Source organism: Tachypleus tridentatus, chromosome 9, assembly GCF_004210375.1.
Source record: "Tachypleus tridentatus isolate NWPU-2018 chromosome 9, ASM421037v1, whole genome shotgun sequence".
Classification (NCBI taxonomy): Eukaryota; Metazoa; Arthropoda; class Merostomata; order Xiphosura; family Limulidae; genus Tachypleus; species Tachypleus tridentatus.
The window spans coordinates 102,331,715-102,403,803 of record NC_134833.1 but is presented as its reverse complement, the minus strand read 5'-3'; the positions used below and the strand labels follow the sequence as shown (position 1 = coordinate 102,403,803).

The following is a 72,089-nucleotide window of genomic DNA, read 5'->3' as shown; positions in this document are numbered from 1 at the left end:
CTGTGCGCCCCTAATTACTTTTCGAAAAATTTACCAGAATCCCTCCTACACATAGAATATCGAAACTCCTCTAAGTCTCAGATGTACACAAAATTAGCAAATATAATTTATAACAGTTCTTAATTTTACATCCAATTTTTGAATTTATTTTACTTCTTCTTTCACCACTGTTAGCAAATCTTTTCCGGTAGAAATTGTAAACCTCTTCGCCCCTCTGTGGTCATTAATCAAGCTTTAACTGTCATTTTTAGTTCCTGTTTTCTATCATCCCTGGTTTTACTAGAACTTCTTGTGTTTCATTGTGTTATATATTTAGAGGCAAAAATGTAATCTCGCAGACTGCGGGTATATTATTGGAAGGAATACCTGAACAAAATAACCAATCAACTTGATTTCGTCAACTGAGCACAGAATGATTAATGAGCCTTTAAATGAGAGTCACTCTTACTTCAGAGCTTGTATAATCCATCATCCTCTCTGTGAATATTAACTTAGCATGAAGAGAGGTATAGCTCGAATCATTGAATTCATTAAGGCAAGGCCATAAGCTATCTTAATTAGCTCCTCAGTTGTACAGATGATCAAAAGTTTAATTTTTTGGTTTTTTATCATTTTCAAATACAGAACCGTCAAACATAATAATAAGACTCTATAAAAAAAAGTTTTTGTTTGGTATTATATATTTGTTTTGTTTTATGAATTTTGCGCAGAGCTGCACTAGGGTTATCTGCGTTAGCCCTTCCTAATTTAGCAGCGTAAGACTAGAGGAAAGGCAATTATTCATCACCACCCGCCACCAACTTTTAGATTACTCTTTTACCAACGAATAGTGGGATTGACTGTCACATTATAACGCCCCAAGGCTGAAAGGGCGAGCATGTTTGATACGATGGGAATTTGAACCTGTAACTCTCAGATTACGAAACGAGCGTCCTAACCAACTGGCCATGTAGGACCAAGAAGAAAAGCAAGATTCTTAAAGGTATTGAATAATAATAATATGAGCATTTTATAAACATTGGTGTCCCTAAACTGTACTTTCAACTTCTTTTAAAGATTTATTCTTAATAATCTAATGTATTACTGTGCAGTTCTCACATTAAAAAGAAAGATTTATTCTCTGTAGCAAAAATCACAATCTTAATCTATTGTTAAATAAATTTTACGATCGTACATTATTCAAAATATATTTATTACATATTTCTTATATTTAGATTTCGACAAAATAAAGACAACCAGTGGTAATTGTTTCTTCATATCTTAAGAATACTTTTTGTTTGCTGTTAAGCCGGGAAGTACAAAATGAGCTATTTGAGTTATGTCCACCACGGACGTGGAATCCCAATATTTGGCGTTAAATTTTGCAAGCCCTCTAGTGAAATAGTGGTATGTCTGCGAACTTATACCACTAGAAACCGAATTTCGATACCCGTAGTGGGTAGAGCACAAACAGCTCATGTGTAACTTTATGCTTTACTCAAAGTTTGCATATTTACCATTGAGCCACGGGGAAAGAGACCAAAGAATATACCATTGATTTTAGATTTAAACGTTAATTCTGTGTTTTTGTAGCAAATTATGAGTTCAAAATCATGAAGACAACAAGCTGGGAAAACAAATTAACCACTGCGTTTCCTAAAGGTTTTTTTTTTAAATACTGAAAATACTTGTCTATTTACGCTTTTAAATTACATTTGAAGTACTATTTTAAAATATAGTATTATTACATCTTAATGATTTTCATTAATTGATTTCACTTTAGCAGATGAATAAAAGAAATTTCTTCTTCTTCCCTTATCCCTTCATATTGGGTCGGGATACTCCATGATCATTTTCCTTTTAAATATATCATTCACTACACTTATGTTTAGTTGACTACTGTCCTCTTTAATAGAGTTCTGTCATCTCTATCTCTGTCTTCCTCGTCGCCGCTTTCCCTTCACTTTGCTTTTTGCTGCCCATTTCACCAAAAATTCCTCACACATCTTTTGGACATGCCCATAAGACCTCAATCTTACTTCTTGTACCTTATCTCTCATGTTAAACTTTCACCTCTCGGCTAACTTCAACCCTTCACTTGTGATCTCTAAAAGTCATACCTCTAATACGCTTCATCTATCTCACTTCCACTATTTCCAACTTTTTCAAATGACATTCTTTCACTACCCAAGTTTATGCACTATATAGCAGGACTGACCTGACCATGGTTCTGTACAACAAGGTCTTTAGCTTAGTGGATAATCACTTGTCAGATACCATCCTTGTAATCCTCTGTCATGCCCTCTTGGACATTGTAACATATCTTGTATCTCTCTCCTTGACTCTTCGTTCTCATCTACCCATCCTCCCAGTACTTCAAACTGTTCACTTGGCTTCAAACTCTTTATTCTGTTCAGTTGGATTCACTGCTGATGACATTATCATCACTTTTGTTTATAATATGCTCATTTTTATTCTGTGTCTGCTCAGCACTTTGTTCCATTTACACACCATTTCCCCCTGCTCTTCCTCCGAATCTGCTCGTAATAATATATCACCTGAGTATATCATTTTCTTGCCTCTTACTTATTTAACTACTTACTGATGTAATTCACGATAACGATAAACAGCAGTGGACTAAGTACTGAGCCTTGATATAGACCATCCTTCACCTCAAACGACTCAGACAATTCAAAGCACACCAGTACTCTTGTCATTACTTGTCTATACATAATCATGAACACATGTACTATTTGTTCTGACGGTGCATACCTCATAAATTTGGTGGAATTGATCTTTTAGGCACCTTGTCACATGCTTTATCCAGATTCAGAAAAGCTTACATACTATCTTCTTGATAGTCCAGTTTCTTAAAAATAAATATTTCCCCAACAATAAATAAAACATCAACTGTGCCTTTACGCTTTTGGAAACCAAATTGTTTTTTCCCTAGCTGTGGTTGTACTATTATTCACATCACTCTTCTTCACTGTGCTAAGAGTTTTACTCTTCTATAATTTCCACATTCATGAACCTTGTCTTTCTTTTCGAAAATGAGCATTAGTCTTTTATCGCCTCTCATAATCTCCACCACTGCTTTTATAATTTTTCCCATAACCACAGTCTCAACTCCATTATTACTATCTTCTCTTCCAGGTCAAGTGTTTTACCCCCAACTTATCACTTTTATATCATCTCTTCATGCCCTCGCAAAGCAAGTCGACCACTAAGAATCCTCTTGATTAGGGGCTGTCACCAGACTTACTTATAGCGGGTAAACTTCGGACCTAAAGCTAAATAGAGCTCCCACCGTTAACGGATGCCCCTAACAGAGTAAATTTCATGCCGAATTAGCTCTATCTTATAAACAGTTTTGACCAAAGTCGATAAGAAAGCTGGTGCATTGATTGGTGTCTCTACGGTCGACCATAATATCAGCTACAAGAAACTGAGTAAAATCTATCATTTTCGTTGCCCAACGGTTCCATTTTCTAGTATGAATCTTCCTGTTAAAGGTGTTTCCCTTATTTTAGTATTTGGTTGAAAAACCTGATTTCGCAAAGCAGCGGGAAAGCTCTAAAAGTTAAAAAAAATGTAACTTTATAACTTTATCGCTTTAAAAATTATCCACAGTTTCCTTCTACTACATACCGGTCCGGCATGGCCAAGCGTGTTAAGGCGTGCGACTCGTAATCTGAGGGTCGCGGGTTCGCATCCCCTTCGCGCCAAACATGCTCGCCCTTTCAGACGTGGGGGCGTTATAATGTGACGGTCAATCCCACTATTTGTTGATAAAAGAGTAGCCCAAAAGTTGGCGGTGGGTGGTGATGACTAGCTGCTTTCCCTCTAGTCTTACACTGCTAAATTAGTGACGGCTAGCACAGATAGCCCTCGAGTAGCCTTGTGCGAAATTCAATAAACAAAATAACAAACAAACAAACAAACCTTCTACTACAAAATAACAGAACTACTAATAAATTACAGGATATTTGTTAGCATATATATTTACAAAGGAACATTTTACAGAAAATTTCGTAAATGGATAATGTTGCTTTAAGGTTTTAGACAAGTTATTAAACAGTGTGTTTGCTTGTTTTCTCTTTTTATTTCGGGCAAAGCTACACGAGGGCTATCTGCGCTATCCGTCCCTAATTTAGCAGTGTAATACTAGAGAGAAGGCAGCTAGTCATTAACACCCACCGCCAACTCTTAGACTACTCTTTTAATAACAAATAGTGGGATTGACGTCACATTATAACGCCCTCATGGCTGAAAGAGCAAGCATGTTCGGTGAGACGGGGATTCAAACCCGCGACCTTCAGATTACGGGTAGTGCGCCCTAATCAACTGGCCATACCGAGCCAGTTATGAAACTATCTGTTACCCGCTAGTATAGCGGTAAGTCTACGAATTCACAATACTAAAATCAGGAGTTCGATTCACCTCGGTGGGCTCAGCAGATAGCCCAATGTGGCTTTGCTATAAAAAAACACACACATATACATGAAACTATCTCAACATTTCTCCAACGAAAGTGATTGATGAAAATTAATTGTAGAAGAATAAACTGGAAATTAAAATTGCTTAATTTTTAGAATAAGTAATTCAATAGAGACAAGGAAAACGGCTAGAAAAAAAAACAGGAAAATACATAAAATAAAATAAAATATTTCAAATCAGGAAGATAACTACAAAAATAAAGCACTTGACACAGAAATTCTAGAACAATAATGTTAGTTAGTGTATTATGGGTGCAAGATAGTTAGATAAATTCATTAGAGACAGAGTCCATTGAAGGTATTTTACTGCAATTAAGGTAATATCTTAAACTGTTCATGGTAAGTATTGTCTTACAATCATTGATCATACATTGATCAAATTAAGAAATTTGATCAAAAAAGGTCCAACTTGAATAGACGTAAATATACTGAAAACTTATGCTGTGTGGAAAATCAGAACATCTAAACAACATGAATACCTGAAACAACATCTTGTTTTAGTGGCAGATGAATTTGTGTCACCTTTCATAGTTTGATTAAAAATAATTGGATGTGTAGGTAAGTGACAGAAGATAAGTAGAAATGGTTTAATAAAATATTTAAAACCGAAGAGGCACTTGGTTTACATGTTTCAATTCATAAGCAGTTATAGGATGACGATTGTGTCAAAGACGTAAGGCGTCAAATATTAGCTCGATTAGTATTATGTAAGTTACTTAACAGATCACAACTCAAATTTTGACTAATAATGACTAAAACTAATTTAATATACTGTTATTAATAACTTATAAGAACTCATTGATTAATCAATTTGATACTCTCGCTATAGCGATATTTTTAGCTGCATTCTCAATGACGTCTCAGCTGGAGTTCTACACTAGAAGTAGAACAAGCAGGAAAGAAGAATAAGTAGAATGTAGATCAAGTTTGATTAAAGAAGGTTTAAAAAGTATAGAAGTATGTGTAGAATGTAGATCAAGTTTGATTAAAGAAGGTTTAAGAAGTACATGTAGAATGTAGATAAAGTCTGATTAAAGGAGGTTCAAGGAGTGTATGTAGAATGTAGATCAAGTCTGATTAAAGAAGGTTTAAGAAGTATATGTAGAATGTAGGTCAAGTCTGATTAAAGAAAGTTTAAAGAGTATATGTAGAATGTAGATCAAGTTTGATTAAAGGAGGTTTAAGGAGTGTATGTAGAATGTAGATCAAGTTTGATTAAAGGAGGTTTAAGAAGTGTATGTAGAAAGTAGATCAAGTATGATTAAAGAAAGTTTAAAGAGTATATGTAGAATGTAGACCAAGTTTGATTAAAAGAGTCTTAAGAAGTATATGTAGATTGTAGATGAAGTCTGATTAAAGGAGTCTTAAGAAGTATATGTAGAATGTAGATCAAGTTTGATTAAAGGAGTTTTAAGAAGTATATGTAGAATGTAGATCAAGTGTGATTGAAGGAGTCTTAAGAAGTACATGTAGAATGTAGATCAAGTTTGATTGAAGGAGTTTTAAAGTATATGTTTACGATCCTGAAAATCACAGATTAGACCATTTTGATTAACTGGTAACGAAATTAGTTAGGAACATATTATAATGGTTTAACCAAGTGACCAAAGGCCATCATGCTGAAGTCCGTTTGTGTTATTTAAACCTGGAAATAAAGTGAGAAGGTTTAAGGTAAGGAAAGAATAATTTTCCATATACGTGGGCAATGTGCTACTGGAGTGAAACGGTGATTTTCTCTGTCTCTCTTTTATTTTTCCGAATACAGCGAATTGGCAGATAGAAGTCGGAATTCAGCATCTAAACTTGAAATATATATATATATCGAAATATAGATAGATAAAACATGCGGTATTTTGCTCTCCTTTTACACAATTGTTTTATTTGTTTTTTTTAAGTCGTATTTTCCTAGAAATCTATTTTATTTTTGTGAATTGAGCAAAATGGGTTTTAAGTAGAGTAAACTCGTACAAAAGTTTTGGTACTGATTATATTAGAGCAGATGAGCGACTTCACATAAAAAGTACAAATTTTCTGGCAAAAATGTATACCGTATTAATAAAATGTATACCGTATTGATAAAATAGAGATAAATTTCATTTGGCAAATGACGTTTCATTTAAAGTAGTTTGCTGAAATTTACAAATTGTTCTTAAGCATCAGCGTTTCGTTATTTAAGAGGCCAGGAAGTGAGCAGGTTTGAAACGTATGAAAGTTATCTCTAAACACAATCCTTACCAATGTACTTAATTTAACGATTCACTTTTCGTTAAAAGGCTGATCCTATTATCAAGAGGTCCGGCATGGCCAGATGGTTAAAGCACTCGACTCGTAAACTCAGGGTCGTGGATTTGAATCCATGTCACACTAATCATGCTCGTCCTTTCAGCCGTGGGAGCATTATAATGTCACGATCAACTACACTATTCGTTAGCGTTGGGTAGTAATGACTAGCTGCCTTCCCTCTAGTCTTACACTGTTAAATTAGGAACGGCTAACGCAGATAGACCTCGTATAGTTTTGCGCGAAATTCAAAAGTAAAACCTTTTATTAAGACCCCTATCCATATCTGGTTCAATTATCTTTCGTCTAAATAAGATCTTGAGCCCAGCATAGTTTAAACGAATCTTGCTTGATAGCCATCATAGAAACTGTATAATAAAATTAAAGGAAACTACGAAGAACGTTACTAAAAAACAATCAATATCACTTAATAAGTCTTACGTGTCTCTAGAAACTAGAAGCTTTAAAATGAAATAACAACTGCCCTGGAATTTAATAAAAATTACCACGATAATATGAACAAGTATAAATATAATTCATATGTATTTTCAGGTGGAAGTTTTTGTTGTTTTTGTCTATAACTCCACCTAGTTTATATACTCCATTTTTCACCTCATGTGTATCCTACTTTTACTATGTTCGCATGATTAATTAATATAAGGGCCAAATGTAGATCTATGCCTTTGCCCTTGATGAAAGCAGTTCCACCTGTCGACAGCATTAGCATTTTATCATTTTTATAAATATTTTAACAACGTCTTTAATCCTACGTGTGTTTTTTTATCAATTGCAAACTTTATATCTTTCTTATACAAACTTAACTGAATGATCAAAATAAATATTTGGTTACCTTTACTCTGTAAGTCTATACCCGGTACAGTGAGTAAAACTAAATTATTAGACAATTCCTTGTCATACAAATTTAAGCTTGTATGATTAGCAGGAAGATAAGAGAAAAAAAAAATTCCAGTACTTCTTTGTCTATCTGCTAGATTTAAGGATCAGATATACTAATAGTTGTTTACCCTGTATATCTTTTATTTTTCGCACTATCAATGAAAAGCATGTCTAGTTTGTTACATTTTGATCCTTTCTATTACAAATCAAAGGACCATGTGAAGAATGAATGTGTTATGCATTTCTGTATTTTTTTCTTTTATCGTAAATATCATTATATATGCTTCATTAGTATATGTAGTACCAAAATTTCTATGACAAGGCATGTCCATTATTTTCTTTCTCGATTATATTCTTACTTTAGGATCGAATAATTACATACATTGAAAAAAAAGAAGGCTAAAAAAGTCTTCGATGTGAAAGTCCCTTAAAAAACAAACGAGCAGGTAGACAATGATGCTTTATACGCATTTTATTAAACAATGCTATGAAATATTCAAAAATTTGTGTATCTAGCTGTTTTTATATGCGATATTGTAAATTCTTTTTTAGTATTTGGTTTATATATTTTATAATATGGAAAAACTTTAGTATTTTAAATAGGTTTTAAAACATTACTTGAATGTTTTAATTTGAAAGTATTCTCGTTTAAAAATTTGGTTGAAGCAACCGATAAAACCTACAAAATCACTGAACTCGGACATGTGAATATATAAACAATTATTATATCAAGAAATTATTAACTTCTATGAACAAAACAAAACCTACCAAATGGCTACTGGAAGAGAATACCGTTAGTTGCAATAAATACAGTTTCAAATAAATGCAGATAAGATTACGTTTATTCCTTAATCGCGCGTTAAACACGTGCTGCATTCAAATATGTATACACCCATAGTTACTTTTAATAAGCTATAAAATCATTCATGGAGACAATTCAAGGTGGCGAGTGTAATTGTTAAATTACAAGCGCTGGTGAACAGCTGTTACTGTGGATTAACTTTTGTTAGACTACCGTAATCAGAGACTCAACTTACCTTTAATAACAGCTCATCCCCGTCGCGCCAAACATGCTCGCCCTTTCAGCCGAGGGTGTGTTATAATGTTACGGTCAATCCCACTATTCGTTGGTAAAAGAGTTGGCGTTGTTGCCAAGTGTTGGCGGTGAGTGGTCATGACTAGCTGCCTTCCCTCTAGTCTTACACTGCTAAATTAGGGACGGCTAGCACAGATAGCCCTCGAGTAGCTTTGTGCGAAATTCAAAACAAACAAACAAACTAAACGTGACAGAGAAGCTGTACAACAGTGTTATAAAATTATTTTAATTTTGGAAATAAAACGCGAGTTTGTCTTTCACTATTTACGTTGCTCTAAAATACTCTTAATGCAACGAAAAGCTAAGCAGCAACATGTACAAATACATATTATCAACCATATCATCCGAAAGAAAAATTGTTACTTTGTGTGCTGTATAAGGAGGTGTTTTGATTTAAACTTAAAATGATCAACCGAATTGTTAAAGCAGATGTCACTGTGTACAGCCTATCAGTGATTTGTGTGTTAGAGGTGATACGCAATAATAAAGCTTTAAGTTGTAAGATTTAATTATATGCGTAAAATCGTTTTATTTATCTTGCAAAAACGTAGCTAAAATTCACGTACAACCTTTCAGTTCCCACGTAAAATCTTCTACTTGTTTAAGAATTTTGAATTTTTTATAATTGAAATATTTGCGTTTGCCTCTCCAAAAGGGAACAAAAATCTTTCTTGACTCAAACAACAAGACATGTGGTTAAAATTACCTTTTTATTACTTATGTTCGTGGACGCTTAATGACGGAAATGACGATGGCAACACCTTCGTGGCTCAAATATAGTAATAACATTCAATATTAGCTCCTTATTCTTTGTCTAATAAGTAAATATATACATATATACTCGGCGCGGCTTATATCGCGAGTGCAGAGCGTATAGCACTTAAAAATTTTTCTTTACTTCACATAGATTAATTTCATGCACGTGACAATTACTGGGTGATTTGTGTGTAATAAATTTCAGGGAAAAAAATACGCTTACTGCTTAACGCATCTATGTTTAACGTTAGTCATTTTAAAATTCTAACATAAATATCAGAACTTTTTTCACCATTTAACATGTATACAAGCGACCTTCGCTTGTTTAAGTAATTAAGTACCGTGTAAGCCCTTCATTATAACCACGTTTGCGTTAATAGTAAACGTAACTTTTTCCACATTTCAATATTGTTTGATAGTGTGGAGACTAATAATGTTAGAGCGTTTCCTCTTCTACGTTAAACCTGTTTTTCTCGCCTGCGTTAATGAAATCAAAAGTTAATTTCAACTTTAATTAAAACCTTGCATCACGAACAGCCAAAGGAGATACACAATCTCTTTTCGTCTGAACAAGTCTCCAGGGTGCAAGAGAAAAAGAAAGAAATGCAAGGCTTATACGGTAAGATAAGTTTAAAAATATAGCCTGCAAACCTTGCTGTAATCTTCATAAAAACCCTTGAATATCAAATGTTAAATATTTCCAATACGTAAAATCTCTCCAACAAACCTTTTAAAAGCTTTATGTAAAAAAAAAAGAAAAACTTGTCCACAAACTTTGGTCTGAAACCCATAAAAGTAATTTCAGATAAAATCCAATTTTACCCTATTTCTTACATCTAGTGGCAGAATTTCATCGCAACTCCAGCAGAGAAAAACTTATGTAGATACACTAGAATGGTTCTTATATAGATCAAAATGATATCTTAATTATTAATGATAATTAATAATTATTGTATTCTCATTAAAGTAATAATAATAATAATAATTAGAGATGCATAAATAGATGTGTGTTTTTAGTTTTTACCTTTAATTTTTTGTTGTACTTGAATCAACTGAGCAAAAAAGCTAACACTTCATTATTGTAATATTTATTGCTCTATTTGGATATATTTTGAAGGGTAACAACTAAAAACAATGTTGCTTGTATGTTGAAAGTCCAAAATAATATGAAATAAATAAAATTTTATCTACTTAGTGTTCAATATAAGCTGTGAACATGTAATACAAGTAATCATACAATGAAAACATTGCTTCTTCGTTTGGACAAGCAATATCTTTGTGCCACCATATATAAAGATGAAATGCTACGTTTTGTTTTATAATACGAGCAATCATGTGGTATTACTGTATCTAACACTTTATACATTTTGTAACTCAAGCAAGCACCTGGCTTCAACCATTACTTTCCCCTATGAGTAATAATTTGGTATTCTCATTCACCCAGACACACACACTTAAATATCCAGTGAAGATACTTATACGATGATAAATTGTTAAGCTAAACACTTATTTCTAGGTTTTCAGTACAAGTAGTTAGGATGTTACTTTATATATTAATATTAATTTTCGATCAGAGCAATCTACGTGTTTATTGGAAAATTAAAAATAAACTTGGCAAGGAACGTAGCTAAGTGCATACACTTTTACTGCATTTCTACTTATAAAGATTAAAGTAAACTGTTTATTAAAATGAGCACATTCTCTATTTTCGGCTGTAAAAGTAACATCATATAATATAGTTAAACCTTTATTTCTAGTTTTCCAGTGATGGTGCTTTATATAATCAAATACTCCTGAGTTTTCAATAGAAATAATTATATGGTGTTACTTTATAAAATTAAACACTTACTTCTAGGTTCCCAGTACAAATCAGTATATGATATAATATTATAAATTAAATTTCTGTTTCTAGTACAAATGTTTGTGTTTTCTTATATCAAAATCACATCGTGTTATCTGCTGTTTTCACTGAGATGAATCGAATCCCTATTACTAGCGTTGTAAATCCAAAGACTTGCCACTGTCCCAACTCGAGTGCAATTAATTACAACTAATTAAGATTTCATCCACATTTGGAATATTTTAAAGTGTGACATCACTAAACATAATAATCCCTGGAAGTTGTATTATTTTGAACAAGACTGAATAATAGTTGGGAACATGTTGAAACACGTTTTGTAATTGCCAAAGCACACTTAGTATAATAACACTTAATATATTCAAGCATATACAAATATATGTCGGTGGGAAAATAAATAATGAAGTTTAAGTGTAAATTTCTATTTATATATTGATATTGTTTTGAAAGAGTAGAACCATATAATGACGGACGAATTTAATGGTCATCAACGTAATTGTTTAAGCAGAACTGACTTGTCACAGACTGACAGTTTATCTGTTTAATTTATTTTATCAAGTAATTGCAACAGTGTATATCGTATGTACATTAATTTTATAAAGGTAAAGAAACCAAACCACAAAATCATTAATTGTTTTGAAAACAGCAGACTTGGAGTAAAGAGACAAACCGACCTTTTAAATTCATTTTTATAAATCTTACAACAGGATCTATAGATAAGGCGTCCGATGAGTTTATTCGCCTAAATCGTGGGACCATTAAACAAACTCATAATTCAATATTTTATCTATTTAATTTTTACAAGCTGTAAACCAAGAATCGATAGACAAACCAAAACGTAAGCTCTCTCTGTACTCTATTCTGGTCAGGTAATAGGCCTAGGGTTGATAAACAAACCAAAACTTTCATTTTCTCTCTATTAAATTCATACAAATTGAAGGCCTAGGATCAAAAGACAAAGCGAAACTTCAATTCTCTTTCTGTCTCTAGAAAATGCCAAAAAACAGTGGACCTAAAATCGAGAAATAAACTATTAATTCATTTCTTTCTGTTCTTAATTTTATAATGGAGGACTGTGGATAAAGCACTAACAAAGCTACACCTTTAATAAAACTGAATTGTTTAGGTTACTGAATTAATAGTGCTTTTATAGATAGTTTCAGTAAGTAAGCTATAGCTCAGTAGTTTAATTCTTGAGAAGAGCTCTGGGAATGATCAAATAGATTGTGCTACTTTTTAGACGAGTAATTTTTTTTTTATTCTGGTTTACGCTAAAACCTTTTAACTGTTCGTTATTTATCAGTATGACATCTTTTGGTGGTTAAAGCACTTAACTCGCAATCAAGGGTTGCAGGATCGAATACTTAAACCGAATACGCTCACTTTTTCAACCGAGTGCGTGTTGTAGAGTGACAAGCAATCTCACTATTTGTTAGTAACTAGTAACCCGAGCGTTGGCAGTGGGTAGTGGTGACTATCTGCCTTTTCTTTAGTCTATCACTATAAAATTAGGATTGTTGGTGCAGATAACCTTTGATTAGCCTTATGGGAAATTCAACAAACCAACAAATAATCCCTATATTTTTGTGAACTTGTATCTAAATAAGGACATATTAAGGTACTAAATGATACATACATAATTTTGTTATTTTACAGGTATTACTGATGCACTGACATGATTATTGAACATTTCTGCTCAGTGACGTACAAAGGAGGATAACTGAGTAGACGCCATTTCCTGCCTTTCTGCTCTTATGTTCCCAAAGTTCAGTTCTTCTCGGTCATAAAAAATGTCCACGGCTACTAAACGGCACTCCTGATAGACTTATTTATACCAGAGACAACCCACAGTCTCAATATTCTCATATTTATACCAGAGACAACCCACAGTCCCAATATTCTCATATTTATATCAGAGACAACCCACAGTCCCAATATTCTCATCTAACACATTAATCCTTTCCAAAAAAGTGTTGCTTTGCTTTTCTTCGATGAGCTTCTTTTAAAATCTTATGCACATTAGTGCTTTCACCATTGTTGTTTTGTATTACAATTAAAGTGAGTTACAGGAAGTTGGAATGAGAAATAAATATGGTCATTTAACAAACAAAAGTCTCCATCGATGTATCAGGTCATTCCTTAAGTAATGTCCAATTTTAAGTTCAGAAAATGAGAAAAGATTTCAGACGGAAAATTTAATTATTTAATCAATAATGTATGTTCCATTATTATTAATTACTTCCTGCCAACAACTGACAGGTTTCTGAATGCTATTTTATAAAATTCTTGGGGTTTGGGGGAAAATAATGTAAAGAGGGTAGTTTTGACATCTTCATGTGTTCCAAGCTCTTTTTCACCAAGATAGTTATGCAAGTTTCGGAATAGATGATAATCAGATGAGGCAAGGTCTGGAGAATAAGGAAGATGTGGAAGTTTTTCCCACTCTAGCTCTTCAATCTTTGCAGATGTGATCCTTGCTGTATGGGGCCATGCATTATTTTGGTGTAACATAACACCTTTACGATTTATCATAGCAGACCTCTTTTCTTTCAGTGCAGCATTTAAGCGCTCTAACTGTTGACAACAGAAGTCTGATATAATCGTAACACTGAGTGGCAGCAACTCAAGGTGGATCACACCAACAATATCCCACCAAACGCTTAACAAGACTTTCCTCGGGTAGAGGTCCATTTTGGGCTGTCCTTTAGTTAGTTTACCTGTACTGAGCCATTTTCTGTGGTGCTTTTTCATCTCCAGTCACTAACCTGTCCAAAAACGGTGAGTAACGTTCATGAGAGTGCAGGGAAGTGCAAATATCCACTCTTTGGCTTCTGTCAAATCATGGGGGACCCATTTTCCAAGTTTTGTATCATCTTTCCAAGCTGTTGCAGATGACGGGGAACTGTTGAATTGGTTGAATTAAGCTTCTATGCTAGTTCTTCAACTGGTACAGCACAATCTTCATCAAGTACAGCCATTAAACTCAACAGGACGATCTGAACGTGGTGCATCACTTAAGCTGTAGTCAGATCTGAACTTCTGAGATCACCTTTGACATTTTCTTTGAAAGATTCCGTACCATAAACATCTTGAATGTTTCGTGTAGTTTCTGCTGCACTGTTGCTTTTTTTTAAACTCCTAAAGCGTTATATACCTAATGTGCTCCTCAGATACATCCATCTACATAAGGTGTATTTGATTAATTATCTGAAAAAGTAGAGTTGAAATAGTTTCTTTTATTTGTCTGAACATTTTTATACACGTTCTACTGCATATTGTAGTCATTAAAGCCTTCTACAAAGACAGAAATGGTGATGCACTTTCTGTATTAAATTTTCAAACATTACTTGTGGGGTGACCTTATATATATAATCCACTCAGTTAGAAGATCTGATCTTTTGTAAATTTGTCTTTATGTTTCTTCTTGATAAACTAATTCAGTTCCTTCATTTATGTTTACCTATGTAAGCACTACTTATGTATTAATAAAAAAGAGACTGTTAGTATCTCATTTTACTCATAATACGATAAATATTATCATAGTTTGTTTTTGTTATAGCTGACATAAAAATAAAACCTTCTGATACAGTTATTATTCAACCTTTAAAAAATCATTTTAATGTAACATGAAAAAATTAACTAATATTTGTTTTATTTTTTATCACTCTCACTTCTAACTGTAATCTGAAGTTGGAAGTTAATGAAACATTACTGACTGACTGTTTTAAAAAGGTAGGAGACTTAAATAAGGCAAAAATAATTGGTTAGAAAGTTTGTTCGCAGTTTCCATTTGCCTTTAACTGAAGCCCTCTGGCTGCTCAACAGTTAGCTTGAGAGCATGTAACGTTAAAATTTATGGCTCGATTCTTAGAGTGAGAACGGAACCGATAGCCTGTTGTGAAGCTCTGTGATCAGCAAAAAACAAACACACAATGTTGCTGTAAGAAACCACCTAAGGTAATTACATATTTAAATTCTACCCACTATAATCTATTACGCAGAGTTGATCATACTTTAAATATTGTTTTAGATTCCTCAGACCCTAGACAACATTTCTTTTTCAAACATGCTCTAAGCGAACGAGTTGTAATCGTCTATGGTGTAATGGATTTACTGTTATGTATTAATTTCAGTTTAATATGTATAGAAATGTATGTAACTTATATTGTTAAATGTGTACTGCGAAAGTCCCGACTATTCTCTAAATTTGTAGAAAAATCTCAAGCATAAGAATCAACAATGTACGAAATATGCGTGTAAAATACTTGTGATTGCCAGTATTATTGTCAACTGAAATTTCAGGAACCTTATAACTCTTATTAATCGGAAAACTAGAGATATTTGACTAGGAACAATTATAGATTTTGAACATTACGAACCGTTCAACTTCAGTGAATTAATTTCGTAGCTCAGTATTTCTATGAGACCATTAGACATTTCGTTGGTGAGAAAATTCACTTGTGAAGAAGCTAGCTAGCTTCCCCTCAAGTGAAGTGTACCTGTGTATCAATATAAAATTAATTCTCTCATCGTGAACTCTTGCTAAAATATTCAGTTCAGGACCAGATAGAAGACTCGGTATTGTTTGTAAGTGTTTAAAACTTTTGCATATAGATCATTATTATAAATTGTATTATTGTTTGTGTATTATAATATATCTTTGTTAAAAAGTGAAACTGTGTGTATCAATTTTGTTGGCAAATGTCATAAATTTGATACATATTTACATTCAACTCACCTTAATTAAAATTTCAGGCTATTTTAACTCGTAAAATGTAACATAATAAAGCGGAGACTCGTCCGAAATAAAACTAATTACATCAAATAATGAACAGTTTTTGTTTGGTTGGTTAGTTTTTCTTTAGCTTGCAGCTAAATCAATGGTGAGGGAATATAGTGGACGCAGAATATATGTATTGAAATCATTACCTTCTTTGTGCAATTTTTTATAGTGAGATTGGAATGAATGGTCTAAAACCATCTATCCTTTGAAATTTAAGAAAAACTTTGGATACTTCCTAATAGACACCGACTCGTCCTATTCTTTCTTGAGGCATGTGTGATACATACATAAAAACTCCATCAGAATAAGGAATAAAAAATGTCATAATTAATAATAGAGTGATTAAAAAGAAAAAAAAATATATAAATGTTTTTTTTTGTTATAATATTTGACGAAAACCCCAAGTATTTACTCTCAGAAGGGTTCTTTTAAAGTTCTTACCCATAACATGAAGAAAACCGATGTGTGTGGCTGAAAGAGATCTAAGATTTAAAATTAAGCAAAGTTATGTGATAAATTAAGCGTCCGTCCCTGTATAGATGTCCCCTAATAGTACAGCACTATTTTTGTGGACACAGCCGCCCAGTGTGACTTTGGTCACTACTCGAGGGCCATCTACGCTAGTCGTCGCTAATTTAGCAGTGTAAGACTAGCGGGAAGGCAACTAGTCATCACCACCCACCGCCAACTCTTGGGTTACTCTTTCACCAACGAACAGTGGGATTGACCAGACACATTATAACGCCCCCACCGCTGGAAGGGCGAGCATGTTTGGTGTAACGGGTAATAGAACCCGCGACCCTTAACCACCTGGCCATGCTGGTATTGTTCTTTTCCACCTTTTACACATAATAATAATAATTTAAATATAATGCCGGGATATTCATTTAAGTTTGACGCATTCTGTCGTTTCTTTCTCAGCATTTAACGATTCACTGTCAGTTGTTTTTCAGAGTAGAACAATATAAACAACAGTTTAATTCAGAGTTATAATTTTTTACGAGTGACAATAAATTATGTTATTTAGCAAAAGTTTACCAGAACTCTTATACAAATATTTATCGGAGAAAAAACGATCGTACAAGCGTGAACATACACTTGCAGAATGTTCAATGGTTAATGAAGTAAGTGCCCGTTATTGAAAAGAGCAGTTCGCTTAAAATGGGTTCTGGTTTTCCAAAACAGAGATGAGTTTACATGTTTGTTTATGTATATTTCTATGTAAACATAACTGTTATATTTTCACAATATAATCTTTAATCTGCTGCTATGACAGGAGACAAAATGATGTGACAATCCACAAATGTTTTACAAAATATGAAATATTTTCACATAACAATGTTATCAAATGCTTACAGAATTCTTCAAGTGTTCACCATACATGAAAACGCTTACGTAGAGTTCTCCAAGTGTTCCCCTTGCATGGTAAGACTAGACTTTCCTGAGTGCTCGACACGCACGACAGCATGACTTACGTAAAGTAGATTTTCTTCAGTGTTTAACCATGTAAGGATAACTAAATAGAGACTTTGTTAAGTGTTTAACCGCAACAAGATAATCAAACTTCCACAAAAGTGTTTTTACACATCTACATATATGCCTCTTTGGATGACTCATTGTACACAGTAATCCAACATTTACGTAAGCTTTATTAATTGTTTCACTAAGACAGGATAATTAAAGGTTCATTTAAAATTTATCCGTTGTTTTAGATTACAGAGAAACAAACATTCACGTAAATTACTTCCAGTGTGTCAGTATATCGCGGTATTTATATATTCACGAAGACCTTATAGAATACAAGAGGATTAACTTTCAAGATTTTTCAAGTAACAGGTTAAATTTTACATATCAAGTTTTCTATTACAGCAGAATGGTCAAATGTCTACGTATCAAGTGTCCTATTACAACAAGATGGTTCAAAGTCTAGATATTAAGGGTCTTATTACGACAAGATGGTTAAAAGTCTACGTATTAAGTGTCCTATTACGATAGGACAGTTAAAATTCTACGTGTCAAGTGTCCCATTACAACAAGATGGTTAAAAGTCTAGGTATTAAGGATCTTATTATGACAAGATGGTTAAAAGTATAGGTATTAAATGTCCTATTACAAGAGGATAGTTAAAAGTCCAGGTATTAAGGGTCCTATTACGATAGGGTAGTTAAAAGTCTACGTATCAAGTGTCCTATTACGACAAGATGGTTAAAAGTCTAGGTATTAAGTGTCCTATTACGATAGAATAGTTAGAAGTCTAGGTATTAAGTGTTCTATTACGACAGGATAGTTATAAGTTTGTATATCTTCGTAATAACGAAACGTTTACGTAAAGACTTTCACAATATTCTTCATGTCTGACAAAGCATAAGTTGTTGCATGATTTAAGTTTATTCCCTGTAAAATCCTCCATGGAGAACTTATTAGAAAATCCTCAGTTTATTAATAAACATAGCTTCACAAACCTTTCATTTTATTTGCTTCTCCGTACAGCAGGAAGTAACAGTCTTAATCACATTTTTTTCTGTAATAAAACTGTTATCAATTTCTTTTCTTCTCGATTATATTTTACTGAGGTAACATAAACGCTAGTTTTTTTGGTTTTTTGAGGTACATTTTATTACGTATTTTTCATCAGCGTATATTTAAATTTTCTTGAATTTATCATTCTGAATAATAAGATTTTTATTAGGATTTTTCACATACTTTCGATATCATTATCACTGTATTTTTAGTCTTACCAGATTTTCTGGTATCTTTCTTTCTAAAATACACTGTACTAAAAACTTGTTTCATCACCCCCCACAAATTACCCATTACACTCTCTTTTTTATTCTAATCTATTTTCCCTGAAAAAAAATACTACTAAGTTACTCAGAACTAAACGTTAGTACCTTTTGTTACAGTTTTATTAGATCTCTGGGGAGATTTAGATGTCTCGAATTCTCACTTAGTGAAACAGAGGTGATTATGATTTTTCTAACATTGTTTTTCTAAAACAACTTAACTTCGCTCTCTATATGTACATATATAAAAACAATTGTGATTCGGGGATTTTCTTTTTCGTACTGAAAGACAGCTTATGGGAATTTCAGATTTTTCCTGTCTGAAACAGTTGCTTCGGTTTTTCTTATTCTGCTTTAATGAAACACGATAATCTGTATAACACTGTTTATGAGGTTTGTCGAAAACACTTGCTTTTTTATCTTTCTTAATAAAACACAGTGAGTTTTCACAGCACTGATTATGGGATTTGTCTCAAACTATTTGATTTACAAATGACAGTTTACATAATTTTTTAACATTTCCCAATCTGTAACACACGTTAAACGTTCTTACAATCTTTCCTTGTTGAGTTCAGTTTAACGTTCTCCACTTCATAAGAATAATTCGCATGACGTTTTTGCCAACAGAAAATGCATTCTTGGCAAAAAATATTGAATTTTCTGGGTTACCTTTTTTTAAACATTTCACCAATGTACTGAATTTCTCTAGATATTGTTTCTCTAAAGAATACCACTATTTCAATGGATTCATATTATTTAGGCCACATCAACTCATATGGGGATAGATGAATCTAGTAGAAAACGCTTTAGTAAATTAGAAATAATTGCTCCCTGTCTGTCTTATGCGAGTTGATAAACAAGCTATGAAACTAAAAATATGTAGCATCGACCTTTTTAATAATTTACGAAAAAAAAACGAACGTTAGCTAATATAAATCAATCGAAGACTCACATAATGGCTATGCCAACTTTTATTACATTAAGTACATTGTGATAGACGAGCAAACTATATGCTTATATATCTAGAAATAACATAGATTTCGAAAAAATGTTTTAAATATATCTCAAAATACCATATATCTGGGTCTGCATGAACTTAAAAGCTCATCTACAACAGTATATTCCAGTCAATGAACTTATTTAGGAAGCCATATATTAGTAGAAAACTGAACATTATTGTTACTGAATTACAGACCTTGACTCACAAACCTAAACAACTGATTAACTATCATTTCGAACCTTGAGTTTTCCTTTCTGTTTCGTTTCTGGTGTTCCGTTCCTTTTCAACATTGTCTGTTAGGGATTCTGTAAGAAATTACATCATTACTTTTACATATATATAGCATTTAAATACTTTGTCAAGCATTGGACAGCTAAAGTGTATACATTTTATGAAATATATTCAAAGATAATGATACGTGTTCATGATACAATTTACAAAATAAATGTCTGAAACATAATACTTGTATCTAACCTATAATTTATTTCACACATAAATGTGTGGTTTTGTAAAGATATGATAAACTTAAATCACAATAAATTGTATTAACCTATAAAATGTGAAATACATTATACGGAATATAAAAAATATAAATATGTGATGGCCATTTCTACACCTGTCAGATATCATAAAATACATTTTGTTATTTTTTTAGGTTAAGCACAAAGCTACACAATGGGCTGTCTGTGCTCTGCCGACCACAGGTATTGAAATCCAATTCCTAGCTTTGTAAGTTATCAAATACACCACTGTACCAATGGGGGCTATATAATAAATATGTGGAACCCATCTCACGATAAATATAGGAAAGCTAAAGAAAAACGTATAAAAGATGTCTCATTATAAGTGTGTGCAAGATAAAGACAAATATATTTAATCTTCTACATGGTAAGTGTATCGAAGACAGAGGTAAATGTATGGAAGCCATCATATGATAAGTTTGTGAAAGGTAATGACAAATGGATGAAAGTTATCATAATATAAACATATGGAGAGTAAAATATATGGAACCTTACGAAACATGAATGGATAAATATTTGTAAGTTGATGAAACATAGTACACAATAAATGTGTTATTTATAAAAGTAATATATATATATATATATGCAATGACGTACGATACGATAAATGCTTTTAATATGTCTAACACACTCTATGGAATAAGACTATATTACGTAAGGAATAAACACCATAACTATCAACAACTATCCAGATTCCACAATTATGAGTGTCCCAATAGTCTTTTTTCTGACGGCAATATACCACTTAACACCTGCACACTTTCAGATTTTATAACACGTGACGATCAGTCTTACTATTCAGTTAAAGGTAGCCGTAAAATCGGCGTTTTTTTTTCTCTCTTTTTGTGGTTAAAGAATGGTTGTGTTCACTGATCTCTTGGCTTGCTGTTTTGTTCTCTGTCATGTAATACACCATTCAAGTTTACATACCAAACACATAAATACTGTTATATTTAAACTCTAGTCTCGTGAGCAGCTACTATGGTTATATCATCTTATTTTGAGTATTGTAAAGTTTGGAACACGTATAACAAACAATACCATTGTTATCTCCTCTTGAAGTTAAGTCTACAAATACTAGGCAGTTTAATTTCTTTTTCGGCGGGAAATTAAGCACATAAACATTGTAGCTTTATTTTTATTTATTGAATACTAAATTACAACCTAAATATCAGTAGTTCTGTTCACGACTACTGATAATCTTCATATCTTCTTAAGTGAGAAATTAAACACAGAAATACTAAAAACCGCATATCTTAAAGGAATCATGAACATTAACATAACTTTTCGTTGGTATAGGAACCAGAGTCTGGTCTAATGGTTTGCGTGGCCCTTTACAAAAAGTTACAAAAATCTTCTCCGAAGTAAAATATTAGTAACATAAGAACCAAACATGTAAAATGAGTTGTATCTATATCTTCTTATTCTATGATAATGGTACGGGAAACCATGATTTCAGGCTCAGCTGATGATCAGTTGTTTCATACTTAAGCTAATGTTCAGTAATTTACATGATTCAGTACATTTTGAAAACACTCTAAAAGTTTTCAGCATGACTAAAACTATTTTGAAATTCAAGTGAAACTAAAATCATCATTGCAAATTCTCAAATATCTTATTGGGATGCAAGTTTGTTTTTTTTTTGTAGGTTCGACATTCTACGAAAACAATAGATAATGAAACAGCTGAGGTTATAATCTTAGCGATAAGGTTTTATTAGCCACGATGCATTAGTATTATCTATAAAGTGTTTTATGAATGGAGTTCTTTTACATATAGAATGTGTAGACCGTCTCCAATTACGAAACTTGTAATTCATGCGTCGAAAAATACTTGCATGAAAAAAGCTATTAACATTAGTGGTATCAAACCGTGCGCGCACACAACTGTTTTCTTTCCAAAATATATGAGAAAATATTACTGGTGTTTTAAAAATGGGGCCAGGTGTGGACTTGTGATTAGCGTGGCAGGAAAGTGATTCTGCAGATTTATGGTTTGCGACTCGTTGTTATTTAAACGTATTTAGTACTTTGAAATCGTTGATGAAACTAAATATACAAAACAGAGAGGTAAAAAACAACTATTCAATCAAACAAAATTAGCTGCAATCTTGAAAAAAGGTGTCATTGACATACACCTTCCCTGTAATTTATCACTTGAAATTAAGAACAACTTTTCACACATAGCTTTTGTTTAGTTTCGCGCAAAACTCTGAAACAAAGAAACCTTTCACATGAAGAATAGTAATAATAAAACACATATACAAGCGACACTGTTTTTTATGATAAGCCTTAACAAGAAGGTTATACCATAACTGACGAACTTTGTAAAATAAAAAAAAAAAAGATTAAAAGAATTTTCAAAATGTAAGATGACTATGAATTTATTATATATTAGCGGACTGACATTTTGACCTTAAGATCAAGCTATGTATACGTTGTAAGAATGATAGGCAATCTTGTTATTCATTTAAATACCATTGCAGTTACTGGTTGACATTGTTCTATTTGGACTATCGAATTGTTTCTAAGTAACTGTTTTATTTTTATTATTATTATTATTAACGTGAAAATTATTATCAAACCTCATGAACTGCTACGAGATAAAAACCGTAACTTATGCAAGTTTAACAATAAAGTAATATTTTCACTATTGAAGGAATGACCATTTATACTACAGTTCTTTTTGTATGTATTAGGGGTAACATTAAGCTCAGGTTGGAATATTTTTAGATGAAAAACTTAAATTTATTACAGGAGAATTTGATGCGGTTATTCAATAAATTTTATTTTAGAAATCAAGATGGTATTTTGCTTATAAACGATTTTGTGACTTGTAGGCACAGGTTGGGAAATCGTCAAATGAAAGCGGTTACACAAACTACACATTTTAGACATGTGTATTGTTTCTATAGTTTAAAAGTACTGTGAAACACAGAAAGACGAACAATTTCATCTCTAAATGGAGCCTTTATATATTAAAATTCTTTAACATATTGAACGAAATGAATGAAACAAAATCAACATATTTTACTTTTGGGAGTTGTTTGTATCGTTATCTTGGTTTTGCAGAAATTATTTTAAATAAATCTATTTAACATTTCAATTCATCTGACATAAATACATTGTTTTGAACATGAGATTCTGTCCTAAGAGCACAAAATATTTAAGGGTAGGATGCTTCTCGGAAGGGGAATGTGTTGTTGTTGAAAAATGTGCGACAAAAAGTGACTTTAACATTATTAGCAAGAAGTGTTGATACTTATTTTGCAAATGCAATCGACTAAATTATGTTACAGGTTATAGCACGTTAGTATATGTATGTTCAAAAACAGATAGAACAAATTGCGGATAAATTTTTTTCAACACGTCTTTTTTCTTTTTAATTTAAAAATAATTTTATCTCAAAAATGGCGAGAGAAAAGATTCGTAAAAAATGAAAACTAATAAACAAAAACATTTTCAGGTATATTTTAACTTGTAAAGATGTAATGTGTAACTGATGTCACAAATATAAACTAAAACAAGTTAGTCTCACTAAGGATAGTTTGTTTTTCTATTAAGAAATGTCTTCTTGAAAATTTATGTTATTTATATACATTGTTTATAGTCATTCATGGACTGGATGGGATGGAATGAAAGTAATATTAAATTTGGTCCAGTACAATGTATGCAATATTGTTTTTGGTCCAGTTATTACTTTTGTGTACTTCAAAGGATCTTTGATGCAAAGATTTACTGCCCAGCATGTCCAGGTGATTAAGGCTCTCGACTCGTAATCCGAGGGTCACGGGTTCGAATCCCAATCACATCAAACATGCTCGCCCTTTCAAACGTGGAGGCGTTATAATGTGACGGTCAATCCCATTATTCGTTGGTAAAAGAGTAGCCCAAGAGTTAGCGGTGGGTGATGATGACTAGCTGCCTTCTATTTAGTCTTACACTGTTAAATTAGGGACGGTTAGCGCAGATAGCCCTCGTATAGCTTTGCGCGAAATTCAAAAAACAAACAAACAAGCAAAGATTTAAAACAGAGCACAAGCCTAACGTTGAAGCATTTCCATAGTACTACTGTGGAAAATTATAACTATTATTTTATAAAACTTTGACAAATATCTTTCGGATATTATCTAACAGAGACAACTAATAAATTTATTGGATTTCCCAGAGGGTGTGAAGGCTTATGTTGCATACGTGTATACAGTTCAGTTAACGACATTTCAGATATTCATATGCACACACGTTAGTTTTGTTTTTTGTTTGTTTTGAATTTCGCGCAAAGTTACTCGAGGGTTATCTGCTCCAGCCGTCCCTAATTCAGCAGTGTAAAACTAGAGGGAAGGCAGCCACTCATCAGAACCCACCGCCAACTCTTGGGCTACTCTTTTACCAACGAATAGTGGGATTGACCGTCACATTATAATGACCCCACGGCTGAAAAGGGAGTATGTTTGTTGCGACGGAGATTCGAACCTAAGACCATCAGATTACGAGTGGAGTGCCTTAACCGCCTGGCCATGCCGGGCCCACACACGTAAGTATTTTGCTATTTTACGACTTCTACACCATATTGGTTCGTTAGATGTAATGTGGTTTAAAGCAAGTTTATTTTAAATATGCCCCCCAGCAGTACAGTGGCATGTCTACGAACCTACAACGCTAAAATCCGGGTTTCGATACACGTGGTGGGCAGAGCACAAATAACCCATTGTGTAGCTTTGTGCTTAATTTCAAACAAAGAATTTTAAATACGTTTTATTTTACTTGTATGCTAAAGTTATTATGCAAATCGATTTAATTGACGACGTTCCGCCTTTTTTTAACCTATAAACACAGAAATGTATTCATGGTAAATGACACTTCCGTAGGTGTTAATATTCAAATATCACATGTTTGTGGTCTGAATTTCGCGCAAAGCTACACGAGGGCTATCTGCGCTAGCCGTCCCTAATTTAACAGTGTAAGACTAGAGGGAAGGCAATTAGTCATCACCACCCACCGCCAACTCTTGGCCTATTTTTTATCAGCGAATAGTGGGATGGACCTTAACATTATATCGCCCCACGGATGAAAGGGCGAGCATGTTTGATGTGACAGGGATTCGAATCAGCGACGTTCGAATTACCAGTCGAGGGCCTTAACCACCTGACCATGCCAAGCCATCATATGTTTATCATACATCTTATTCACTATTTTTGTGTGATATGTAATAATATAACATAATTTATCCTATATTATCCTTCTTGAATTTTCTTACGTTTAATGTATAATATTTTTCGTTAGTTATATACGTATTTATTATATATATGTTATATATCTATTCATTCCAGAACATCCTTCACTGATTATATTTAAACCCTTCAGTATTTTCCTGTGATGAATAAACTTTTTATTACATAAAAGTAAAATCATTTGCAACTGGTTTTACTGAAGACAATCTGTATTAAAATCTTAGTTACTGTACAATAAATCTGTGTGCATTACCATTCAACAAACGCAAAGAGTCCACTGAAGAATTACGAAACGCTTCCTCACAGTGAGTTCTCTTTTGAATTTCCACCTGGAACTGTTCGTGTAACCGTCGTCGAGTCCTACGTTCTTTCTTCAGTCTCTTCTGATAAATGACTAGGACGAGGAAAAAAATACAACTTCGCTATAGAAATATGACTAGTAAATATATACCTGCATATCTAATTTTAAGCACAACTTGAAAACAATCACTTCTAGAAATACGTCAACAACTGCTATTTGACTTTTTTCTTTTTTGAGTTTTTTAACCTTGCTGTGAATCTTTACTAATATTTTATAATTTTTAATTTTACTTTAGTGATAAATATATATCTTTTATTTTGTTTTTTATAATACATCTGAAGTATTCTATTACATTAAAAGTTAAACAGATTGCTGATACTGTCGTGTGATATGACGAAATTTCTAGTATACAAAGTTACTTTTCCGATAACAATTTTCAAGTATAACCAATCAACTTCAAAACGATTAACGAGCGGAGAGTTGTGGCACGCACACCGTGTAAATAATGCACGTGCTTGCGAATGATAGCCGGAGTAACAAGCTTTCTTACCGTCGAGAATTGTGCCCAGACGTTTATGACGCACGTAACTTACGACTCTGTAGAGCCGTAACTAACACACCAAAGTTGGCGTGTCCCAGTCATTTATGTACCAAGAACAAATGTTTATTTACGATGCTGCTTAGTATTTCTATTCGTATTTTATAACCAATAACTCAGAAATAAATACTGGAAAATATCTACACAACAAGGGCTTTGATAAGAGATTTAGTTGGAAAATAATAGTAATTTGTTTTGTTTCTAAATATTACAGTGTTAAATAATTAGTGAAAATTGGATCAGTTGTTTTGTTGTTGTTTTTTCTATAAAAAAAACAAAACGTTCCCGTTACAACTTTTCATGTGCGTGGTCCTGTCGCTCATATTTAAATGTAAGCATTAAATTGCTTCTAAAACCAATTAGCATGTATATAAAACTAAAACAACCATAACCTTTAGAAAATGATGTAAAAACCAGGATATCCACTTTCAGGTTGCAGCGTTTCGAAAAAAAAACAAAGTGTTATCATGTCAACTTGCCCATTCCTACCTTGTTTCCTTATTTTATGGTGCTCTCCTTCCTAATTACTAATTTTTTTATTTAAATATTGTTTACACTTCTCTCATAGTTTTTTTGGCACTAAGTCTCAAGAGTGACTGCTTTGTTAGCCTTTTCTTCTTGTAACTATTCCAGGCGTTAAGGCTTGAAAGTGACTGGACTCTAGGCTAACCCTCCTCGTAGCTTTTCTCAGAGCTATCTCTCCATATTTCTTGGCTTTTGTTGATAAATCGGTTATAGTTTTTTCCATCTAGTGATGGTGGCAATTTTTTCTCTTTGCTCTATTAATGACTAAGGCTTGTTTTGCACATTCAGTATTATTGTTTCTACCCTTCTCTCCATTCTTGCAGTAATAGTCTCTTCACTGGAAAACAATATTTTTTTAGCTTATGACATAATATTTTCTCCTTTTTTCTCGATTTGTTTCCTTGAAAGGCATATTTTAAAAATCACACTGTTTGAAGTACAACCTTAGATTCCAATATCTTACACTTAGTTTGAAAACAATTCAAAGATAACTCATATAATTTACAGATTTTGCTTTCTCGAGCAAAGCCTGTCATAGAAGCAGTGGTAGCGTTTGTCCTCACGTAGGAGACTGACGTTGTAGGCACCCACTGATATGATAAAATTACCTTGTACAACATAAAACCCTCGAGTGAGATGTACAGAACTGAAAACTTTGATTTCAAAGATTAGATCAGAGTTAGAACCTAAATCTAGAGAATCTACATAGTTCATATTTTTATCTAGCTGAAACAACTGCAAGATGATAAAGTAATGGGTTCGCATAAGGAATCGTGCATTACACATGATATGAGGGCGGGTTGCTACTTGGCAACTCACAGAGCTCGCTCGTAATCATAGCATATGGCTACTAGTGTATTATTAACTCGTTACTAGTTGCAAAATGATTATTGTTATTACCAAGATTATAAGTAAAACTAAGAAGAACACTTTTAGCCAAAGTAAAATAATTCAGTCATGTACATTTAGTTATGTATAAGATGAAGGCAAGAGAGACTTATGCCTTTCCAACAACGTTAGTCAGCTAGATAGTCAGATTGACAAATTTGTAGTCTTGAGAAATTTTTCTACTCTGTCGACTTTCTTGAGTGCATGGTGACTTTATATTATGCAGTTGGTTTGTTTACTACTTAGAAGTGTGTGTGTGTGTGTAAAATGTTTATAAAGTTTTATTTACATGCTGTCTGCAATGTACAATACATTTGAGAGTGTAATTTGTATTGCATATCTGGCCCATTCCTCTTATAATTACTGCCGTATTTATGATATTTTTGTTTCGCTAGATATAATAAGTTTAACATAATTGAATTACATACATGGAAAGTTTGATAACAATCATTAATTTTTTAATATTGGATTATACATCCTTTACGGAAAGTTTCCTTTGAAGTCTCGTGATAATATAATCAACTATTATTTTGGTTTCAGTAACAAAAGCCTTAGTGTTTCGGATTAAATCTTTATCCATGGTCGTGCAACCACTGATACTCTCATTATAACTCACTATAACATAAACATTTTTGAATGTTAAGTGATTGTATTAAAGAGATGATTAGAAACGAGCATGACCCTGCTTCTCGGCATTCATATACTTTGTGCGTCTGTAAGGTATATGTCTAATGAGGTAATGAGCCACTTTCGAGGAATCTTTTACTATTATTTAGTAAGTGTATTGCACTATTAAATGTCGAATACTGTGGTAAAGTGTTAAGAAACCGTGTCTAAGGCACTCTTAGAGACGGTCAAATGGGTTTGGTCTAAGAATCTTGTTAGCCAATCCGTGACCTTTGTAATTACACGTTCAAGAAAATAATAATATTGGCAGTACAATATCGGGAATAATCCTTTATAAGTAAAGTCCAGTCCTCTTGTGTTCATGAATAACTTTAAAAATGTTTCCAATACAACGCCAGTATGTATATGCTGTCGAACATTAAATTCATTCCTGGGAACCTTTCACAGTTGCCTTCCTAAGCCGTAATTGAGCTACCAAGATAATATAAGCACAAAATATACCATTGACTTGCCAAAGGGAATCCAGTAATCCTTGGTGTACACAAAACTTTGATTAATCTGTGTGGAGTACGGGTGCCATATGATGTTTATGACAGTTTTGTTTATTTTGTAAAAAAATACGAACGGATTGTTCGATGTTATTTTAGAGTAGAACAGGCTTGAATTAAGCCCAAACCATTGAAGCTGTTCCTCACTGTGTGGTTCCTGATAATCACTCCAGCTTCTGTCGTAATGGCCAACTGAGTTCGTGGACAAAAGTCTAGCAATTTGTGACGACAATGTCGTGTATCTAATAGTCACTCACGGGATTAGATCTTCCATGATTTTTTACCGATTCAGTTTATCATGTCACTTTATTGAAAATAGTGTCATATAGACACTGAAACATATGTAGAGTCTTTTATGGCAAGTCCCTTTTTCAATAATTATTTATTGTGTAACATTTTAATGTTGTATTGCTTTTAATTGTAAAGAAAATAACAATTAATTAGATAAACAGTCTTTTAACACACTTGGAACAAAACGCAAAACCGAATGAACACGAATCCTGAGGAAGATGTGATACTTCAGGTAATTTAAATGCATTGATGAAGCTTAATTTTGCATTATACAAACATAAATAATATTTTATTTATAACATCAAAGTTAGAGACAAAAATAATCAGAAAACACTTTATATATGTAGAGATGATGATTTTGATCAATGGTAAGAAGTATGAGTGATATTGGATGTAACGAGATAATGGATGAAGTGAATCTTTTTCTCTTCCTAAAACACAATCTTACCTCTCTACTGTTACATTAAGACCTTCTAAGAGAGAATGCTACATATAGTAGCAACAGCGTTAAGGCTAAATGCATAACCTACTACTCGATAGATTTTGACACTTTATTATACAGAATATTATATCTACTCTATATTTGTTTCTTTTAAGGCAGAGATCTCATGTGTCAAAGCAACCACTATAGAAGACAGTTAATGACTACTCCTTAAATGTTCACTTTAGTAGCTTCAACTAAAGTTCTGTAGATGTATCATAAGTACTTCAATTTAATAACTTTGAAACCCCACATAGAATCGAGAGTGATTATGAAAACACACGGATGATATACCTACAAAGGTTACAAACAATGTGTAGTCGCAAATAAATGATCAATATATCATATGTGCAATAAATTATTACAGAAAGTACAAAAGAAAAGTATAAAAGTTGTACAATGCTCCAATATTTCGTACTTACTGTAAATATTTAAGTAAAGTTTGTTTTCATGTTACAATAAGTTTATTAACATATGACTGTAAAATATTTGTCCAAACCTCGTGTATTACTCCACAAAGTTCATCCAAGTTGAAGTAGCTCACTGGTCCTTTCTCTCTTTATATAAGCCCATAAAGCTTCAATAATATTCATATTAGGACTTTGTGTTGGTCAAGGCATTGTTGTGAGCCTTTTACTCATTTTTCTTCCCTCCCCTTGTAGTTATTATTTCACCACTTCTTTGTGCTTGGTGTCATATTTTTTCTGCTAAGAACAGTATAAGTGTCGGTATTTCATACGCACTATATTGGTGTAGCAATGTCAACCACTTACAATATATGTTGTCAACGTGTGTTTGTATTCAGGTACAATTTGATTTCATACTGTAGAGTGGAGAGCAATCCCATAATACCTGAATTTTATTTACAGTTTACATACTTATTTTCAATGTTGTATAGAATCACGAAAATTACCTGTATATTCAACAAATTCAGGGTGAAGGACGCATGCTAAATGTGTTGCTTATATCTGTAAACGTTAGAACTATAGGTAATGACAAAAATATCGAATTTTTGATGATTTAAGCTGATAAATTTCACTAGTTTTGTCTAAGAAGGAAACAAAAGACAAGTTGCTTGTTTTTATTTTTGTAGTTTGTAAGTTACTCTCAGCCCACAGTTTTTATTGTGTGCTATAAAACTATAATTAGCCATTTTCTATTGCTTATAACGTTCAAAGTGTTGTTTCTTTGCTCGGAATTAAACACAATATTACACAATGAGCTAGTGGTGCTTTGTCTACCATGGGTATCGAAAGCCGGTGTCTTGTACTCGGTGGGCTGAGCAGATAGCCCTATGTGGCTTTGCTATAAGAAAAACACACAGAAAAACACACGGTGTCTTGTAGTGTGATTCTGTAGACATACCCCTGTACTACTAGCGGAGGTAAAAGTTCATCCTTATACGTAATTTAAAAATAACGAAGAAGTTATTAAAACGTTATACTCACTTCTAATTTTTTGTTCTTCGAGAAGTTGCTTCTCTAGACTGTCCCGAAGTTCTTTTTCTCTAACAATCTCCATTTTCAGTTCCGCTTTCATAAGAAAATATTGATTAGGATCTCAGGTTTTGTTTTAACACAACTTATCAAAATATTAGGCTTACACAAAACGTAATACAATAATAAGTTAAGCTTCAAAAGCACTAAATACATTAAAAAGTTTGAAACAACTTATAAAGGTATCAGCATAGAACAAAACACAAATATGTTACAAAAACAGGATTTTTGAAATAAAACTCAGTTCCAGACATCATAATTCATTATAGCTTAAAGCATTGCTTTAAATAACAGATTTTGAAACCACTAAAAATTACATTACAGATATTATTTTGTTTCAGTTAACATATAAATAAATTTCAAGATGTGAACTGCTCTTTATGCCTTGCATAAAAGAAATGGAAATTTGTTACAACATCGGAAAAGGTCTGAGAATACTTAAACGATTGCAATAAAAAAACAGACGATTTTATTACTGGTCTCCTAGTCCATCGTAATTTATTTGCGTTTTCTCGATTGACGTTAATTGAAATTTCCGAGGTTACGATCACCCCCGACGTAGCTGAAAAGCCAATCGGTACGCATAAACACCACTGCATAGTTAACCCATGTTTACAACTTACCTTTTTCGAGGTTAACTTGTCTATCTTGGTGCCTAGCGTTGTCTGCCGCAACTTTTAGAAGTCCTTGAATATTTCTTAGTAACGTTTCTATAGAAGACTCGCCTGGTCCGGAAGGAAAACCACTGGTTACTGGAATAAAAAAAAAAGGTCATATTGAGAAAAGTGGTCTGTACTGCTGACATCGAGACTATCGATGTGATCTGAAAAAAAATCACACTTATTAAAAAACATGTGCTCTGATATCCCCTTCTTCCCCCTAAAATAACACTGTGGGGTTTACTGAAAATACGAGTTGTGTTAATACAATAAGTATGTATTGTAAAAAACATATTAATGCTATGGTGCTATACGTATTAACGGTGTGTGTTTTTCTTACAGCAAAGCCACATTGGGCTATCTGCTGAGCCCACTGAGTCGAATCGAACCCCTAATCTTAGCATTGTAAATCCGTAGACATACCGCTGTACTAGCGGGGGGCGCTTATTAAGGAAGTGGCTGATAACATATGCAAATAAATAGTGTGTGTTTTCTTATAGCAAAGCCACATCGGGCTGTCTGCTGAGCCCACCGAAAGGACTCGAACCCCTGATTTTGCGTTGTAAATCCGTAGACATACCGCTGTGCTAGCGGGGGGCTACAAATAAATAGAAATGGTAGACAGCAAGTTAAAAGTAGTCAAAACTACACAGTGTGTTAACCATTAGATATTCTGTCCAAAATGATGAGCGCTATCAGTGGTTCCCTTAAATAAGTATTTACTTAAATAAGTATTTACTTAAATAAGTATTTACTTAAATAAGTATTTACTTGGGTGGATTTCATATGAAACAAAGCTTTATTTTCATAATAACTGACTTTCTAATAGTATTGATATTTTTTGTTTCATGCTAGCGGAAATTCTACGTATAATAATCGACTTTTTAAGTAATTAAAAAAACCGCTTTTGGACATCAGAACAGTCTTGCCAAAATTCACCTTAGATATTAAGAGCTAAATGAGCAAATATAATAGATACTACGCTAAGCAAGTGTGATAGGTAACACATTAAACTACTGGATATTGCATACCACATTAATCATGTGAAAATGGTAAATAATATATTAATTACGTGTTAACTATGTTGTCGGATTACATGGTAAGAAAGTGGTAGAATGTAAGTTCATTCAGTAAACATCATTACAAAGTACATTGAACACAGTAGATTACACGTCAGTGGAATCGGTATATGTCACGCATTAAGTGGAAAAAAGCAGAAAACAATGAAAAGCTTAGTTTATAAATAACACTATGTAACACAAATTTTGTTCCTGGATAGTGTGTGTTATTTTTTAATTGCTTATGTTGTAAAAGTACAGAAAATAACCATTATTCCCATCAAACTTTACTTTTGTGACCTGGATAATAAAAATTAGAAATTAACCTATTTTCTATATAAAAATGGAGAAATTTGCACATTTTCATTTACATAAGGTCTGAATAAAATAACATGTGAATCAAGATTTACATATATTTATACTAAAGTTATATAAAAATGAACAAAATGTTTAGAAGTAAGTAGTTTTTCAAGATTTGCGACCCTAATGTAAATCACTTTCACGTATCAGCCCCCAAATATAGTCTGCCATCACGTTTTCATTATACGCTCCCAGGTTACAAAAGCAAAGTTTGAAGAGAAAAATAGGTCTTTTCTTTTACTTTAGGCATAAGCAATTGGGAAATAACACTTTTTGCCCAGGAACAAGAAAAAGTAAAAATTTTGTTACATAGTGTAATGCATAGCTAAATCAAAAATTGCGCTGAATTAATAGGTATTATTAACCCCATTGAGTAAATGAACAAGGAAAATTATTGTAAGCAAAGAGTAAAAAGTGTTCAGTAAAAATTACGATAAAGATAGAGAACAATAAAGATGGCATTAAGTAACAAAGGTAGATAATATATTAAATAAATACAGTTAGCATGTAACACGTTATCTAAGTGGAAACGTTAGATGCCTATTTTAAAATAAATTATGAAAGGTAGAAAATTACAACGTATGTAATGAGAGATTACTTATGCCAAACCTTCATTTTTTTGAAACTCGTAATCGTCGTCACTGTAAATATCATCGTCGTCTTTGTAGTCGCTATCGTACTTCAAATCGTTCTTTCTGCCGGAGATTTGTTCTTCTAGCCCGCTGGTCTGAGAGAGATTGAGTCCGGAAAGGTGAGCGTTACCAGTGGTTCCTTTGAATAAGAGAAACCGTTAATTTACTTTTGCAACAAAATATATAACTCGGAGTAAAATACCGATGTAACATTACCGTTGCTGTTGGTCCTGCATGGCCAGGGGGATTAAGGTACTCGACTCGTAATCTTAGGGTCGCGGGTTCAAATCCCCGTCGCACCAAACATGCTCACCCTTTCAGCCGTGGAGGCGTTATAACGTGATGATCAATCCCACTATTCGTTGGTAAAAGAGTAGCCCAAGAGTTAGCAGTGAGTGGTGATGACTAGCTGCCTTCCCCCTAGTCTTACAGTGTTAAATTAGGGACGGCTAGTGCAGATATCCCTCATGTAGCTTTGCGCGAAATTCGTAAAACAAAATAACAATAAAGCACAATTAAGTAAGACAGAAATGCTAAGTTGTGAAAAGTTGCACTAAATATACACACAAATGTTTTTAACAGACTTAAATACAAGTTATTTCATCGAGTGGTGCACAAATAAGCAGTTTTGCGAAACTATTTAGTATACTTATATTTTTGCTACCCAATGGCTCAGTGATAAGTTTGTCGGCTTACAAAGCTAAAATTCGGGTTTAGATATCAGTGGAAAGGGGGAAAACACAAAAATTCATTATGTAACTTTGCGCTTAATAACAGCCAAACCAACGTATTTTTTCTCTTATTCAAAGTAAATATCGATAACAATGTTATCTTTATCAAACGTTAAAAAGCTCCTGGTTACCTCAGTTGTAAACGGGCCTATAGTGTCACAGGTACATATTTACCAATGAAATTTACTACTCATAATTATGACTCCCTCTATCGGAATATAGTAGATGAAGTTTATTAATAATGCTTATTAACCAGAACCAGAAATACAATCGACCCACCCCTTACGGGGTATTCGAAGAATGATTATGCCGCTGCAAAGCAATACTTCTCGCTAATTACTCCAATATCAACATACACAAATCCAGCCAGTAGAGCAAATCAAACTAATAAAACCTAACATTTCAAATTGAGACTTCCTCTAACTAAAAAATTTGTCGCCAAATCCCACTTTTTTTTTTTACAATATACAAGAGTATTACAAAATATTATATCAGTTACCAACTTCGTAACAAACAAAAACAAATAAAAATCAAACAAATTTCAAGATAATCTTTTCTTTTTCTTTTTTTAAAATAATTCTAACAATAATAATATTATATTTATACAACTTACAAGATTGTTATAATATACTACATCAGTTACATACCTAAATAAATCGAACAAATTTCAACATAACTTTTCCAATATATCAGTAATAATACACTTAATACCATTTACTGCTCCCACATTTAATAGCAAATTCTTAAATTCCCAATTGAAATAACTTTTAGGAAAATATTTTTTTCTAATATAATCGTAATTTTTGCAATATAGAATTATATGATCGTGTGTACCTATTTCTCCACAGTGACATAAATTAGATTTTCCGTAAAATCTTGCTTGATATTCTGGGAAAACCCCATGATTTGTTAAAATTTGATTCATATAGAAATCTCCTTTACATCTATTAAGACTTACTTTATTAAAATTTTTATAAGTGAATCTACCAACAGAAGCATCATCCCAACTTTGTTGCCAATTACTTAATAATTCTTTATTTAATTTTGTTTTAATTTGTTTTTTACTATATCTAAATTCAGCGTTAATTTCCATTTTCTCTGTGGCTTCCTTAGTCTTAAGATCTACTGTTTTATTGTAAATGATCCCAATGTGGGCTTTAACCCAAACAAAAGTAATATTAAGATTATTGTAGATAATATATTCTTTAATTCTATAAACTAAATAATTATTATCTTTACATGATTTAAGTGCCATTAATGATGACCTTGAATCAAAATATATCGCTGCTTCATAAATGTTATTATTTACCATGAAAGCAATAGTCTTAAAAATTGCAAACAATTTAGCCATAAGTAGCGTTGTATTATCGTTTAATCTAAACAAACTTTCATTTTTAATTTCATCATTATAAATATATATATAAGCACATCCAATTTTATTATTAATTTTTGAACCATCTGTATAAAATTTATTGCTAAATTGTTTTAAATCTTCATCATAGTACCAATTAAAACTACGGTTGATCCAAGGAGCGAAATTTAGCTCCGTTAGAACTTTAATATTTTCTGGTCCAATTACTTCATCTTCTATTTTAACATTTTGTTTGAGAGAAAACAGTTTATGTAACTTAACACCAATTTCTAATTTTAGATCTAAAGCCTAACTAGTATACTGTATGAAGAGCTTATAAGTAAAATTACTAATAAAAAGTAGCTAATAACCGTACAAATGTAGTTCTAGATGTGGCTATGTTAACAATTCTTCTATAAACGTGTTACACCACATCTCTTTTCTCATAGAAATACGTTTTATTACTCCACTTTTTAAAACTTACTGTTTTGGCTTTGCACATTATAAGCAATAAAAACGTGACTTTAGTTACAGTAAAAGTAAATAATTTTTCTAAGGGTTGGCAAATCTTATTTTCTCACTTTTGTGTTATAAAGAGATTCTGTACTTTTTATTCTCAAGGTTAACCTGAAGATGACCTAAAAAGATCGAAACGTTGTTCTGTACTTTATTTTAATTAAAGTGTTAATACCCATACCAGCCGTCTTTACAATACATTTTTACTTCAAGTGAGTTTCTCGCCGTCACGAATTCTGTATTTTGTTGTTTAAATCTCAACTCTTTACATTTATTTACCATGAACTGCTTTCTTAACCCCATACAGAGTGAAACTGTGTAACACAGTCCATTCCTTTGGCGGGACGCAACACCTTATTCATGGGATGAATGTGTGATTCTTTAGGAAATTGATTGTATTAACTGTAAATGTTTTAAGCTTATGATGTGATTACACTAAATAGTAACTTAGTTCCTCCCACAAAGTTTTTTATATCTAATTGTTTGAAATAAAATACAGACACTGTGTTTAAATGGTTATCTTAAAAATTGTAATAAACGAAATTATTATTATTGTAGTATAGTAAATCTAGTATCCCTGTTCATGTGGTTTTCCAAAAGACTGCAGGAAACGAATTCGTGCGTTTATATCAAATAAAATCTATACACCCTGGTGTTTTGGTTCTCCAAAAGAGTGTTTTAAAATAAACCTTGTAATTATTTTGAATAAAGCCAAGACACCTTGTTTGCATGGTTCTCCGAGATACAGTATTAAACGAGGCTGTCTAATTATATTATATGAAATCTAAATATTCTGTTTGTTGTTCTCTGAAAGATTGTATTAAACAAAACCGTGTGATTATATTAAATAAAGCCTAAATGTCGTGTTTGCATAGTTTTCTGAAAGATTGTATTAAACAAAATCGTGTAATTATATTAAATAAAGCCTAAATATTGTGCCTGCATAGTTCACTGAAAGTTTTTTAAACGAAACCGTAACTGAGCTTAATACAACTTACTCATTGTGTTTATAGGTGCTTTGCCTGGCTGTATTGAATAAGATGAGTTTGTGTGTATGTTTTTCTTATAGCAAAGCCACATTTGGCCATCTGTTGTGTCCACCGATGTGTTTATGGTGAGCTCTAGATGACTGAAGTTAATACAGCCTAGCTACTGTGATTATAGGTTTATTCTATTTAGTTGTATTAAACAAACTTTGTCGTCGTACTTATGGGATATAATGCATTATTATATTAAAGTAAATCCAGTCACCGTGCTTATGGTGGTCCTTCTGCAATGCTATTAAGTAAACCAATTCATTGTACTTTTTGTCTTTACTGATTAAAAAAAATTAGTCAGCATTTTAATAAGATTCTTCAGAGACCTTATTAAATGAACTTGGCTGCTCGCAGCCTAGTGGGTTAACGTACCGGATTGTGGATCTCAGGTTCCGTGGATCGCCCTCCTTTACCATTGACAAACATCGTACGCCTTGGGTACATTATAAAAAATTCGGTTAAATCTCATTATTCGATTAGTGAAACCCTGACCAGCTGACCTCTCTCTCTAATCTATCATTTCAAAATCAGGGACAGCAAGCGCAGATGTCCCTGGAGTAGCTATGAACGAAATTTAACAAGTAACAATGAGTTAAATGAATTCTTTATACATACCTTCCATGTCAGTGACACATCGGTATGTCTGCTAGAAACAGGGTTTCAATACCCGTACTGGGTAAAGCACAGAAAACCCTTTGTGTAGTTTTGTGCTTAATAACAACATTCACGGTGAATTACTGTAGAATTATATTACATGAGGGCTTGGCATGGCCTAGCGCGTAAGGCCTCGTAATCTGAGGGTCGCGGGTTCGCGCCCGCATCGCGCCAAATATGCTTGCCCTCCCAACCGTGGTAGCGTTATAATGTTACGGTCAATCCACTATTCGTTGGTAAAAGAGTAGCCCCAGAGTTGGCGATGGGTGGTGATGACTAACTGCCTTCCCTCTAGTCTTACACTGCTAAATTAGGGACGGCTAGGTGCAGTGGGCTAACAACCTACTCACGTAAATACTTGTTGAAGAATCCGCAAGCGATTGCGGCCCTATGTTCCTAGATGGAATCTAATGGTGATAACTAACTAAAACTATATTACATGATATTTATATTATTCTTTTTGGGAATACAGTGAATTAAATCTAATTATCGGACTCTTTAGAAACCATTAGTAACGTCACTATTTAGGTCTTATAGCTGTAATGAGAGATACCATTGCTTAAGAACCTCCTATTAGTATGCGTAGTACACACGTCTACAAACCAACTGTAAACCTAAAAATAATGCTAAACCAGAAAACATAAGCAATAATTATTACGCCAATCACATCATAAATATCCTTTGATAGATATTATTACCAGCAACATAAGTGGCATTCGTGCTTACTTATCTACTATTAAAATGAACACCACTTTCGTTTATAAACTTATCTTGAAATGTGTGACATTCTTACTTAGAAATGTATCGTTTATATGTGTGGAATTGTAGTTTATAAATCGTACATTGATATGATTGGCATACGTACCACTTGCATTAGTAATCTACACAGTGCTTGAGTACATTATATTAAAACAATTTGGAATATACAAATTAGTAAACGCAGGTCATATAAAGAGTACGGCTAGTATAAATTTGCAGTGGAATGGGATGTATCAGAACTACATTTGGACTTTTTTTTTTATTTCACGTAAGTAAAGTGATTCCAGTGAAAAGTTGTCGGTTTTGATAAGAGCATGTACGTCATGACATTGGAAAACAAAAAATATGAATGAACTTGAGAGTCAATACGTTTCACAAAGATATCTGAAACAAGTCGTACCCTCACAATTATAAACAATGTGTGATGCCTTGCAATAAATGAGTATAATGAACACCGAACTCAGTATCAAAAGCTGTCCACATGTCCCAGCCAAATATGCACAACGTAATCAAGAATGATCTCTGTCTGGAGAGAAACACAAATAAGGTGCATAAAAGTTGCTTCCACTAAACATTCCTTCAATCGTTGCTCATCTTAAGCAACTAGAAAATAAGACGTGTATTCATGTGCTGTTCCACATGAAGACATACCAGTCAAGTTGACAGAGCACTTATGAATTTCTTTGTATTCAGATTATTGAAATGGTCTTTAAAAACAGTCCTATTCGTAGATGGACCGTGGAAAGCCTGCAGGGCGAAATGTTGAGCTTTGAACATGACAAAGCTTTTGCAATTTTACTACACTGCAAGGCTATTATCAAGGTGCATTATTGTCAGATATAGCGTGACCGGACGTAATGACTTCAACAAAGTAATAAGGGTCCAATTTGTTCTTAATATAGCATACACAACTATATATTTACATAAAATTGTACCAGTGATTTAAGAGGTAAACGCTTAGCGTACTACTTAGATGAGAGGTAATGTTGTGTAGAAGTCTGCCAATTCTATTTATAACATATTTGTTAAGAAACCTACCGATGACATGAGTAATATCATGTTTTTAATATGAATGGGATATTTTTTTTTGTAGAAAACAAACACTTTAGAGAAGCAGAATCTCTGACTCTTAGCTCACCGTTGAGATAAGTAGCATCCTTGCCTCGTCTATTATGGTGGTTGTAAGTTTTGAAACGCCCAGTCAATAATTCAGGTGGACGGTCTTCTCTTAGTCTAGAAAACAGAAGATATTTTATTTAATATGAAAAGGTGGCATTCTACAGTTTTGGAGTATATAACCCATACCAAACATATTAATACGAAACAACAAAGTACCAAGCTGAGCACAATAGTGAGATATTCTGTGTAGGCATGTAGAATTATTTAATATTACAGTTTATGTTAACGAGTTCAGTACAATAGAATAAGGTATAAAGGTTGAATGCATTAGTAGGAGATTAGGAATTTGACATTATATAGTTTTGAAACACATACATCATACTAGTCTATATTTTCACTACGAAGGAACAAAAAACGAATTGAACACATATTATGATATTCTGTTTGGGAATATGACGTTGTAGAGTTATCCTGTTATACCTCGTACTAACTGTATATAAGAAAGAATAAAATGCCATACTGAACATATTCTCTGTAGAAATGTACCATTCTATTATACTGCAGTATATAACCGATACTAACGTGTTCAAAGTATCGAGTCCAACACATTACTATAATATTCTCTGCACAAAGTAGACATTCTAAAATTGTGAAGTATATATCTTACAGTAACATGTTAAATACAAATAAACAAAGAATAAACTTCAACTCAGTACCATGATAGTTTTTGTTGGAATTAGACATTCAGTAATTTTGTAGTATGTATCTCATAGTAGCATTTTTTAATAAGACACAACAAAGCAAAAGTGGAACAAAACACTGCTATTTTTTCTCTAAACATTTGTAATTCTACAATGTTGAAGTATATAGCACATAATAACACGTATATTAAGAAACAACAATGTACTAAGTTTAACAGTTTCCTATGATATTTTATGTGGAAATGTGGCATTCTAAAATTTTGCAGTATATAGCTCATTATACCATGTTTAATACGACAAAAGAAAATATCAAGTTCACTCAGTATGTTAGGTAATACATCCTCAAAACTACTGTTTTCAGATGATATATCTGAAGGCACCTAATGCTACGTAACTCCAAGATCTATAACAAATGTTCTGAAACTGGAAATACACGTAGTGATTGTTGAAGAGATAGTAGAAAAATGTTCTAGGTCAAACCACCGAGAAGTTAACTACACACACACACACACATATATATATATATATACATATATAGTTACCTTCTCAGTGGTTTGACCTTCTGAAACTGGGTAGCTTTGTTAAGTATAAGGTTTTAAGGTTGAGAGCATTTTAGTGAAATAAGCTGCAGCTACAGAGTTAATAAATTATCGAGATTAAAGTAGCAGCTGCATGACTTAACTGCAAAAGCCTGAGTGAACATCTGCTGTTATGAAAGTCGAAAAAATTACGTCATCTAGAGCATGAACCAAACTCGACTGAACCTCTTTGAGTTTGGAAAAATTACCACATAATTATAACTAGGTTATACTTTGTTATAGTAAAAAATTAAAATATAATTTTAAATCATTTGTATTGTTCAAAGGCGTATTAAACATGAAAAAGTTTTAATATCGGACCTCAATTTAGAGCCTTTCTCTTAACTGTGTATAGTTTAATTTCTGTAAAGAGAATGCCTATTTATAAACAGGAGCATCACGCTAGTCAGTAAGCAAGCCGACCGATTTTAGCAGATGAATTACTTTTACTCTCTTATTTGTTATATAGTGGTCATCAAAATAAACAAGTGCCCCTCCACCGGTGGCTCAATCATAAATTCGAGGGACTTATAATTCAGGGTTTAATTTCCGGCGGTGGACGCAAAGTAGGTAGCCCATTGTTTCGGTTTGTGCTTGAAACAAACAAGAAACAAAGAACAGGTGACTGAAAAAAATCTGAATTAATGATATCTGAAAAAGAAAAACTCAAAACAACTTTAAATCGAGTTATGTACTCAAAGTATATTAATTATTTAAATAATACAAAATAATTTGTTTAATTACCATTTTATATATTATTGACAACAACATTTAGCAAAAATGTGCAACATTTATATTCAGGCATGTCAACTTTCTTGATATATGACCAGTATATCCCAATATCAACTTTTTAAAATAATTTAACACAACGAACATAGTGGCAATATTCAGCTCTACAGTGTTCCAGCCAAGATACTGAAAATATTTATTCATTTTGTGTGACATTATTACACTTTATTGTGTTGAATCACATTCCAATGCATCGAGTAAAAAAAGTATTTTCAATGGTGAGAAAGATCGTAAAAGAGAACAGGACTGATTTAGGGCATGACACAGTATGTGATCTTTTAAAGTGCAAGTTTTACTGAGATTTCTCAGCAGTAAATACAAGTACTGAAAGCAGATATTGAAAGTGCCAAAAGTTCAACATACGGATATAAACATCAATCATGATATACGTATTTTTTAATATCTTACAATAAAAGTATTTAGTAATATTAGCAGATGGTTGTGATTCTCTTAGTATATATTTATAAGCCCACAATAAATGACGTTACGTATTATAACAAGTCCGGCATGGCCAGGTGCTTAGGGCGCTCGACTTGTTATTGAGAGTCGCGGGTTCGAATACCCGTGACATCAAACATGCTCGCCGTTTAAGCCGTGGAAACGTTATAATGTCACGATCAATCCCACTATTCGTTGGTAAAAAATAGCCCAAGAGTTGACAGTTGGTGGTAATGACTACCTGCATTCCTTATACTGCTAAATTAGGGATAGCTAGCGCAGATAGTCCTCATGTAGCTTTGCGTAAAATTCAAAACAAACAAACAAACGTATTATGATTTATTTCGAACTAGTCTCCGATTTATTAAGTTACGTACGTTACGTATTACGATTTCATAAAGCCGATTTAAAAGTTGATTAAATGTTAATATGTATCAAATTTATGATATTTATGAACGAGATTGATACACACAATTTTCTTTCTTAACACAAATATATTTGAATATACAAACAACAATACAATCTATAATAATGGTTATTACACATATTATTTTATATACAAAAGTTTTATAAACTTACAAACATTACTGAATCTTCTATCTGGTCTAGAACTGAATATTTTATCGACAGTCCAGTTCGACGAGCGAATTATTTCTGAGTTGATATTGTTTCACTTCAGTTAGGCTAGCTAGCTGTCTATTCTTAACTGACATCAAGCCGCTTACAAGTTAACTTTTTACTGACGAAGATATTTACTGTCCTAGTAGAAATACTAACGTCCGAAGTTAATTCATTCACTAAAATTAAATGGTTTGTAATGTTCGAAATCTATAAACGTTTCTGGTCAGATATCTGCAGTTTTTCTATTTATAAGCGTTTATCACAATTACAGCTTCGGAGATTTATAGTATATTGACTGTAGCGACCCAACAATAATATTATTAAACTGTTTCTTGGCACGTCGACACGTATTCACACCATCTTTGGGCGAAATTATCTAAACTTCAGTATGCAACAATGTGAAACATATATTGTTGAGTCTTACACTATATATTCTTCTACATATTTAGAGAACAGACTAGACTTGTGCACTATACATTTAACAATATACGTTACATGCACTAAACTGAAACAAATATACATAATAAAATAAATATCTAATATTAAACCCGTTACACCATTGCCAACAATACTTTAAATATGATATATTATAAAATATTTGTACAACTTCGATAATCATTACAATGTATATAACACAATCAATACAAATAACCTTATGATAATAAAATTACATAGCACGCGAAAGTGCTACAACACAAATGTTATCTTTTTGGTTCAACACAACCAATAATCACACAACTGAGGTGTTATTTGAAAGCTGGAATACGCTTTAAAGGAGCAACGGGAATTTTCTGTTTGGGTTTTCTGGCCAACTGGGGACTGGCATGACCAGATAGTTACGGCGCTCGACTCGCAAACTGAAGGTCACGGGTTCGAATCCCCGTCACACTAAACATGTTCGCTTTTTCAGCAGTGGGTGTGTTATAATATGTCAGTCAATCCCCCTATTTGTTAATAAAGAAATACTTCAAGAATTGGCGGTGGTTGGTGATAACTAGTTGTCGTCTCTCTAGTCTTACACTGCTAAATTAGGGACGGTTAGCGCAGATAGCCCTCGTGTAGCCTTGTGGGAAATTTTAAAAAAAAATCTAACCAACTGAGAGGTATGAGAAGTTTTACAAAAGTGAGAAACATCCTGTTTGTTTTTTGGCCAAAAGAAATGTCCTATAATTTTGCCACATGTCTTGTTAACACCTAACTAATTTCCCATAAGGAATTCATGGGTCACTTTCGATATATCAGAACGATATGCTTTCGGAACAACGATTTGATAAACTACATTCCAGTCCTTTGAAGCTGACACATTTGATGGTCTCCATTTTTTCGTAAGCACACCATTTTCTTTAAAAACTTTCTCTAATTCATCTTTTGGAAGTATATATTTAAATACTGAAGAGATCTGTGAATCCTTTTCTTGCTCGGCGATCAGTTTATTTCTAGAAAATGGTACTTCATCAGCTGATGCAGATTTCACACGTTCATGATTGTCACTCAACAAGGAATTGTCAATAGGACAAGTATTCACACCATCCCTGACGGATCCATAAACAGTCTGAGAAAAATCAATAATATCGTTCTCTGAATACGTGTTCATCATTTGTGTTTGGCTTAATAAAGCTCGAGTCACAGCACACGAGGAAAACACATTCAGAAGCTTGTTAATAACAACATCATCCTTAGATGAAACAGTGATTGGCTCACTAACCATTTTGGGTTTGGTATCAACTCCCCCCCCCAGTCAAATCATCTCCCAACAATAATGATACACCCTTAATTGGCAGAGTAGGTCTTACTCCCATCACAACTAGTTCCAAAACTAGGTCTGATGTTAAATAAATGTTATGAAGAGAAACATTAACAAAACTGCCCTAAATACCCTGAGCAATAACAGGCTCACCAGTGGCAGAACTCGAATCTAAAGACAACATACCTTCTAGCAACAAGAGGAAAGTACTCACTGTTGCAGTGTCTCCAAAAAGTATCTCGATTTGGCACCTCTTAAAGTTAACAGGTGTGTGTGTGTGTATATATATATATATATATAATATGTTAAAATTATACACGATAAATTTAATAGAACATTAAGCTAATTAGTACAACCAAATTTTCTACATTAGTGGGAAAACAGTTGTATGGAACTTAATTTGGAGACCATAAGTTTAAAAAGCATGACTACATATATTCTCAGAAATCGAACGCCTTAGCATTTAAGATTATATTCAATTTACTTAACTGAATGTTAAACGAATGACTGGTACTCAAACAGAATACCTCTGATGTTTTGCTTTGATGTTTTATTTTTTGTGTTGAAATATTAATGTGTCAGGTGTTTAGTTTATGATTATTGATAAGTAAATATCTGTCAAAAAAACCTGGTTTGCTTTAAACATTTTTGTATGATGTGTTTTGATTTATGTTTTAAATACAGTCTGTGTGATAACTAACACTCCCTGTTCTTTAAAATTATATTATTTTATACATTAATAAAAAGTTGATATTCCGATTCATGTAGACATTTTTTTTCTCGTGAAATGAAAAATCGTGATTAACATAAGTCATAAAGCAAATTGTGGGAAAGATGCAATAAAGAAATCTTATTAATTATTAAAAATATTTGTGATAAGATTGCAAGTTTAATCAGAAACTAGTGTTACGTTAACTTATTATAAGTTGTCCTTCTAAATGTGTATGAGATCAACAAAGATGTTAAGGAAATACAAATAGAAGAAGCATTTTGTTGGTTTTAAAAAACAACAACAATATATGTGTGTTTGTGTACATTCTTTATAAGGCCAGTTAAAATAAATTGGCAGTTAATTCACCCTGCATGTTCGTATTTGAAACTGCCGCCTAACTAAAGAGCATTCTTTAGTTTTCGAAATATTTTAAACTAATTTATTTTACACTAGCTGGAGTACCGGTCTCCTGGACGGAAGTGATGTATATTCGTAATTAATGGAATATTATCTTAAAACATGAAAAATTGCTTCCCTTATATCTTATTGCAAAAAATGCAAAATGTCAAACTACAACTTTGTATATGTCTCTAAATGGAGCCAACAAACCTTCATGCTATACTTGGTGAAGATCCATCAACAGGAGGTGAAGCAATGGTAAGAAAAATACCCATTGAAACCGCATAACTAAAAAATTAAGGGGTACATACCCCTTAATGAACCTCCATACCAATTTTGGTGAAAAATCCATCCATACCCTGCGAAGTAGTTACGCACCTGTACAACAGTATAATTTTATTTGTATATATATTCAACTCAATTCCACCTTTCAAGTACAAAACTATGATAAGGAAAAAACACCTAACTATATTTTAACCATCGCCAGAAATAAAAAAATAGTAGCTTAGAAATATGTTCAATCAAAATGATGTAGGACTAAATTTTTCCAGTTTCATTCCAACTTGTCTCCCAGTGGGTCAGCGATAAGTTTACTGACTTAAAACACTAAAATATGGTGTTCGATTCCTCGTAATGAACAGAAAGTTCTTTTTATAGATTTACACTAAAATAAAAACAATTTATTCTTCATCATGTGTATATGCTCTGAGGCATTGTTTGTGGTTGCATGCCTACTGTGTAGGAAAAAAGTCTCGCTTTCGCTTCACGAGATGGAAACGTTTGTGAGAATCATAATATCTTTTATGTTTTAGCAAATGTTCTTTCATTACGAGCCGGCGTTAACAACACGAGGATATGGACATGACAGGGTGATAAAATTCAACACTTTCAATGCTGACTTTTTTGTGGCTTTAATGTTTTAGGCATTTTGAAACCATGCATTATAAACATCAAGAGGAAATTACCTGTTTAGAGCATTGAAGTATTTAGTTAAATATTCGATGTGACGAAAGATTAATGGCAGCTCATCTGCAAACTGAATCGTGCAAAGTAGAGACCACTGATAACATTAGGAATACACTGACTAACAAAATAACAGGGAAATCGTTTCCATGTAAATTATATTATAATCGACAATGGGTTTGGTTTGCTTTGAATTTCGCGCAAAGCTACACGAGGGCTATCTATGCCAGCCGTCCTAATTTAGCAGTGCAAGACTAGAGGGAAGGCAGCTAGTCATCACCACTCACCGCCAACACTTGGGCTATTCTTTTACCAACGAATAGTGGGATTCCCCGTCACATTATAACGCCCCACAGCTAAAAGGGATGAACATGTTGATGTGACAGGGATTCGAACCCGCCACCCTCGTATTATGAGTCGAGTGCTTTAACCATCTGGCCATGCCGGACCCATTATAATCGATAAAACACACTGTAGAGAACACAATTGCTCGTTTGTTTAAGATAATCACATAAAGCTACATAAAGGATACCTTTGCTAGCCTCCATAATTTTAAAGTGATAAATTATAGAAAATGAACTAATCAACAAAACACACCGCTTGTTCGTGGGGCTACTCTAATCGAATAGCTGGATTTGATTATAAAGCAACCGCTGTCCCAGGGTGCAACGCGCGATTTTTATGCAGTAATGGGATTATGGATCTTCAGATCCACAACGTTGCACGTTTACCACGTAGCTACGTGAGGTCTTAATTAAACACTACCGCTTCAAATTTTATATTAAACAAGATACGTGTATTTAAAATATAAATTAGTATCTGAGCTACAAGATTTGGCTAAAAAACTTCATATCAGTACACACTTTTAAGCATTTTGTTCGGAATTAACTCGCATACGAAACATAAAGTTTGCTATAATTTCCGTAATTTTGGTGTGATATGACAAAATACCTGCGCTGGTTCTTCAAAAGTAATAGGCCCGGCATGGCCAGGTGGTTAAGGCACTCCGAGGGTCGCGGGTTCGAATCCCCGTCCCGCCAAACATGTTCGCCTTTTCAGCCATGGGAGCGTTATAATGTGACGATTAGTCCCACTAATCATTGGTAAAAGAATAGCTCAAGAGTTCGCGGTGGGTGGTGATGACTAGCTTTCTTTCCTCTAGTCGTACACTGCAAAATTAAGGACGACTAACGCAGATAGCCTTCATGTAGCTTTGTGCGAAATTCAAAAGATACCAATCAAAAGTAATACTGTACTTTTACAAAGGCAATGTTGTTAATGTTTAAGTACTTAAAACTGTATCTCACTGAAGGAGTTGACTACGCTTAAAATTGTCGATTGGTGCAATAAATATTGATTTAAAGTGCTCATAGATTATACTCAGATATAAATCTATCAGTTGTTTTTCTTGTGCATAAAAATCGAACACTCACGTTAAAAGTGGAGATATATAGAAGTCTACACCACTTGTCAGTAACTAAATAAGCGATAAATCACATAGCACGAAACATACCTAAGAAACGAAGCTCAAAATCATTAAAAACCTCGAAAATTGCGGTGTAAAGCTAATATAGAAGTTCAATTAAGACTTCAAACCAAATTTCTTGTTACACCAATGAGTAGTGTAGTGGAAGTAATGGTAAGGCTTCAACTTCATAAGTTAAAAAGTCTTCGGTGAGCATTAGAGAAATCTGAGCCTGATGTAACGACGGGAATCTCGGAACTCTACACTTCATAAGTAACCAGGGAAGACTTGCTAAACTTACACGATTTTTGGACGATCTGTCTTTTCAGTTTCGAGTAATTAAGCTAGGTTGACACATAGTAACGTTGTTAAGACCTTTCTGACCAATAAGAGGCCTTCTTCTCACCACTTTGACAGCCAAATGATTAATGTTCTTTGGAAGTTAAATTTGCTTTTTGTTGTCGAGCCGCAATCCATCATCTGCCAGAATGTATTAACTGAGAATTGAGAAAAAGTAACTTAAAATGGTGGTGAAGAAGAACCATTATGGCAGAGTTTCAAGTATCTACTTACCGGCTCTTCTTTGGCTAGCTGTTACCAAGAGTTAGTTCTACAGCTTTTACATGGTAGGCACTACGAAGATTTATTTTATCAGATTAATTACTAGTATGGCCAATAATGTCTCACGGAATTTAGGCTATATACGTCATATTAACTATTCTGAAGGGTTAGTTCGGACAATTATCACAGTGAGACTGATATAATTAATCGACATTGAATTTTAAACGTTAAAGAAGCACTGCTATTGGTTTTCTTTTTGTAATCGCAGGGTTGACACTGGTAATAGAAATTGTACTTTTAACAGTAAAACCAACACTACTGATGCTTATCGTGGTCTAAGCCTAAAACTAGTACTGCTTAGGGTTTGTTTGTTTTTTTCCTGTGAAACTGTCATTGCTGGTAGTCATTGTGTTCATACTGCGAAACTGGTGCTCCACTGCAACTAGTTATTATGTTCTTAGTGTTAAATGTTATTACTGGTAATTATTGTGTTTTAGTGTGAAACTAGTGCTCTACATATTCTAACGTTGAGACTATCACTGCTGGTGATTACTGTATTAAATGATTACTACTGGTACTTATTGTGTGCTTAGTGTGAATCTATTACTGCTGGTGCTTATTGTGTTATTACTGGTAACATGATATTGTTGATGGGGTTTGTGTTGTATTATTGAAACTGACATACCTAAGACTTATGTTTCTTCTCCTAAAAACCGGTTCTTGGTTTATGTTTTTACTTTTGACATTTATTTTGCTGGTAACTGAGGTGATATAAGTATATGAATCTGACAGTACTGATGACCATTGTTTATTAACTGTGAACCGCTAGTAGACTCTGCTATTTGTTTGTGTGTCTCAACCACGATGGCCAAAACATTTGCACCTGTTTTGACTTCAATGGAGATATTTCAATATATATGTCATCCTATTAAAAATACAGTGATTACAATACATTTTATGGAGGTTTACAATGCACTCTAATGACTTTACCTCGCATTCTACCAACTTACTGTGTAAATAAAATTACATGATATTATATAGTTCGGTCTGGTGACTTATGGTGAAAAGAAATATATCTTATACCTTCTTAACAGTTCATGTCATCGGAAAACAGTAATATAAATACAATGTTGATCTGATAAACAAGACTTTCTACTAAAGTTACAATATCTTTCTAAATAATTCTTGTCATCAGAAGCCAATCAAATAAATGTAATATTAAGAAATTATGTACCCTCATTCAGTTAAAAAAGAATTATAATGAATATTACACAACCTGTCGTGGAAATAGGTAAGAGAAAACAAATCAATTAATTAAACGTATTAAAGCTTATTCTCCTCATTAAGGTTGTTGAATTGATGAGGGGGTTATCTGTAATTTTCAATTCGCCTTAGCACAACATGGTTCAAGATGACAAAGATATTACAGCGTTATCTTCAAGTTGTTTCCTGCCTGAGATGTTAACTTGTTCTCCGTGATTGAACACTACACTCCCAGCATCTTGACGAAGAGAAGACCGAAATATGAGTGAAAATACTGAATTAAAAACAGTTTTGTGAACCGAACTCAATTATATTAAAGCGTTGACGCTGTCAAATGTTTAACATGTATCTTTGATGTCTAGACGGAACAACACCATAGAGAACCAATAGACTATTTAACCAGAACAATAATATAAAATGATTAACAAAATTCTATAACAATATCCAACAAATATTCGAGGATTTACTACACAGATTAATACAATATTAATTACTGATGTCACGTAAAACCTAAACATGAGGATAGAGGTTTTACCCATTCACATTAAACCAGACACATCTGCACATCATGACGAATACATTAACAATTCATAATTAACACAGAAATATTTTCAATAAAACGATAAACATATTAAAAATTATTTTTAAATGTTTCTATTTACAACATAATGTTTTAATTACTCTTATTTTTCTTTACTTGATTATTTTGTAGTAAACTAATTAAGATAGGCTTCGCTGTCTAATCAATTTGTTTTGATTAATCGCTTTAGGTTTTCAGAAGTAAATCGTAAAGCTAAACCCTAAGTAAACAGAAAACCCCAGTAAAACATTACATGTTTCAAGTACAAAATAACAAAGATCCAGCATGACCAGGTGGTTAGGGCTCTCTACTCATAACCTGAGGGTCGCAGGTTCGAATCCTTGTCGCACCAAACATGCTCGCTCTTTCAGCTGTGGGGGCGTTACAAGTGAAGGTCAATACCACTATTCGTTGGTAAAAGAGTAGTCCAAGAGTTGGCGGTGGGTGGTGATGACTAGCTGCCTTCCCTCTAGTCTTACACTGCGAAATTAGGGACGGTTAGCGCAGACACCCCTCGTGTAGCTTTGCGCGAAATTCAAAACAAATAAAATCAAAAATGTAAAAAATACGCGTTTTTAACTTCTTGCAAATTTATCTTAAGCTATACTAAATGCAAACTTGTATGATGGAACATATGCAGTTGAAACATCTACAGAAGATATACCTATTGCCATCTGGACCTGGCCTACTTCTGTCTTTATTTCCATCATGTCGATGTTCTTGACTGTGCGAATTACTGGAAATTGATACATTCGAAGCAAACAAACTGGAATGTGAAACTTGCGCCATGAAAGAGAAAGGGTTTAGATGGGAAGCCACTCCGTTTGCTGCCGCTACTGCCGCCTGCGCTGCAATGTGGTGGTTATAGCTGTTCTGATGCATCGTCGGTTTGTCTCTGTGGTTTCCTAAAGAAATATTTAGAAGATAAATAACCACAGAACATTATAATAAATTATGAACTTTTTTCATACTTTAAGAAGGTTTTGCAAAACTTTTTTTAAAAAGTATTTGTTCCTAACATCCTCTGTACGATTGTGAAATCACAGTAACATCTGTCTGAATGTATAATGTAATATTCGGTAAATACATGTGCGCAGTAAGATTGTATTTAACCAAAATGCTCTGTAAACTAAAGTAAAGAAAGCTCTATACCATCCTAACTGCTAAATATGCTGGAACTAATAATATATGCTACATTAAATTATATTTTAGAAAACCAAAATAATTAAGGTTTTTATATATTTGAGTAAAATAGTGTATAATAAACAGCAGAACTAATATAATATTATCACTATTATCCACCGGTGTAAAGTAAATATCAGTAATCAGTCAAATAAAAGTTACAATGCCTCTTTTAGACATTTATAAAATAATTCATTTGTACCCCATTACAGCAATGATCAAAAACTACTTTATTTTTTTAAAGTTGCTATTTCATAAAGATGTGTTTATATTACACTTACTGACGTTTCGGTCAACATCATAAGCAACGTAATTATCTTCTATTCGCCCCTTTTTAAGTCCTGTCGTTGAATTGTTCGACAAACCAACTACTGATGTCCGTTTTGGCGGTCTTCCTGGCCTGCAACTGGACAGTAAGAGCCCCGTTACGTCAAAAAACGGAGGTTGTTGTAATCTGAACCTTAGGGTAGTGTTACCAAAACACATCATTTAACAATAAACTTTCACTCTACAAAGTAACTACGAGTAGGAGCAAACTGTTAATGATATATGTGATTGAAAACTTACAGTAATATTATGTTACATAAAACCTGCATATATATATTTCGTATTTCAACCTGAACGCCACTGCATAATCTAGGTCTTGAAATGCTTATCAGTCGGAAAACAAATAGTCACCATTGCCGAATAGCGGAATTAACTATTACTTTTATAACGCGTCCATAAGTAAAAGAGACATGTCGTGAGCTCAACACTTGGACCTCTATCCGCAGACCAGTACCCTAACCACGAGAACGGTTGGTCATGTAGTTGTTCCTTGTTGATTTGACGTTATTTCCAGTTGTTAGTGAATGTAATTAATATTAAGACCTTTTTACTACTCGGATAAGAATATTAGTCGATTTTACTTACTGCAATTTAACTTCTCTCCGGGAACTATTTGGCTGAAAGAAAAATATTATAAAAAATATTATTGTCTAGAAGCTGTGTATGTGTAGATGCAATTCATCTAGTAACACGAATAAGGAGTCAATTGTTCTTACATTTATCATCACTGGATTTCTGTAATCAACATTTGGCATGTAACTTGAATAAAAATTTCAAAATAAAAGATTCCAACTTGAAGGTTAGGTCAGATGACATTGTATCCAAACTAAATTTAAAGGAAGAAGATTTCTGAAACCATATTTCCAAATGTTAAAATTCAACAATATGTAAGAAAGCGTTCCCAGACATCAGAGTAATATAAGCACGTGCGTCTCTTTAGCCCTCACAGCGAAACAGCTTTTCCTAAGGGAATGATAATTATCCATAAAGGACGGAAATAACACGTGATTTAAAATGTGTAGTATATTACTACTCCGTGTCCAAAGTAGCCTAACATGGGCTGATAGATTAAGGTACTCATCTCACAATCTGCGAATCACGGATTCGAATCCTTTCACTGAAAATTTTCGCTTATTCAACCGTGTAGGTATTATGATGTGACAGCCAATCCAACTCTTTGCTATATTCGCTAATACTACTGGATCTTTAAAAATTACTCGATGGGTCAGCACTAAGTTTACGGATATTCAAGCTTAAATCAGAAGATAGGTTTCCCATAGTTAGTGAATAGCTAACTACGTAGCTTTGCGATAAAAAAAAACAACGCCACAGCAATGACAAAGATGGGTTTTTAAAACTGATAAAGCTTCTTGATATCTCAGTAAAATCAAAGATTCGTGTGACAATCAGTTAATGTTTACAAACTTGGGAAGTGATTACACAGAAAGTTGTACCATGCGCTATATCCCTAAAGTGCAGGTTTTAGTGTTGTTCAGATACCAGTGTTAGTACTTGTACTTGATGGGAGGAAAACAGACCTTGTTAACTGTTACGCATTGAAACCTTTTACTACCATAAATGAAAGTATACGGAATAGATCAGCGTGAACTACATTTCATCAACTTGAAAATCGTTACATGTCTGTACAGAAAGAAGCCTTGAAACTTTTAGCTAAATGGGGAACAGACATAAAAGACGTATAAAATATGTTTGTGTTTGGATTACGTAAATAAAACGAGAGGTCAATTATTCATCACGAAAAACAATAAATAAAATTTATTTATTCTCTTCTTTTCCTTACCGTACCACCAATTATAAAATTTGACTATTTCAACACTAATTTTTTTCACACTTCCTCTTCCTTGCGATTGATTCTAAGTTAATGTTTTTTAACTGTGTAGCTAACCTTAACAGGCTGCCTTCTAGTGGCTCATAGGTAAGACTGGAAGCTTTCAACGCAAAAACTGGGTTTCAATACATGTGGTGGGAACAGCATAGGTACTCTATTTTTAACTATACGCTTTCGGCCAGGCATGGCCAGGTGATTAAAGCCCTCGACTCATAATGTGAGGGTCGCGGATTCGAATCCTTGTCGCACCAAACATGCTCGCCCTTTCAGCCGTAGAGGCGTTGTAATGTTACGGTCAATCTCCTATTCTTTGGTAAAAGAGTAGCTCCAGAGTTGGTGGTGGGTGGTGATGACTAGTTGCCTTCCCTCCGGTCTTCCAGTGTTAAATTAGGATCGGCTAGCGCAGGTAACTCTCGTGTAACCTTGCGCGAAATTTAGAAACAAACAAATTTTGCGCTTAACAACAAACGAATAAGCTTAAGCTAAAGTATCTGCATTGTAAGAATATAGGACCAAGTATAAATCAAGCCTTGTCTCAGTGTTCATTTCTTCAGAAAGATTATATATTACTGATCTGAATAACAGGCTGTAATAAAATTGATATTTAAGAACATCATAAAATTAATTCGCGATTAAAACTACCTTTCTATAACTATATTATGAGCCATCGTTGAGAACTGAAAGGTACCATTTTTCAAGAATGTCATTTCAAATTCACAGATAACCCTTTGTGTAGGTTGTCGCGAAAATTCTAAAAGAAAAGGACGATAAAAACATCAGGCATTTATTAGGGTTTATTTGCCTTAAACGTCTGACAAAATAGACACAGGAAAAAACCCCATTAAGAACTGGGCATCAAACTTAAAAACACTAAAAACAAGCTCTATTTTTTTTTATTTATTTCGTATTTTTCCCTTGTGTCAATATGACCCGTGTGCTGTTAGGTGTAAAACCCAGTTCAAGATCACTACTTACCACTTTTTAATGCAGTTCTTTTAATAATTAATACTTGTTTTAAAAACCTTTCATTTTGAATTAAGCTTGTGATGTCGTGGATCTTAGTGGCGGAACTATTACATTTCGTCCTTGTTCGTCTATCTATGTAAAAAAGACAGCCCAAACTGCGGTTTCACGCTCAGACAAACAAATCAAAGTTTTACAACTGATGAGTCTGCAGTGACAGCTCTGTGCAAGTGCTTAAAGGTGTTTGGTATGTTCTCGTACATCTTGCTGTGTTACCTTTCAGCGTAGATAATTATAGCGTTTGTCTTTAAGAAAGCGTTTTGTTCTAAAAAAATATAATCATTAAACAATATTATCACGTGATGTTCTTGACTGGTAATGCCAAGTTTTAGCAAAATATTTTGAAAAAAATGTTTTAAAACTATTTTACAAAAATGTACCTCACTCTAAAACCAATACTATTGAATAATGTTGTTAAACTTACGTTTTTTTTGGATGTTTAAGTTTGTGTTAGTTAGTTAGTTATCACCATTAGATTCCATCAAGGAACATAGGGCCGCAATCGCTTGCGGATTCTTCAACAGGTATTTAAGTGAGTAGGTTGTTAGCCCACTGCACCGAGCCGTCCCTAATTTAGTAGTGTAAGACTAGAGGGAAGACAGTTAGTCATCACCACCCACCGCAAACTCTGGGGCTACTCTTTTACCAACGAATAGTGGGATTGACTGTCACATTATAACGCCCCCACGGCTGGGAGGGCGAGCATATTTGGCGCGACGCGGGCGCTAACCCGCGACCCTCGGATTACGAGTCGCACGCTTTACGCGCTTGGCCATGCCGGGCCTAAGTTTGTGTTACTACACATTATTTTTTGAAACAAAGCTGTTGAATAATATTTCAAACAGTAAATATAGCTTAGACCAAACATAGCATTCAGAAACTAAAATAACAAAACAAAAGTCATGGAACTAAAATTTAAATCTTATTTTCAGTTTCGTTTGGTAAGAAAAAGGATGGTTGTAAAGGAAGGCACTGTCAATGTTAAGTATGCATTTCATTTGAAAATTTATAATAATAATGTATATTTATTTTATGTAATGCAATAAAAGAAGCAAAATTTATATTGATTATTATGAAATCTTGCATCAGTCCAAACAACTGTCATCATAATGAGCACTATTCTTTAATTTTTACTTATAACGTAAGTGAAAATATTAAGTTTCTTTCGAAAAGTAATTAGTGTAAGGAGACGTTTGTGAACAGTAAGATAAAGCATTATTGAAACCTAAGAGCGATGCACACATACAAGAGTCAACAATAACGAGTGATGACAACTGCTGAATAACTTGATAATGACAAAAAACATTAGGACAGAAAGTGCTAAAGAAAAGAAAACTAGTTCTACAGAGTTGAATGTGAACCTTTAGCTTACACAGAGCAGTATAGAATGTCTTCATATTATTATATTATTTATGTTAAATGCGATTTTGAAATATTGTTCGGTTACCTTTTGAGCTTTTTAGTTTTATAAAAGCCCATACAGCTTTAATAATGTTCAAAGTGAGACATTGCGCACGCCAAGCAATGGTTGTAGTGTTCTACCGGCCCTTTTAGCGTCAAGTTATCGTGCCGTTACGGTCGTGTTCCTGAGCGATTTGTATGACGAATCAAAATCTACCTGTGCCTGTCAGCAGCAAGGAATCCATCAATTTTGAACAGATTACCGAAATAGTTTGATAAGACATTAGGTCATTGTCAAAATTTCTGCTGGCTTGTCATGTAATTCATATGGAGTATTACCTCTGTTAGTTAGCATCACTTTAGTTTTGATTTTCTATCTCGACAGCTTCTGTTATCAATAATACTGGCTTCATGTAACATCTTCAGACTTTCTACATCGCACCTACCTAAACATGAAATTTCGCCTCAACATTTGACATACAGTAACTTTTATCACCTAAAACTTTTATTTCTACACTTTGTCACGTGTCATTTTGGTCATAGAAGTCATGAATACGTTCACAACATTATTGCTATGAATAGTGATTTTTCTGTACTTTCATAGGAATTATTCTGGCAGTGTATAATTGAGTGAATGACAGTTAGTTACAATATATATGCAAAAACGGCTAGTTTGGGTTGAGAAAATATTTTACGTAGAAGAGGGAACAACGTTTCGACCTTTTTCGGTCATCGTCAGGTTCACAAAGAAAGAGGTAACTGACCGGAAGCTGACCACATGTTTAAAAGGGGTTGTGTAACTGTGTGTCGAAATGTAGAGGGCGGTATTAGATGTTTGAATATATAATTTTATTTATATTAATATAGGTATAAAGGCGTTCCTTTATATTGGTTTATTTTGGGTTTAAGTTGTTGTATAAATAAAGCTTCTTTAATTTTGCGTTTGTTTATGTTTGTTTCTTAATTTAGTATTTGAGTGTTTTCTATGGTTATGTTGTGTTTATTTGACCTGCAGTGTTCGAAAACGTGTGAAGATGACTTTTTATGTTCTTTGAATCTGGTTTTCATTTTTCTACTTGTTTCTCCAATATAGAAGTCGTGGCAGTTATCACATTGTATTTTATAAATAATGTTGGTGTGGTGTTTGTTAGTGTAGTTTTTACATAGTATAGACCTCAGTTTTGTGCCTGGTTTTTAAATAAATTTGGTATTGACTGGAATGTCATATTTTGTTACTAGTTTTTGCCAAATGTTGGTTATTTGTCTGCTGATGTCAGGAATATATGATATACAGCAGTATATGGCTTCGTGATTTTTTTATTCGTGAGATATAATTACTTTTGTTGATTGATTTTGCTTTCTGTCTGGGTGTGTGCGTATAATGTTTTCTACGGTTTGTGGAGGAAACTTATTGATGTTGGTGAAGTATTGTTTTATTTTGTCTAATTCATCGTTAATTTTATCTGGTGAGCATAATTTTATGGCTGTGTCTATTTGGTTTCTTATTATGTTGAGGTTTTGTGTTGTTTCATGTGCTGAGTCCCAAGGAATGTATACTCCAGTATGGGTGATTTTTCGGTGGATTTCTGTTTTGAATTATGTGTCGGTTCTTGTAATTTTGAGGTTAAGAAATGATATTTGATTGCTCTCTTCCTGTTCACATGTGAAGTTAATGTTGGGATATTTTGAGTTAATGTGATTGAAAAAATTAAGTGTGTGTTCTGTAGATCTGAATCCCGCAACCGTGTCATCTACATATCTGTATCAGTATAGTGGTGGATGTAATGCTAATGAGGGTTGCTAATTGATTGCTTGGAACGTCTATAGTTGGGTTAGGGTCTCGGATATAGAGTTCTAAGGCTATCTTGCAGGCTTCAGTGGTTGGAACTTCTGTAAAGAGGGATATAACATCGAAACTGACCATTAAGGCTTTATGATTAAATTGATTTAGATTAGGCTTGAAATTAAAAGAGTCTTTGATGAATGAGCTGGCTGATGTTACATATTTGGAGAAACAAGTAGAAAAATGGAAACCAGATTCAAAGAACATAAAAAGTCACCTTCACACGTTTTCGAACACTGCAAGTCAAATAAACACAACATAACCATAGAAAACACTCAAATACTAAATTAAGAAACAAACATAAACAAACGCAAAATTAAAGAAGCTTTATTTATACAACAACTTAAACCCAAAATAAACCAATACAAAGGAACGCCTTTATACCTTTATTAAATATAATAAAATAAAATTATATATTCAAACATCTAACACCGCCCTCTACATTTCGATACTCAGTTACACAACCCCTTCCAAACATGTGGTCAGCTTCCGGTCAGTTACCTCTTTCTTTCTTTGTGAACCTGACGATGACCGAAGAAGGTCGAAACGTTGTTCGCTCTTCTACGTAAAATATTTTCTCAACCCAAACGAGCCGTTTTTGCACACATATTTCTCTACAAGTGGGTTTTCTCGACATCACTGATAGTTAGTTACAATGCAGATAGGAACACGTGACTTTACTCTGGTGCTATTCATTTTCTACTGTGGAATAGGAGCAATACAATACCATAATATTTCCATTTTATATCGATTTCATTCACTGTTTTCATACTTATTTCCAATACTGAGTATAAAACAAATTTGTGATATTTCTGTCTGCTTCTTAAGCATACAAAGTAATAATATCTTCTTTCGAAAGTAAGTCCATTCCTCAAAATCAGCTTTAAAATCACTAATTTCCCTATTAAGGTTTGATTTGGTTTTGAATTTCGCGCAAAGCTACACGAGGGCTATCTGCGCTTGCCGTTCCTAATTTAGCAGTGTAAGACTAGAGGGAAGGCAGCTAGCCATCACCACCCACCTCGAGTATTACACTGCTGTTATATAATAAATATAGTGTAAGTTGCTATAAATTAGGGAAAGCTTTCACCACTGACATTTACGTTCGTAGTTTTTCACCTTTACTAAACACCGCTCATTGCTTACCACAGCTGAGATATGACTTGTTACAAATCTCTTTCTGGGTGGTCCTGGTGTCCCAAGTTGATTTACATTCATTTGCTCTCCAATGCCCTTATTAAAATCCTCAATCTGAACACATCTTTATGACTTTCCATTTTCAAAAGCGCTTGGTCTTCGCTAAAAATTCCATGAGGTAATTCTGATTCACGTTTTCGCCATCGCGACTTGATATTGCTATGGGTATCATGTGGCTTGCTAATTTGCATATTCGAGATTGCTTTAATGTATTGTACTCAACGCACTGTATATTTTTCAACTGCAAAGGGTAAACAAAGATCGACACAAAACTATGCGTTGAACCCTGCCGTTAAAAGAAACAAACTGGTATAAACGAACTTGAGGCTGTAACTCAGCCCGCGATAATGGCTAAAGATAAACATTTTCTACAATATTTAGTTTTTTTAAACTTATTAAGGTCCGGGTATCTGGTAAATTGTCAAATGTAGGTTTACAGGAGGCATAGGACCATCACTCCTCCTAGTTCTAGGTCTTTAATCTTTAACGAGATAAGTTTTAATTGTAAAAGTGTTTTGTTGGATACCTCCAGTTTTCGTGTTTAATCATGAAAACAAACGTGTGAAGCCAAGACACAGAATAGGTTCTTATCAAAGTAAAAATAGCATGAAATAGTTAAAAAGGATATAAAATAAGAACGTTTTAACAAACTTGAATCAACTTATTGTTCTTGTCTTTGAATATTTATATACTCCCATTCTTGTACACTTAAGACCAGATAAATTTATATTAATCCTAACGAATTATAATATAATGTCTTGAGAGAACTTCGTTGAGTTTTAAAAACTTGAGATAATTTGTCGTGTTTAACTGGTACGTCATCTGTAGTTGATTTGATTGCAAATACCAGGAATAACTATGTCACAGATAAATGCTTTGCCATCTAAACAGTAACTTACGTGAATGCCTTTTCCGTTGGATATGATTTCGTTAGATAGTAAACAGGGATAGCAGTAATCTCGTTGATTCTGCTTATTGCGCTGTACTTCGTTATGTTTAACAAGTTTACTGTGACGTATTAAGATAACGGCCAACAGTCAATTATGCAATACAGTGTTCTTTGAACAGTAATTTTGGTAGTTGAATGGCTACAACTAAAATTCAAATTCAAAACAACTCAATCACGGTTGGTTAACAAACCAGAGCACAACTGTTAAGGCTACTGCACAATCTCTGTGCTAAATTTTATATACACATAAAATAAAGAATAGATTTCACAACACAACGGTGTCTTTAAATAAACACATGTTTGAATAGAAACCCATACGTAATTGATGTTGTTAGACGTCGTAAAGGTTTGCGTGTTTATATCATTATATCATTCAGTTGTGCAATAGAATTGGTTTCAAGGGGCTACTTCTACAAGCTGAAGTCTTCAATGAAGGCTTCAGTACATAAACTTGATATACCCTTGAAACAGTCGGTTGTGTTATAGTTAAGACAAGTCTGTATTTACGGAGAACAGTTTATATTGTTGTGAAAAAACAACGACAATGTTTGTGACAATTTATCACGTAACGTTTTTACTATGTATAGAGACAATTATTGTGTTCTATTTTTGCCATCATCACATAAACTACCATACTTTACACTCAAACATATCAAATAAATAACAGTACATAATGAATATTTAATAGCGAAACTGTTCCCACTATCAAAACACAACTACAATTATTTTACTTAATAATTTTGCTGTATGACGTTTCACGGTGTTTTATTTAATCTTTATGCAGTAAAATTATCAAGTAAAACAAGTTTTATTATATTTTTGAGGCTGGAAATAGAGTCCCATTTTCAGTAGACTGTGTACTGTTAAATGTTGACTTTATTTCATTAGTATATCTGTGTGAAAGCTTATCAGAAGTGTCGTCCTAGTCTTAATATCAAGCTTTACTTTGGATTTAGTGATGAGACGGTTTATTGTGTATTATTGTAAAACTATAACAGAAGATTAACTGTTACTTTTGTATATTGACACCACTGAGTCTGCTCCAAAGAAAGGTCATTCTTCTCTAAGCCCAGATTCGATCATTTGTTGATTTATTGTTTTGGTAATGACTTCGGTATTGTCTAGGTATGTTCATACTATTTCCTGCTGGTTACCGACAAATGGACGGAAATACATGTTATCAGTGGTGTTCAAATTGAATCCACACAAATACAAAGACAGGTGTAACTTATTTGGTGTATTCAAATCATAGTGAAAAGACTAGGGACTTGCTAACGTATGTGCACTCAGTTTTAAGATAATGAAACGTCAACCACGCCACATATTCACCGTTAAGAGTTTCTGGTCCATTGTCCAGTAATTAACCACCGTTAAAGTTCAAGAGATAAGGAGCACGTTTCACGAGTGCGACTTAGGATCAAAGACTCACATAAGACTCGAAGTTGATCGTATATTTCATTTCTCGAGACTACAAGAATCGAAAGCAATGCCATCGGGTTCTTGTACATTTTATAGGCGATTGAGATACATATATCTGAGAAGCAGGTTTATTTATAAATTATATGTTTACACGATATTAACTGAACTCAGCTGACATTTCAGACTTTTCCCTTATGTGTTGTAATACCCGGTGTTATATTAACCGGAATGTAATCTGGAACAGGAATAATAGAAGGAATGTACTGGCTAGTAAAAATTCCTTATTTAAATCTCACTCCTCTTATAGAAAACTGTGTACACTAACCTGTTCGGTGCCGTAGACAAGATAACTCGTCCAAGCCGATCGGTAACACAGTGCCACGGACGAGTTAATTCGTTCTCAGTAATACATAACTTCAACGCTAGATGTCAGCACCATACATGCATTTGACCTACTTACAAATTGTTTCACTTTCGATCCAAAATGGTGTCGTTACAAAATAAAGAAGCATTAGGGTTGTATTGTAGCAGCTGAAATACTTGGCAGTCAACAGGTTAAACCCACAGACATGCCACGTGACATTAGAAAGACATCGGAAACCCACATAATGTCTTCTGCCGACTAATTACAAATACGTTGTTCATTAAGAGAAAGAAGGTGGCCCATACTCATTAATGAGTTTCTCTTTCTGCTAAATGTAGTTCTATCAAAAACTAAATTTTCCTCTTTGAATTTGGTGATGTTAATGTACCCTGGTTGTTTATCGTGATGTATTTGAATATTTTTTCTAATTAAAGGTTTATTGTTTTTATTCTTCTTGACAAGATTATCTCAGTGCATAGTTTTCTTGTTTGATACGTTTGTGTCGTTTTCGTTTTTATTAATATTATTGCAGTTAAACTACGAATAACTCTAGTCATACAAATAAATTCACATTTAACAAAATGATATTCAAACCTACTACATGTGGTAGTTAAAAAACTAATGACGTTCATTTTTTAATTGACTCAAGTTTTAAACGTGAGTGCGGGTCTTGTATTGTAATACAGTATGAGCACAAATAAATACATTTACTTAAATATTCTGAATATGATTATTTAATGAGCATAAGACAGAGTAGTAGAGATAATGAGGTGAAATAATTCTTCATATTACTCGAAAAAGAAGAAAATTCGAGATTTTATATTATTTAACATTACTATGTCAGAATCTGATTATAAATAATACTGATAATGTGGCGAATTTTGTACAGTTATAAATTCTTAATTTAGTCCAATCATCAGAAAATCTAAAGCGCATGCCTTAAAAACAAAAGGTTTATGTAGCCTATACTAACTGTTCTGAATCGTGTGATCGGTGAGAGACTGACTACCGAGTTTACAAGTTGCTTATGTAACTAGAGAAAGCTAACAAACTGCAGATAAACAAAAGTTGTTAGAAATGAGCACATTAGAAACATCTAAGTAATACAAATCTTTAGTAATTATTAATGAAGTTATTGTTGTTACTTAAACTCACACTTTACAATCGTAATTTATAGTTAAAAGATAAATCTTAATTAAAAGTTTTATAGGAATCATCTTACACTAGAATTTCCTATTTGCGTGAAGAATCCACTTTATGCACAAGGCCAACTGATCACAAAATTGCATGTTCCTTCACCCTATCGTGATGTTGACGAAATCAAATCCTGTCTTTTAAAGTGAAACATGTTTGATGTTGTTAGGTTTGTTTATTAGATTTCAGATTCATTGACATCTTACAGTAAGAAATTTGATAAAAAATTATGCTAGAATGAGTACAGTATTTCGACCACGAATGCGATCATTTTCAAACACAAACACAGGCCAAATGTCTTTCTTTATATTCGAAACTGACCACAGTAGAGGTAACATTGTGCTTATTCTAATATATATTTCAAACTATAAAATAAAAAGTAGTTTGAAAAAAAGAAATAACTTGCTTGAGGAGATATTTTTTCACGAAATGTTATTTTACAGAAATCGAAACCTACAGTTGCTTTATAATTTGTAAGTATACACATTTGTGATTTAAAAAATCTGTGTAACAACAAGAATAAAATAATCCAGTAACAAACGTCTTAATATAAGAAACGATATATTTTATAAGAATTAGATGGCTTCTCCAGTAGCACAGTGGTATGTCTGCTGACTCGCACCACTAGAAACCGGATTTCGATACCTGTGGTGGATACAGCACAAATAGCCCACTGTGTGGTTTTGTGCTTAATTATAAACACCTAATTTCGACACCTGTGGTGGGCACAGCACAAATAGCCCACTGTGTAGCTTTGTGCTTAATTCTAAATACCGGATTTCTATTCCTGTGGTGGGTACAGCACAAATAGCCCACTGTGTGGGGTTGTGCTTAATTATAAACACCTAATTTCGACACCTGTGGTGGGTACAGCACAAATAGCCCACTGTGTGGGGTTGTGCTTAATTATAAACACCTAATTTCGACACCTGTGGTGGGTACAGCACAAATAGCCCACTGTGTAGCTTTGTGCTTAATTCTAAATACCAGATTTCTATTCCTGTGGTGGGTACAGTACAAATAGCCCACTGTGTGGGGTTGTGCTTAATTATAAACACCTAATCTCGATACCTATGGCGGGTACAGCACAAATAGCCCATTGTGTGGCTTTGTGCTTAATTCTAAACAAACAAACAAAGAATTAGATGATTATCTTAATTTCGTCTAAGTTAGAAAAAATTAACAAGAAAATACATTTTATTAAAACGTTAATTTCCAGTTTACATAGCTGTTCCTAAATCAGTGATAAATCAAGGAATGAACTCATTCGTTAACTCATACTGTCTATACTACACAAAAAAATTAAAGTCTAAAGGATTTTGCTTTGTTATAGTTTTAACATGGAAAATTCTGATTGTCTTTTAATGTTTTGTGCACTGTATTTCCTTTTTTTAACGTAATGTTTAAGGAGTTCGAAGGTATAATGTTAGTTTTATTATTCATGAATATGCATCAAACAAGAACAATCAAAAGTTCCGAAGCAAAGAAATAAAGTGTAACAAACACCATTTCACTTATGATATCCAATAAACTTATCAAGACTTCGGGAACTGGAAAATACTTTTGGAAATCTAAGAACCTATTGTTTAAAATAGAGAAAAATATACAACAATTAATATGCCAAACATATATATTGTATCTGCTGTATATAAAGTCTTTCTTCAATTAGGGCTCAAATCAAACCGACTAAAATACAACAGACACAGTAGAAATTGAAACACTACATATATTATTAAATTTCACCGTCTTCTGTTCACACCTGTACTTTCATCTTGTTTGTTTTTACGTGTTCATATTATAAGCGACTGAACGATAGATTACGATGGAAGAGAACTTGCTAACAAGATGTGATTCATAGGCGCCATCTTTTCAACTGTATTTGGTGTTTAAAGCAGAACAGCATCAGGCTGATTTTAGCATTATAAAGTGGTAAAATTACAGCTGTCCCACAGGGGTACTTTTAAATATATTTTTCTCCGTTCGTGTAACAGCTCACCCGCTACAATACCGTTATAATATTTATTTACATTACCTAATTGAAGAATGTCACAAACTAAGATCTTTTCACATTTGTCTCTTTCCAGTTTTATTAAACTGACAGTGGATCATCTTTGGAAAAAAATCGTCTGATTTTAACATCAAATTATCAACTTGTTTATGTATCGTTTGTTTTTTTCGGATATTTGCAGAAGCACATTCAAAGACTATCATCGCTTAACGTCTCTAACTTGGAAGCAACCAGGTAACAATACCTATCACCAACTTTGAGTCACTTTTAGCTGACCAACTAGTGGGATCTGATCGTCACCCCGAACCTCAAGATGCAAAGTGTAATTTATTTTTGTGTGATTGCGTGAAGGTCAGTAAAGAGATGCGAACTTGGATTCGCAACTCTTCTATCTTTCATACCAACCAATGAACTTCGTTCGGCCATTTTATATCACTCTCTACTGGTGGGATTCTCATATTCCATTATATGGAGTGGTATTATGTTTTCCCGTCTCACAATATTCGGTGCAAAGAAATGTCCAAATCAATTGGGTGAAATTACTCATTTTATGTGTAAAATACATAGAGAAACCCTTATAGTTATTAGAAGTCCTGTAATTAAAAAGTCACTGACCTGGAAGCAAATTGGTACATAAATTTAGAAAAGTGTGTTTAACCGTTAGGATTTTCCATAGTAATTCTAGGCCTAATACGATAATATTTCCTACAACAGCTACCAATCAAGATTAATAAAAGGATGAATAAGGTTAGCAGAAAGTGTGGACACGCAACAATGGATGTTTCTGATATAATACCGTGCATATACTGTCTATGTATGCGCATCAGTATACTGATTCTTCACTATAATACATATGCACTTTTTTCTTTCTATAACAATGCTACATTCTCCTGATTTACACTATTCCCTGTCAGAAATCCACTTTGAATACATTTAATAAAAATCAGTATTGAACACTTAACCATTCTCAATAATGGATAGACGAAACACTTGGTGAAGAAGGTAGACACTTACAATAAACAGAAGGAAAATTACTGACATTACTCTATCTCAGAAATCTCTCTGAAAACATACACACAAGTTAGAACAGTATTCAAAAGCCACAACATGATTATCAACAGCACACACCGAACCACTTAAAGTCCATTGTTGAGGAAAATCACCACTTACATCATCTATGAACATAGCTTCCAATATATTAACATAAAAAGACCAGCAAAACTTAAAGTTCTGAAGCATAATGGACAGCAAGATTAGGTAATACCGAACATACGATAAACTGGAATAATGCTAAAACACTAGGATATGAACAAGGGAAAAAGAAAGGTAGAAGAAGCTTTCTGCATCAACATAACTGATTACACTCAATCAATCTAGTACAGAAACTAGTACATAACCTAGATATCATCTGGAAAAAATACTAAATGATTCAAGTTCAAAGGGTGAACGACCCCAATACCTCTGCCCAGTGGATAATGAACCATACTTTTATGAAGGATCGAAACTAGTCCAATACCAAAGAAGAAAACGGATTTCCTGGAAAATGACTAAATATTAACAACCGAAATGTAGGTTATAAATTAGTTAATAATTTATATCTGATATAAAAAAATCGTAAATAATTGTTATACTAAGATGACTATATAAGCAACTAACCATGACAACGATATTCATGTATATAAAATAAGCAACATTAATATGTAAAAGGTAAAAGGCAATTTTGTGTGTGTGTGTGTGTATACTTTAGTATACAATTTAAAAACATAGTTTTGTTATGTGTGTGAATACTTTAGTACCACAACTAAGTTTCGTTTTGTTATGTAAGAACACTCTAGTAACAGAATTAAGTATCGTTTGTTCTGTAAAAATATTCTAGTATCACAGTTAAGTCCTGTTTTATTATGAACACATACTTTAGTACAACGGGAAATTTTCGTTTTACTAGATGAAAATGCCAGCGTATAAGAGTCTTGCTATTATTATTTCACAGATGTAGCTGATGTTATTTCAACTTACTTTCGGTAATTATGTGACAATAAAAGTAACCCACAATCTGTTTTAGTAATCTCTTGGTTGTGTGATACGTCAGAAAATGTGTTAAATAAGCTAACCTATTCTAGTCACTCCACTGTGTTGTAAGTATTATGTTCAGAAGATTAATAACATTTGTTCAATCGCTTGTCAGTTGTCCTGATTTTGTTTCGGAAAACCATTTTTGCCGGCGTGCATGATGTACCTGATCCGTGCTAGTGCAAGCGAACAGCTGTGCCACACTTCTTTAATTCAAGCACATAACACAATCGTATAAGCACTGCAAAACTCTAATGGTTAAATATATACCCTCCATACTGAAGTATCATGACAACCTTTTAGAGCTTAAGTTAACTATCCTGATAGCTTCTAGATATAAAGACATCAGTCACAATAATGTCTCAGAGGTGAAGGTAACACGAACAAAATAAAACTTACAGATATGAAGATAACTACCAGAACAGCATTCTGAAATATGGAGGAAACTGTCATGACAGCTATACAGGAGAAGTCAACTATCACGATAACGTATAAAGATAAAGACAGCCGTCACAGTAGCTTATAAAGTCAACGGTCACATTTCCTAAAGATAAGCACAATGTCCACAATACATTTGTAAATATACAAACATGTATTACTACAATTATTATAAATAAAGCAAATACTGCGACAGCATTTAAGAGATGACAAAAATCATGACAGCTTATACAGGCGAATTTAGCATTTGTGACAGTTTACTAAAATGGAAACAACTGTTGTGACAGCATCTGTCTATGGTTATTTATACGACATTTTCCATCCATAGATTATCAGAGTTAATTTTGTACATATATGAATGTGAATAACTTATACCTTTGCTTAAAATGATCAGACTTAAACGAATTATTCAGATTTCCTTCATTCGAAAACTAATTATCATCACAATCTCCTAACTATCTTTAAATCAAGTGCATTTTACATTAAGCTCTGTATTAATACAATAGCCAGGCTATATTGACGATACGTATGTCTAGCTACATTTTGTAGTAAAAACAGATTACGTTGAAGAAACATATGTCTAGCTATATTTTGTAGTAAACACGGATTACGTTGAAGAAACATATGTCTAGCTATCTTCTGTAGTAAACACGGATTACGTTGAAGAAACATATGTCTAGCTATCTTCTGTAGTAAACACGGATTACGTTGAAGAAACAGATGTCTAGCTACCGTCTGTAGTAAACACAGATTATGTTCAAGAAACAGATGTCTAGTTACCTTCTGCGGATAACATACATTACACTGAATAAATACGACTCGCTACCTTCTGAAATAGTCTATGTTTACATATTTCATGTATTCACCAAACTCAAGCGATACCTTTCATTGTGAAGTAAATTGTCGTGATAATCGTAATATAAATAATAAACTAAAATTATTTCCATATTTTAATTTTACTCCAGTTACAAATGACAACTGTTCTTACACAATAAACAATATTTAGTGTGTGCTTCTTTACAAAACAGGTTTTATATTTTTATATTACTGATACTTAGATTATCTCAGAAAAGGTATCAGCTTCCCTCTATACTTGGATTAGCCTACCTGGCAGTGGTACAGTCTCTGTAGAGTACCTCAAAGTCCTTGCAAGACAACAGCTTACAGCGGTTCACACCAGGTTGGATGGCACCTAATCCCCGTAGAAGTCGTACCTGCTCCACGTTACACACAATAGGAGTAATGCCCAGTCGTTTAAGCTTGGTGTACACTGTGTGCAGCCCTCCGACCAGGTGCTTCAGAAAAAGATCAAAGGCTTGAGGCAAACACAGAAGGTCCTCGCTGTTAACGCGGAACGCAGCAAGTTTCGCACCGTGAAAATCTATTAGTCTACACTCCTGTACCCCGTCGACCACAGCACTTGGTGGTGACAGATTTGCTTCGAGCCCGTAGTTGAAAGTTCGAGAGCCGGAAGAGGGGGCCAACTGAAACGCGGGAGAGAGTTGATCTCGCGCACTCACTGTTCTACCTGGCGAACTGTACTGGCTAAATACTATCTCGGCCAGAGCTGGAGGTCCAGACGGGCTGGCTTCAGATGCCAGACTAAGAGATCCACTGGCCGAGGAGTTAGTTAAAGTTTGTCCAGGAGGAGGCGACCCTCCAGGAACGTTTGGTAGATTCTGGTCTGGTTGATAAGCGTCTCTCAAGATGTCCTCGTCGGTTTTGGTCAATGGTACTCCAGGTGGCAAATGACCAGACATGTAAGTATAGGTTGTACTCCCACTTTCCATCTAAACAAGACTTCCAGGCCTCAGTACCTTATTACTATCGTTAAAACCTCGCGGTTTGCGTAAGTCACGGTCCAAAGTGTGTTCGTCACACGTAAGGTTCAATATAGTTTTCCTGCCAGCAGTCTACCTAACTTCTTTATGAAACGTCTTCCGTAACAGATGCGCGCGCTGCTCCGTGAACGAAATATATAGTCTTATGCATAGGATAGTGAATTGAAATCAAACATCAAAGTTGTGGCTTTGAGGAAAAGTACTAAACAATAAAGCCGAGTGAATCTTAATGAGCTGTGATGCTTAATCATCAAATGCTAAAAACTTATTACATCAGATGACTGTCTTACTTGTCCAAATACACGTTGATAAAATATGATTCTTTAAAAATAATTTAATCGCAAATGAAAACTATCTTTGTAATGTATTATTACACATTATGTGTACCTAGACTACACTTGGTATATTATTACACATTAAGTGTACACAGTCTGCACTTGATATATTACTATCCACTGTGCGTATAAAGACAACACTTCAATATATTATTATCCATAATACGTGCCAGAATTACCCTTGATACATTATTACCTATTGTGTACCTAGATTGCACTTGATATATTATTATCCATTATGCATACAAAAACCCCACTTGATATACCAGTGTCCATTGTTCACACAGTATATTATTCATTATGCGTACCTAAACTACGATTTAAGATCACAGCTATACACCACAGTGAAACACACACAGATTAATACATACTAATATGCAACTGAAATATGACTGTGATATTCGTCATGTAACCACTGCAAAGCCAAATCTAAGAATGAAGTTTAGAAATATACAAACTATAACAGGTACACAGACACGGATGTGTCATAAATGAAAAACGAAGTTAAAAAACAATATCATTGACTAAAATATATGTAGTTTGTTTGTTTTAATGAAGCTTGCACATCAAGCAATCTGCGCTTTGGACAACATGAGAAATCAAATCCTGGAATTTAACGTTGTAAGTCCGAAAACTTAGCGCTGACCCACTGGGTTAAAACAGTTACAACAAATATACTACCAGGTTAGGCATGTATTTAACTTTTCTTACATGATTATTTTAATATACGTTTTAAATCATCTTTCACAGAGTTTTGCACACACATTTAATGCAAACATCAATGCTTACCATGTGCAACTACACCTTGAAGTTTGCGCACATATGTAACAACATATAATTGTCATGATAAGACTGATAACGTTAACCTAACTCGAATTATTGATTAATAACCAATTTTTAATATTATATATATATTTTTTCTATATAACAAATATAAAAAATTACTATTTAACAATCAGAATTTGTCACTGTGAAAATGATTGAAAACTGACCGCCACAATAACTTCAAATAATTTTTAGTTGTGTGAAATACACTCGTACAGAGGTTTATTTCAATAAAAAATTTCAAATAATCTAACGATCTGTATTTGCTTCACAAGTGTTCTGATTTTTTTAAAAAATTAGGCCATTCATGCCTCCCTAAAATAATTACAATTATCAGCCACCTTATTAAGAATTTGACATTTTAAATTGAGCAACTCACATCTCACTGTGAACATATTAGAAAGTTTATTCCCATTATTTTAAGGCTCTGACTAGAGACGTCAGACATATCATTTAAGTATTATGTTAGAAATCTCATCGTCTACAATAAGATTACCACCTTTTCTGCAAATGAAGATGTTACTTACGAATTTAACGCCATCTATTACCATTCAATATCATTATTTTTCAAGTACATTACAGTTTTACTTCGAACAAGAGAGAGTCCTCAATAGGTGCGACACATAAAATTCTTTTAGGCAGGATTAGAATAAATTAATTTATTATACCTATTTTCCTTTTTATTAGCTATAACTTT

General features: G+C 33.4%; 1 protein-coding gene across 4 annotated transcripts; it reads right to left on the bottom strand.

Moving 5' to 3' along the window:
• Window positions 1-19,900: 19,900 nt before the first annotated feature.
• On the bottom strand, window positions 19,901-70,316 carry LOC143225914 (dachshund homolog 1-like). 4 transcript variants are annotated; one of them, XM_076456121.1, is made up of 9 exons: window positions 69,499-70,316; window positions 52,591-52,769; window positions 51,792-52,032; window positions 40,333-40,427; window positions 34,124-34,285; window positions 32,061-32,189; window positions 31,390-31,473; window positions 25,936-26,076; window positions 19,901-20,236 (listed from the first exon to the last, which is right to left on the bottom strand). In XM_076456121.1, exons 1-9 carry the CDS (start codon window positions 70,179-70,181, stop codon window positions 20,160-20,162), a joined length of 1,791 nt encoding a protein of 596 aa, XP_076312236.1. In that variant the 5' UTR covers window positions 70,182-70,316; the 3' UTR covers window positions 19,901-20,159. The 4 variants fall into 4 exon arrangements, with proteins under 4 accessions (XP_076312236.1, XP_076312238.1, XP_076312237.1 ...); XM_076456123.1 differs by having other exon boundaries at window positions 52,591-52,709; XM_076456122.1 differs by having other exon boundaries at window positions 52,591-52,715; window positions 69,499-70,315.
• Window positions 70,317-72,089: the final 1,773 nt, after the last annotated feature.

Bases quoted from the DNA above. Each gene is read 5' to 3' on its own strand.
- LOC143225914 (XM_076456121.1), bottom strand. From the start codon at position 70,181: ATGGAAAGTGGGAGTACAACCTATACTTACATGTCTGGTCATTTGCCA. The intron at 40,428-51,791 runs GTATATCTTCTG...TCTGTTTTCTAG, and splicing joins CCAGGTCCAGATGGCAATAG to ACTAAGAGAAGACCGTCCAC. The intron at 32,190-34,123 runs GTTTGGCATAAG...TTTTTATTCCAG, and splicing joins CGAGTTTCAAAAAAATGAAG to TAACCAGTGGTTTTCCTTCC.